This window comes from Suncus etruscus, chromosome 2, assembly GCF_024139225.1.
Source record: "Suncus etruscus isolate mSunEtr1 chromosome 2, mSunEtr1.pri.cur, whole genome shotgun sequence".
NCBI lineage: Eukaryota > Metazoa > Chordata > Mammalia > Eulipotyphla > Soricidae > Suncus > Suncus etruscus.
In genome coordinates, this window is record NC_064849.1 from 69,609,344 (window position 1) to 69,672,598 (window position 63,255).

Sequence of the window (63,255 nt, forward strand, 5' to 3'; positions counted from 1 at the left end):
ATGTGAATGTTTATATGTTTTAGGGGTGCACCAGGCTCATCATTATAAAGTTCTAGCATCTTTCCATTGGGCCCATTCATCCTTTCTTCCCATGGTAATTTTAGTTCTATGGTCAGAGTCTAAGAGTTTATTTTATTTATTATTTATTTATTTATTTATTTATTTATTTATTTATTTATTTATTTATTTATTTATTTATTTATTTATTTGGTTTTTGGGCCACACCCGGTGACGCTCAGGGGTTACTTCCTGGCTATGCCTTCAGAAGTTGCTCCTGGCTTGGGGGACCATATGGGACGCCCAGGGGAGGGGGGGGATCGAACCACGGTCCGTCCAAGACTAGCGCAGGCAAGGCAGGCACCTTAGCTCTAGCGCCACCGCCTGGCCCCCTAAGAGTTTATTTTTTTTTTTTTTTTTTTTTGGTTTTTGGGCCACACCCGGTGACGCTCAGGGGTTACTCCTGGCTATGCGCTCAGAAGTCGCTCCTGGCTTGGGGGACCATATGGGACGCCGGGGGATCGAACCGCGGTCCGTCTCCTAGGCTAGCGCAGGTAAAGCAGGCACCTTACCTCGAGCGCCACCGCCCGGCCCCAAGAGTTTATTTTTATTGCACATTATTTCCTTTTTTATTTGTACACCATATGTCAGTGAGATAGATCATCTGGTATTTGTATTTTTCTTTCAGTTTTATTTTGCATATTATGATCCTTTCTGATTCTACCCATATTGCAACAAAAAGCAATATATTCTGTTGAATATAGAATATATAGAATATATTGAATATTGAATATATAGAATATTCTATTGTATAATATATTTTATATTTTTCTTTTTATTTATTTATTTTTATTTGGGTCACACCTAGCAGTGCTCAGGGGTTACTCCTGGCTCTATGCTCAGAAATTGCTCCTGGCAGGCTCGGGGGACCATATGGGATGCTAGGATTTGAACCACCGTCCTTCTGCCTCTGTGCTATCTCTCTTCGGCCCCCTATATTTTTCTAATAGCTAATTAATATTCCAATTTTTTTTTGTGTGTATGTACACATCACATTTTCTTTTTGTTCTTGTGATGATAGGGGTTGAACTGAGTTCTTCACACATGGGAACCTTAAAATTCTCCTGCCTTTTTTGTTTTTAATGATCATAGAAGTTGAAGGAGGAGCGATTCTTAGTACTGTTTGAACTTGTTATGCTTAGGCAGTTCTAAAAGGTCAACTTGGGATTTAAGACCTGATAGGAGGAACATCTTTGACATTATGAAATTATTATTTATTTGAACATCTGCTCTATGTGTTGTAGAGAGGGAAAAAAAGACCGAAGAGAAGGGTTCATTTCGTAATTCCTTAGTGATTGGTTTTTATTTTTTGTTTTCTTTTGAAATATGTTGTGTGTGTCAGGAGGGTTTGGGCTACACTTAGTGGTGCTCAGAGCTTACTGCTTGCTCTGTGTTTTTGGTTACTGCTGGGGTTGCATGGAGGACCATATGTGGGGGTTGAACAGGTGTCAGCTATGTGTAAGGCAAGCACTTTCACCTCTGTACTATCTCTTGTGATTTCCTGATTCCTGAAATTTTAGGGAGGGTTTAGGATTATCATTGTCTAATTTAGTGGCTTCCAGATGCTACATAATAATATTCTGATTTATCTCTCTATTCTGATTCTGTTCCATTTAGACTTAAATGTAATATTCATAATGTGCCAGAACATTCTCCATGGTATTTTCATTATACATAAGTTGAATATATGTGTGTATATATATATATATATATTGAGTATATATTTGTGTATATATATATATATGTATATATATATATATACACATATGTTGAGAGTTCTTGAGAAGTTGAAGAGCAAGATAATTAAGGGGTTGGAAAGAGATAGTACAGTGAGTAGGGGCACTTGCCATGAACTGACCTGGATTGACTCCCCAGTTTCACATTTAGTCTCCCAAACCCTATCAAAAATGCTCCCTGAGAATAGTCAGGAGTAAGATAAGAATTGTCAAAACAAAACAAAAAAGACTTGGACAAAGATAATAGGGTCTATTGAGAACAAGTGAGCAAGTGTATTTATTTAGCCATTATTTAGTTTCCCTTATTTTTTTCAGTTGCTAAATATTAAGCTCCAGGACCATTGTTTCTTTCCACTTTTCTTTCACTGCCGGAATGGTAAATTGATGTCAACTTTGATCACTTGGTAGTCGTTGTCTGATTTAACTATGTAGTAGAATTTGGAGGCTTGACTTGGTTCTCAGGAGGATACTGTGCTTGAATGAAGTGTTTGCCATGACTTGTGCTAGGTGATGGTATGAACACAGATTCTCCATTGTCTTATTTGTGGATTACCTTTTTTGATGGCATAAACACATAAGGTTTAAGTAGCTGCATCTTATATTCTTAATGGCATATCTCTTCTGGCCCAGGTCTCATTCCCAAGTTTCAGATTCCTATGTCTAGTCAGGATTCTTGTAAGTCAGTTGTTAAAGTTGCTCACTCTGTCCTCTCTCTCTCTTTTTTTTTTTTATAAATTATCTTTATTTAAACACCGTGATTACAAATATAATTGTAATTGTATGATTACAGTCATGTAAAGAACACCCCCTTCACCAGTGCAGGATTCCCACCACCAATTTCCTGGATCTACCTACTCCCCACCCCACCCTGTACTTGAGACAGGCTTTCTTTTTCCCTCATTCATTCACATTGTTATGATAGTTTTCAGTGTAGTTATTTCTCTAACTGCACTTATCACTCTTTGTGGTGAGCTTCATGTCATAGCTGCACCTACATGGGAAGATGGGGGGGTGGAAATGAGGGTTGGGACTGAGGCAATAAAATATTAGAAATGAGATTTGTAGAGCAGTACCAAGGTCACAATAAAAGATGGATGTTATGGATATATATATATATATATATATATATGCATACAATACTATCAATAGGAAAACAAGGAGAAAAAAATTCCAGTGACTGTCCCAACATAAACCAGTGCTAGAACGGCCCGCCCTCCTCCCAAAGCGCATTCCCATTAGTGTAGGGAGAGGTAAGGGGGAAGCCTGGGGACCACTAAGAGTCCACCTGAACCCACTTCTGGCCATCTGAGCTGGCACCCAGGGAAGGCCTGGAGTCAGGGGAAAAAAGACAAGTCTGTCCTCTCTTAGTTGGTTTCTCCTCCCTGAAATTTTTGTCAGATGTGATTATGCAGTGATTTGGTTAAGACTTCAGAGAATTACACAAAAATACAATACAAAAACCCCTTCCTTATACCTATATTCATTGCAGCACTATTTATCATAGCAAGACTCTGGAAACAACCAAGATGCCCTTCAACAGACGAATGGCTAAAGAAACTGTGGTACATATACACAATGGAATATTATGCAGCTGTCAGGAGAGATGAAGTCATGAAATTTCCTATACATGGATGTACACGGAATCTATTATGCTGAGTGAAATAAGTCAGAGAGAGAGAGAAAAACGCAAAATGGTCTCACTCATCTATGGGTTTTAAGAAAAATGAAAGACATTCTTGCAATAATAATTTTCAGACACAAAAGAGAAAAGAGCTGGAAGTTCCAGCTCACCTCAGGAGGCTCACCACAAAGAGTGATGAGTTTAGTTAGAGAAATAACTACATTTTGAACTGTGCTAATAATGAGAATGTATGAGGGAAATGGAGAGCCTGTTTAGAGTACAGGCGGGGGTCGGGTGGGGAGGAGGGAGACTTGGGACATTAGTGATGGGAATGTTGCACTGGTGATGGGTGGTGTTCTTTACATGACTGAAACCCAAACACAATCATGTATGTAATCAAGGTGTTTAAATTAAAAAAAAAAAAAAGACTTCAGAGAATTGTTCTGGATTTCCCCATTCTCCTTCATGGAAACAATGACCAAATTCAATAGATTTGCCTTTTGTTCTATCTTTCAACTGATTTAATTCAGTCCTTTATTACTTCTCTAGGCATGTCTTTAGCTCCTCCATCTCTTTTTTTTTTTTTTGTTTTGTTTTTGGGCCACATCTGGTGACTTCTGGCTATGCGCTCAGAAATCACTCCTGGCTTGGGGGACCATATGGGATGCTGGGGGATCAAACCATGGTTCGTCCTAGTTTAGCACGTGCAAGGCAAACACTCTACCACTTGCGCCACAGCTCAGGCCTTCATGGCCTAAATTTTAGGATTAAGTTTGAACTTCTTAGTTCAGCTTAGTATAGAAAGCCTTTATGATTTGTCGTCTTCTTTCTAGTTTAGTCTGTCATTTTCCCACTTACCTCTTTCCTTATAACTATGAGATTATGTTGAAGGTTTTTTAAATAACTGCTTTTGGGAGGCAGGGTGGGATTGGGAGTATTTGGAACTACATGGGGACCTTGTGGTGCTGGAAATTATACCTGGAGTTTCTGCATGTAAAGTCTGGAATTAGTGCTTTTGTGTAGCTGTTATGATTGGGGTAATCTATTTTGATCATCAATATAGATACTACTATGTCCCCAACATCTTATTGCGAACATTTTGAAACATGCAGCAAAGTTTAACCACTGTTAACCATTAACCCATCAAATATTTTTTATTGCATTTTAAGGCAGATTGTGGAGAGCAACTTATTTTCCTCCGAATACTTCAGTGCTGTTAACTAGAATTTAATATTTCTTTTTCTTTTTTTCTCTTTTTTTGGAGGGGGTGTTTGGGGCTACATCCACTGATTTTCAGGGTTTACTCCTGACTTTCAACTCAGGGGTCACTCCTGGTATTGCATAGGGGACCAGGATTGCCCACATGCAAGGCAAGCATCTTATCCACTGTGCTATCTCTTCAGTCCATGCCTTTTCTTTTTTATTTACGTATACAATGAAATTTGCAAATCTTCATGTATGTTTACTCAGTTTCAACAGCTGCATTACTAGTGTAGCCTTTCACATGACCAACCACCACTCTAGTAGTTATCTTAAGGGATTCTTTATCTCCCACCATTTCTTGCTCTAACCAGGGGTCTTCAAACTATGGCCTGCGGCCCACATATTGTATTTATTCCCATTTTGTTTCTTCACTTCTAAATAAGATATATGCAGTATGCATAGAAATTTCTTCATAATTTTTGTTTTTACTATAATCTGGCCCTCCAACAGTCTGAAGGACAGTGAACTGGCCCCCTGTTTAAAAAGTTTGAGGACACCTGTAACCCTCTACTTCTGACTCAGCACCTAAAGTTTCTTTATTTCCACTGAGGAAATTCTTTGCATATTCTCCTTTATCCCCCTAACTCAATTTAAAACTTAGATAAGATTCAGTTTCTGAGGTTCCTCAAGGAAATATTTAATTTCTAATATTGATTTATATTTTTCTTCTTCAAGACTTTCTCCACATGTATTTTATTAATTCATTGAATTTAGCACAAGAGAAAAATAATTGTAGCACCTAAATACTTGTATTATCACTGTAAATGATGGTTTAACTGTTGGATGCCCATTTAGCTCTAAGTTTAGTCATTAGGTGTCTTTATTCCTAAGTATATTGCTTGATGCAGAAATAGACATTTAGTAAAAATTTGTGAAATTAAATTGATGGTGATGGTTAAATGACAGACTAGAAAATTTCAACTATGACCTTTTGGGATAATAGTGTTGATATGCTTTTCTAGTCTTGGACAAGTGAAAGATTTGTGAATCTTGTGCATGTTGTATGAGCTATTGTATGCTATTTATTTATTTATTTACTTATTTATTTATTTTTTGGTTTTTGGGTCACACTCAGCAGTATTCAGGGGTTACTCCTGGCTCTGTGCTCAGAAATCACTTCAGGCTCAGGGGACCATATGGGATGCTGGGAATCGAACTCAGGTCATTTTTGGGTCAGCTACATGCAAGGCAAATGCCTTACCTCTGAGCTATCTTTCTGGTCCCAATTGTATGTTATTTTTTGTGTCTAAGACAATGTCTCAGCTGTACATAGAGATTGATGTATTACACCTGTCATAAGTTTTCTAAATAAGTAACTGCAAAAGCATTTATTTTGCTATTATTTTTAAAATCACCAATTTTTCTCTTCTCCCTATCATACCTCGTCTTGTAATCCATCTTGACTTGGAAGTACATTTGGCCTGGTAGATTCAGATGGACCTTGTTATGCAGTGATGGTATATAATGTGGTGCAGAGTTGGGGAGTGCTCATTGGGGACTCTGTAGCCATTCCTGAGCCCAGCCTTCGGCTCCACCGTATTCAACACAAGGGAAAGGTAAGAGATGGCTGGTATGCTCTTTCAACTCAGTCTCTGAAAGTAGAACCAAATTTGTCTTCTAAAAAATTAAAGTAATACATATGTGTGTGTTTTTGTTTGTATATGTGTGAGTGCAGCTGTGTGTGTGGTATATTTAAGCTATAGTGAAGCAGGTAGGGCATTTGTCTTGCATGCAGCTGACTCAAATTTGATCCCTGGTATCCCATATTGTCCCCTGAACCTGCCAGGAGTAACCCCTGAGTACTGCTGGATGTGGCCCCAAACAAACAAAACAACACAGCAACAACAACAAAAGTTGTTCATGGTAGTGCTTGTGGGATCATATGCAGTGCCACAGGATCAAATATATATGTCTCTTACGTTCAAAGCTTATTGAGCTGTTTCTCTGATCTTTCCCTTTTTCTTTTTCTTTCTTTTCTCCTATCCTGTCATATCTGGTGATCTTCAGAGAATACTCATAGCACTGTGCTTAAGGATCATTCTTGGTAGTTCCTCGGGCTCATTGGTGGTGCTGGGGATTTTACTGGTATCTATCATATGCAAGCACTTTACCTGCTATACTATTTTTATGATCCCATAATTATAAAACTAGGTACCTGTTTCCAAATTATTTTTTGAAGATTCTATCATTTGGTTATTATTACCAACTAATAAATATTTAGATATGAATACTTGCTTCCCTCTAGCTTTCTTCTCATTTTTGGGTTAAAACACTCAAATTATTATTTTTTGTTATTCATTTAGCTTCTTTTTTAGTGAGGTTGAGCATTTTGGTGTATGTTTATTATTGACAGTATTTCTGTATTTCTTTCATAAATGTTTTTGCCTAATTGCTCACATTTCTGTTTGTATGTATTTTTTAGGGCCTTTTAGGGCTATACCTCCGCAGTCAGGGATCACTGGTAGTACTTAGGGGATCAATAGGGGTGCCAAGAATTGAATCTGTGTTGGTTGCATGCTGCCTTATCTGCTGACCTTTTACTCTGGCCTCATATGTTAGTATGTTTAAAACAACTGTTTTATGGTAAGTATTTTTTTTTTTTGATCACTCATAGAGCTTGGGCTAAGGATTGAATTTAGTCCTCTAGCCCTTTGAGTCATCTCTTTGGTCTCAATTTGTGATAATCTTTTAGATCTTTACTTGGATTTAAGAGTATGCTTCACTTTTCAAGTAGAACAATATTCTTTTTCACCCCATTTCCGCTCCTACCTGGAGCAATATTTTTTTTAATAAAGGTCTGCTATTAATGCTTCATAACAAAATATATTTGAAATGAGGATGAACTGATTGATATCTTTCCTGTTATTAGTAGAAAGTCTAAACTATCCATTTTTTCCTTCCTAGTATAAAATGTAGAATTAAACTTTTATTACTTGACAGAGTAATTTAGGGTATAAACATTTGGACTGAAAATTTCTCAGAATTTCTACTGACTATTATGTGTACTTAGTAAATAAATACTGTGGGATAAACAAATTCTGTGAGAGTTGGTAGAACACCTTTGTTAGTTCCAGGAACTTATCTGTTTGAAGTCTTAGTTCTTTTTCTTTATTTTTGGTTTCTGGGCTACACTGAGTGGTGCTTAGGACTAACTTAGGACTCTGTCTGCACTCAGAAATTACTGGCAGGCTCAGGGGACCATATGGGATGCTGAGGATCAAGCCTGGGTCAGCTGTGTGTAAGGCAAATGGCCTGCCCACTGTGCTATTGCTCTGGCCCTTGGGGGATCTTAATTCTTGTAGTGATTCTGAACCCCTGTCTGCCCTAGATTTTTCTTTTGATGGTTGAATGTTTTGGAAAAATTACACACACTGTCTTTTAACTCAGTTTAAGACTCAAGGGAAAGGTAGATAAGGGTTTTGCATGAGAGCAGCCAGAGGCCTCAGTTGCTGTATTTCCTAATGGTGTTTCTTTCACTGTGGCATTGTGATGACCTGTGTATATTTCTCTGTTCTAGGACTATACCTTCTCCAGTGTTCGTGTGGAGACCCCTCTCCTGTTGGTGGTGAATGGAAAGCCTCAGGGCTCCAACAGCCAGGCTGCTGCCACAGTGGCATCTAGGCCGCAGTGTGAATGACCTTCCCTCACTGGTTGGCCTTAGAGGGATGAGATAGGCAAGGAGCTCTGTCTGAGCTCTGGGCAGCTGGACTGGACTCAATCCAGTGACTCCCCTGGTATAGGAAACATTTTAGATGAAGACTTTCCCTTTCTCTGCTCTGTAAGACATTTTATGTTCCTTCTTTGCTGTTATGTCCCAGCTCTCTCAGGGGCCCTGCACTCCCAGGCATAGCTCTTTTGCTCTTCTATCAGTAAGAAATGTTGGGATTGTACTATGGGACAAAGTCTTTGAGATTCCTGTTGCCTCTTGCCTGAACCTTATGTGTATATATCATTTCAATATTTATTGCTAAAGGAGGGGGCTGACTTTTTTAATGTCTTTTTTTCCATTTTTAAAATTTAGATATTTCCCCTTTTTGGGGGCTAGAAAAAATTAAATTCATTTGAAAAAATATTTTGTGTAGTTTGGTCTGCTTCATTCTCTTTATCATTTTTACACACACACACACATTTTGCTACACCGAGGTATGCTCAGTGATTACTGTAGTGGGGCTCAGGGGCCATCTGGGATTTGGGGATCAAACCCTAATCAGCTGCATACAAGGGTACGTACTCTAAACGAAGTATTACTGTTTTGTCCTTAGTTCATTTTTCTTTAGACTTGACAGTCTTGTTTTAGGACCAGGTTGATCACTAATTCTGTTAGAGTACCCTTCTTTTTGCTTTATATTTATTTAAAATTATTTATTTATTTATTTATTTATTTATTTATTTATTTATTTATTTATATTTTACCAGTTAAAAGAAATGGGTTGGGGAAAATAGTCGGACTAGCAGACCATTTGCCTAGCAAGCTGACAACATTCACTTGTGTCCTTGGCATCTCATGGCAGCCCCTCTCTGGCAGTGCAGAGTGGCTTCTAGGTACCCCTGATTTCTGCTGGCTATGGACTCTGTTTTTTTCTTCTCTTTTCTGTTTTTGGGCCACATACAGAAGTGCTTAGGGACATTCCTGGTTTTGTGCTCAGGAGTGACAATGCTTGTGGGACCATATGCTGTTCTGAGGTCTGGAGTGGGAGCATGTCAAGGCAACAAGGACCTTAACCCCTGTTACTATCTTTCTTGGCACCTGATCACCCCCCACCTTTTATATATATATATTTATTTTTTTTTTTTTAAAGGGCAGGCAAGTGAAGTGTCCTGGTCTTCTGAATCTCATTGTTGAGCTTCCTCTTCAAGGGCAGTGGGGCTGGGGATACGGTCTTCCTGGTATATGACTATTAGCTGCTGGGATCAGCAATAAGAGCCAGGTAGCCTTTCAGAAGTTTGAGCAGGTGGTCCCCCAACCTTGTACAGAGTTGGCCATATGTGATTAGATAGGCCTAAAGATTCATCCTCTTAGTCCCCCCCACCTTTTTTTTTTGTTTTTTGTTTTTTTTTTGGGTCGCACCTGGCAGTGCTCAGGTGTTACTCCTGGCTCTATGCTTAGAAATTGCTCCTGGCAGACTCGGGGGACCATATGGGATGCCGGGATTTGAACCACTATGCATCCTTCTGCATGCAAGGCAAATACCCTACCTCCATACTATCTCTCCAGCCCCCTCTTGGTCCCTTTTTAACTTCCACATCTACAAGTTCTGGACTTCAGGCATTGTGATGGTGATATTGGCTTTATTAGACTCCTATCCCCAATCCAAGGTCCCTGTGTACTCCCTGCAGTGCTTGAACAGCCACATAGCCTGGAGGTCACTGCCCCTGCTGGGAATATGGTTGGCAGGGACCTACAAGCCCCAGGCAACTTCAAGCATAGCTTCTGGCCTTATAGCCCAAAAGAGGACTTCACAAGTTTTAGAAGAAAAGGGAAAAAAGAAAAAGATCCTGGCAGTAGGTGGTCCAGAGATGAATTCCTGCCTTATAGTTACTAAACACCAGCAGTTTTCTAGTTCTTTCCTATCTAATGGTAATCATTATTGTCCAAAATGAGAGTAATCTCATATTCAAATGGGGTTAACTCGGTATATATATCAGGTAGAATATTCAGTTTCTTTAGGCTCTATTGCAATGGTCCTCAACTATGGCCCGTGGGCCACATATTGTATTTGTATCTGTTTTGTTTCTTCATTGCAAAATAAGATATATGCAGTGTGCATAAGAATTCGTTCATAAGTTTTGTTTTTACTATAGTCAGACCCTCCAATGGTCTGAGGGACAGTGAACTGGCCCCCTGTTTAAAAAGTTTGAGGACCCCTCCTCTATTCGTACATTTTGTAACAGTTTTTCCTTTTTAATTATTTTTATTTAGGCTCAGTGAAATTATAGTTATTCATCATTGGGTTTAAAGTATCTCTTCACCCAGTGCCCACTTTCTTCCAGCAATGCCCCCATCACATTTGCTTGCTTCCCAGACACTAGTCTGCTTCTACCAGAAGTACTTTTTTTTTTTTTTTTTTTTTGGTTTTGGAGCTTCACAGGGTATGCCCGGTGATGCAGTTACTCCTGGCTATGTGCTCAGAAATCGCTCTTGGCTTGGGGACCATATGGGACACCAGGGGATCGAACCGTGGTCCGTCCTAGGGTAGCACCAGCAAGGCAGGCGCCTTAGCGCTCTGTGCCTCTGCTCCGGCCCCAGGACTTCTTTAAAAATAACTTTTGCACTGTGGTTTACAGTATGGTTGCTGATAGGGTTTCATACATAACACTTTATCACCTTTCAGTAACACCTTTCAGTAACACCCAATTGAATGAACTCTTCCCTCCACCATAGATATTGCCCCCTCATGTCTAGTCTCCCCATCCTGTAAAGGGGCATGTCTCCTACTGAATACCATTTCCCATATTCATTGTTACCATTGTCTTTTTGCATTTGTTATTCCACCATTATGTATTTTTTTTAATATCCACATATGAGAGAGAAATCATTCCATGTCATTCTTGCCCTTCACTCAGCCTGATACTCTCCCAAGTCCCTCCAGGTAGCAGCAAATTGCATGACCTTATCTTTTTTATGAGTGAGTATTATTCCATTGTATATAAGTACCATAGTTTCTTTATCCAGTTACATATTCTTGGACATGGGTTGTTTCCAGATTCTCGATATTGTGGTTAGTGCTGTAAGGAACATAGGGGTGTAAATATCTTCTCCATTTTGTTTTTGGGCCCTTGTGTACAAACTGTGTAGCAGTTTCTCTTATACTTAATGTGAAAATGACAGGATTAATAACTAAAAGAATGGCTATAACTAGAGTACAAATCAATTTGGAAGACTTCTAGTAATATAACTTAGGACTTCATCCCATCCTATTCAAGTCTTGATCAGTGACTTGAATATCATTGATACTGAACTCTTTATAAATAAAGCGTAGAAGATGCAGTGAATTCTTAGAGATTGGATGATAGAATTAGTATTAGCTGTGTAAAGATGTTGCCTGGGCCAAATTAATGATAAAAGTTTGAAGTTCAGGGCCAAAGAGATGGTACAGATGTTAAGTTGCCTTTCACAGGACTGCAGCCATAAGAGTGGTTCAAATCACTGTAAGTGCATTGTCCCCTGAGTACCACCAGGAGTGAACTCCAATCAATGCTGGATTTGGTCCACCCTAATTTTTTTCAAAGTCCCTTCTTTGGACTTCAAAATTAAAAGGTCAACTTTTTGAAGTATAGTTTCAATATCATGTATGAAATTATCAAGAGTTCTTGTAAATAAGATGAAGTCTCTGTTTAGCCAGTATGATATTGTTGCTCCAAATACTTTTTATATTTTGTACAATTTTCAATACTGTGTCAGATCACATGGAGCCTTATTTTCTAATTGTTCACTTTGAAGCTGACACATCATAGAAGAATGATTAGGAACTCGAGAGTATGTAGAACTATCTTGAGAAATAACTGCAAACAACTGGAAAAGAAAAGTAGTCATACATTAGAGGCAATAAGGAAAAAAACATTTCTGTTTTATTCAAATCAAAATGACAGACATTTTGTGCAGTGCCAGACAATAGAAGAATAATAATAGGATGCAGAGAGAAATAGAACTTAAATATTTTATGATGAAATATATTTGCAAACAAGTATTACATTAATTTAAAAAATAGGGTAACTAAAAATCTCCATGTAATTTAAAAATGAGCTTCATTATTATCTTAGAAGTTCTTTTACATGTTTCTTTGTATCACTTCATTTTTTTTCATGGCTATATTATCATTTATAATTATATAACTGATTTTTTTTCTTGTTTATTTTGCACCACTCCCAGTTGATCTCCCGGCTTACTCCTGGCTTTGAGCTCGGGGATCACTATTGAGGCTTAAAGATCATATGGGTTGCTGGGATTAAACCTAGAGTAAAGCAAGCACTTTACTTTCTGTACTATCTCTTTTGCCCCTCTTATCCTGTGATTTAAAGGATGACTTTTTTTTAAGCTATATTTTTAAAAGATAGTTTAGTATCAATATTCTACTTATGTCCAGTGAGAAAGACTCAAGAGTTTGTGTCAAAGCACTAATTGTCAAAGAATAGTCACCAGCTCAAAAAACTTCAGCATTACTTGAAACTTAGGAATAATTATTCTCAGGCCTTGTTTACTGAATTAGAAACTTCAGAGGGTAAGAATTCAATAATCTGTGTTTAACAATCTGGCCTGAAATACTGAGGTATATTTGTGTGTGTGACTACTGTTTCAGATAACTGACACAGAATGAGATTATTGTGCACATGGGCTCAACTTTTTTTTTTTTTTGGTTTTTAGGCCACAATTGGCAGCACTCAGGAGCTACTCCTGGCTTCACGCTCAGAAGTTGCCCCTGGCAGGCTTGGGGGACCATATGGGATGCCGGGATTCAAACCACTGTCCTACGTGCAAGGCAAATGCCTTACCTCCATAATATCTCTCCGGCCTCTGGGCTCAACTTTTGAAAAATACCAAACATTTCCAAAGTGATTGTTTCAGTTTATACTTTTACAATCTGTGGATTTGCTTCCCAGTACTTCTCATCCTGTGTTTGGAGTTGTATAATTGAATTACATTGTTGTGTCCTCAATTTATATTGATAATTGGCTTGAGCATCTTTTCATATATTTGCAAGTCAGTTGATGATCATTTACCATTTTTCTCATGTAACAAACGTCTTCATGACTTTGCCACTACTGTGTTAAGTTTGAAATTGTTGTATAAGACTCAACTTGTACTACTTTTTTTTGTCATTTTATATACTTTTAACAAACATTTTAACTTATTTTACTGTATTGTATATTGTATTTATTGTCAATTAGATTTATTAATTTACTTATTTTATTAATGTAATTTTTTATCTCATGTATGTGTAGTGGGAGGCTATAGACCATATGGGGTGCTGGATATTGAACTGGCTGAGTACAAGGCTATCATCTTTTTAGCCCCTGTTATATGTTCTTTAGAGAGGACCTTTGCCAACCTGAAGATACAAAGACATTACTCCTCTAATTTTGTTTCGTTTTTATTTTGGGGCCACAACCAGTGACACTCGGGTTTCTTTGACTCTGCTCTTACAAATTATTTCTGGGGGCCAGTGAGGTGGCGCTAGAGGTAAGGTGCCTGCCTTGCAAGCACTAGCGTAGGATAGACCACGGTTCAATCCTTCGGCATCCCATATGGTCCCCCCCAAGCCAGGGGCAATTTCTGAGCACTTAGCCAGGAGTAACCCCTGAGCATCAAATGGGTGTGGCCCAAAAAACCAAAAAAAAAAATTTGTGGCAGGCTTGGGGGACAATATTGGATGCTGGGTATCGAACCCAGGTTGGCTGAATCTAAGGCAAACATCCTACCTACTGTGCTATAGCTCCAGCTCCTCAACTTTATTTTTTAAAAATAGTTTTGATTTCTTGTTCTTTTCTTTTATTATGCCTTTTATTTTCCATTGTTATATATCATAAATGTGTGTGTGTGTGTGTGTGTATGTGTGTGTAGCTGCGTGTGGTGACAGATAATGGAATTTAACCCAGAGACTCACACATACAAGGAAAATCTTATCACTGGCTCATTAGCTTAATTTAATTTTATTTTTTTGGTCTTAATGAGTAATTTGCCTAAAATCTTTTACTGAAGAATCTATTAATTATTGATTTATTTTATAACTCCTCCCTTCCCTTTGTTGTCTGGAGTTGTCTGGAGGCTCCACACTTGGCTGCATTTTTTCTCTGAACTCACACAGTTGATGGTGGTGCACCAGAGATTGTAGACTTTAAAACATTTTTTTAAATTCTATTTATTTAATTTTTTTGGTTTTGGGGCCACACCCGATGGTGCTCAAGGGTTACTCCTGGCTCTGTACTCAGAAATTGCTCCGTGCAGTGCTCAGGGAACCATATGGGATGCTAGGGATCAAGCCAGGGGGGATCAAGCCAGGGTCAGCTGTATGCAAGGCAAATGCCCTACCTGTTGTGCTATGGCTCTAGCCCTGAGATTATAAACTTGTTCGTGTGGTCATGCATACCTGTACACCACTGCTCTGGGCTGGTGCTAGGTATATGTGGAACAGGACTGGGATGGAACTGTGACCTCATGCTTGCAAAGCATACTCTTTGTGTTGTTCTTGGGATCCTTTATATATTTTATTAGGCTTTCTAGCTATTTTATAATTTTGTTTATAGTAAAATACTTATTATAAATACTATAATTAAAAAAAAGGATTTGGAGAGAGCTCAGGATTTGGAGTAAGTGCATGATCTATATACAAGAGGCCTAGGTTTGATCCCTGACACAACTGATCCCTTGAGCACCTGCAAGAACAGCCCCCATGCATTAAACCAGGAATGTCTCTAAATACCACTGAGTATGGCCCCAAACCCCAAAATAAAAAACAAAACAAAATTCTACTGAATACACGAAACTTTTCCATTTTATATCTAAAAAATTAAAACAAGAGCTAATAATTTGTTTCTTTGTGCTAGCTATTCAATTTAGATTCTCCAGGGCCGGAGAGATAGCACGGAGGTAGGGTATTGCCTTACATGCAGAAGGTCGATGGTTCAAATCTCAGCACCCCATATGGTCCCCTGAGCCTGCCAGGGGCGATTTCTGAGCATAGAGCCAGGAGTAATCCCTGAGCGCTGCCGGGTGTGACCCAAAAACCATTTAGGTTTCCTTCATGCTACTCAAGTGCTCTGCCACTGAGCATATCCCAGGCCCTGGTTCTTATATATAGATAATTGCATTATATTTCCCTTTCCAACCATTTGTCCTTTTATTATTTTTTGTATTAGCTAGTATTACATGTATCTATATTTTGGCACTCTAGGTGATGCTCAGGCCATGCACTCAGGAATTACCCCTGCTCAGGGCACCATATGGTTTGTTGTGGATGGAACATGGGTTGGCCAGGTGCAAGGCAAGTTTACTTCCCACTGTACTATCTGTCCTGCTGCAGGACTTACAGTATTCTGAGAAAATGTAATGACCACAAACATCTTTATCTTGTTCTTGTACTTAAAGTAAAATCTTCCCTCCTCCCCCTTTTCTTCCTCCCCCCTTCTCTCTCTCTCCTCCCTCCCTCCCTCCTTCCTCTTCCCTCCTCCCTCCCTCCTTCCCTCCCTCTCCTCCCTCCTCCCTCCCTCCCCTCCCTCCTCCCTCCCTCCTCCCTCCCCCTCCTCCCACCCCCCCCTCCTCCCTCCCCTCCCTCCCCCCCTCCCTCCCTCCCTCCCTCCCTCCTTCCCTCCTCCCCCCTCCCCCTCCTCCCTCCCTCCTCCCCTCCTCCCCCCCCCTCCCTCCCTCCTCCCTCCCTCCTCCTCCCTCCCCCTCCCTCCCTCCTCCCCCCCCCTCCCCTCCCCCTCCTCTCCCCTCCCTCCCTCCCCCTTCTCCCCCTCCCTCCCTCCTCCCCTCCCTCCCTCCCTCCCTCCCCTCCCTCCCTCCCTCCCTCCTCCCTCCCTCCCTCTTCCTTCCTTCCTTCCTTCCTTCCTTCCTTCCTTCCTTCTTCCTTCCTTCCTTCCTTCCTTCCTTCTTCCTTCCCTTTCTTCCCTTTCTTCCCTTCCTTCCCTTCTTAATGGCCACAAGTGGCAATGCTCAGGGGTTACTCCTGGTAGTGTTCAAAGGGCTATGGGTTGCCAGTGGTCCCATATAGAACCTGGACTGGCTTCATGCAAAGTAAGCCTCCCATTTATGTACCATCACTGAATGCTTTTAATTTATTTTTCTATGGTGTTGGGAGCTACTCCTGGCTCTGTTTGGGGCAGTAGTGCTTGGGGACCATGTGTTACTGGGGATTAAACCAAGGTTGGCCATATGCAAAGTAATTGCCTTAACCCCTGTACTATCTCTCTAGCTTGTCTGTTGGTTATTTTTTTGCATATCATTACTTTCTGATAGATTGGCATATAGCAAGAAACTGTGGGAAAGTTTTCATAGAAAATGATCTATGTTAATGGACAGAATGAAAAATATAATGAAGAAGACACAGGAAGAAAAACTGTTATGTCCTCCCTCTCAGCATAGAGGAGAGGCATCTTTGGGAAAGAGTGTTGGAAATTTTTTTTGCTTTCTACTAGTAACTTATTGCCTTAATCAAATGAACCTAGATATATTTATCTATATAACTGTAAAAAATGGAAGGTTTCAAAAAAGGTAGGAGATAAAGCATCATTTCTTACTTCTTATCCTTATTTACTTGCTATTGATGCATTCCATTTTCTTATGTTGTCTTCCAGAGATAATCTATGTATATATAAGCATAGTAGGCTATCCCTTAAGACATGTAATTCAGGGGCCGGGAAGGTGGCGCTAGAGGTAAGGTGTCTGCCTTACAAGCGCTAGCCAAGGAACGGACCGCGGTTCGATTCCCCCGGTGTCCCATATGGTCCCCCCAAGCCAGGGGCGATTTCTGAGCACATAGCCAGGAGTAACCCCTGAGCATCAAACGGGTGTGGCCCCCCCCCAAAAAAAAAGACATGTAATTCATATGGCCTGTGTGTAACTTTAGGCAAAACTTGAACTAAAGGTTCATAGATGTAGCTCAGTGGTATAGTATATGTCTCATGTTTGTGATCATGAGTTCAACTATGGAAGTACCTTAAAATAAGAACTTTGCCATTAACTTCTTTCCATTCTTAGATGAAGATATGGATATGCTCATTTGCTCTGAGCGATTTTTGTTATAGTCTGCAAATATATAAAGATACAACCATTGGAGATATGAATAGATGCCCAAATATTCCCAGGGATTTTGTGACAATTAGTGAACATGAAATCACTGAGCATTTTTACAAGTACTGGATGGAGGGGAAAGTAATGATGGACTTATTTTTGTTCTACATAGAGGACAAAAATGTTATCCAATTTGTCAAAGTTATTCTGAGTTGGTGGCAGGGCTGTTGTGTAGATCTTGCTCAAGTCTATTGGGGTGTTTCTCATATCTCTCTTCTGTCATGTTCTTGGCACTTTATTCATGGCTAATCAAGAACTCCCACTTATGCCCTATTTGTCAATGTGTATTCACTTGAGATAAAAAGTTGAAGCTTGCCAGTGTTGGGATGCCTTTGCCTCTTCTTCCTCCTGTTCAGAGACTTGGTATATGAACTTGGCTGATGCAACAGTTTGAGTAAAGGTCTCTGGATGCTGCAGGAATTACTCACTTTTAATTGGTCACTGATACATTTTCTCTCCCTCATTCTGATTTCCTATTCTAATTGGCTCTCAGGGGCCTCCAACTCCTGCTAATGAACTGAGGTAGAGCTGCTTTGGAGAATCACAAACTGGTGTTTGGGGACCCCAGGTTCTTTGAAATAACTTTGCTTAAGTTTTTTTCTCAATCTGTTAAAACAACTTTGTCTTTGTATTAGCCCAGTGGGAATAGAAATCCTTTGGGTATGGCTTTCACAGAGGTAGTGCTAACCTCTTCTAGACTAGATTCAGCCAATTAGTGTGTTAGGCCTGACTCTTTTTTTTTTGTTCTAGCTGGCAGAGAGGAGGCAATAATCTGGTTGAGGTGCCTGGGATGGACCTGGTGATTAATGAGATAAATAAGTAGTTAATAACAGTACATATATGAAGATTGAATGCTTTAACAATTGGTTCATAGACTGCTTCTAAGCAAAAAGCCTTATGGAAAACCTACTTTGTTTGTCTGTTTCTGTCAATGGTGTGCCAGGATTAAACCCAGGGACTCACACTTGCAAAGCATGACTTCTATCTGATGACTCAAATCCCCAATCCTGTATCTGTATCTGATTGTCACTGCCTAAGTAAAAGAAAACATTGACTTTGGCCACAATCAAAATTAGGTTGTTTAAAAATTCTGTAAGAAATAAACATTTTGGGATCAGTTATTTTTATATCAGTGGTGAATATATTATGGTCAAAGAACTTACAGTGACACTCCATTGAAATCCAAAGTCCATAGTTACCATTAGAATTAGCTTTTGATTAATATTTTGTGGGACTGGACTTTATCTACCATGATATCATTCAGAATAATTTTTCTGCTGTGGAATTCCTACATATCTCACCTTATTGTTTTTTCTTGTTCCGCACCATCGTTGGAGTTCTAAAAAACTTTATTTAAACATCATTTACAAAGCTACTCATCATAAAATTGTTTCAGGTATTTAATGTTCCAACACCAATTCCACTGCCAATGTCTCCTCCATCAATGCCCTCAGTTTCCCTGCCACGCCAAGTCTGCTCTTCTTCATAGACACAAAATAGTTTACTTTATCTTGCTTGTTACAACACACTAAAATAAAATTATTCTTATATTAATAATTCCCTTTGTGATGGGAATGAACAGGGAGGCACATACATGCTGATTCTCTGATACAACTATTTAAACAATAGTTGCTTTAAACAATAATACATTACCCTTATATAAAAGAGATTTTGGATCCAGAGAGATAGCATGGGGGGGGGGGGCAAAATGCTGCTTTTCAAGTAGTTAACATTGATTAAACCCCCAACACTTCATGTTTCCCTGGGGTCACTCTAAGCAGTATCAGAGGTCACTATGAGCACAGAGTTAGAAATAGTTTCCGAGTGCTAATGGATAAGGCTCCCATCAAAACAAAACAAAAGAGAATGGGTACGTATTATAAGGGTAAAAATGGTTCATATTGAGCAACTGGCAGCAACCTGAGTTGAGCTTTGGTTCCTGTTTCTGGGGCGTCTAACTTTAAAGGATTCCTGAGACCACTAGGCCAGAGCTGGATCTCTGAAGCACTGCAGGAAGGGGCCTAATAGGGAACCTCACAGGAAAACAGCTGCAGACAACATAGTTCCAGACGCTGTGAAGACTCTGCCTCCCAGGGCAACCGTGGGGCTTCGAACCCAAATATTGAGTTGATCTTTGACCACGTGGGGGCATTTCGGAAGGGCTACCCCAACTCGCGTCTAGCAACCAGTGACATTATGCAGAGTTCTGATGTCACTGCTGTGTAGAGGCAGAGAGGAGGTCAGAGTGAGTGGTGAGCGTGGGGCAAAAGAGAGTAGAACACTTTTGCAGTTGCATGTAGAGGAACAGGAGGATCAGAACGGACAGGATGCAATGAAGGTGTTTTTCATTGAATAGTTTTGGAACACTTTTTGTTTTTGTTTTTGGGTCACTCCGGATAGCGCTTAGGGGTTACTCCTGGCTCTATGCTCAGAACTCGCTCCTGGCAGGCTCAGGGGACCATATGAAATGCCAGGATTCGAACCACCGTCCTTCAGCATGCAAGGCAAATGCCTTACCTCCATGCTATATCTCCAGCCCCATTTTGGAACACTAAAAAAAATCAATTAAGAAGGAGTAGCCAGATTGCTGCCACCAACGCCATTGCAAGGGGTAGCAGACTGGCTATCGCTGTGGCTTTTGAGACCAACCTCAGCCCAGAAGGCCCTGCTGACTCTGCATGACGGAGCTGAGCTGGGAACGTCCAAGCAGGGTGGAACCAGAGGAGCATGGCCTAGTGCATCTTCTAGCCAATAAACTCCACCATAAAATGTAGAAAAAACCCACACACACAACAAGTGTGACAATGGGGAAAAAACATAAGCCAACATCAGGCATAGAGAATGAAGATGGCAGCTCTGATGACCTGAAAAGTGGTTCCGGGTCTGATATCAAAGTCTTTAATTCATTTGCAATTAACCTTTGTGCATGGTATTAGATGGAGGTCTGGAGATCAATTTCCAGTTTTTTTGAGGAATCCCCATTTGGTTTTCCATAAAGTCTGGATTAGATGGCATTCCCACCAGTGGTGAATGTGAGTTCCTTTCTCCCCACATCCCCCCAGCACTTCTTGTTTTTGTTCTTTGTGATGTGTGCCAGTCTCTGTGGTGTGAGATGGTACCTTATTATTGTTTTTATTTGCATCTCCCTGATGACCAGTGATGGGTGGAGCATTTTTTCATGTGCCTTTTGGCCATTTGTATTTCTTCTTTGAAAAAGTGTCTCTTCATTTCTTCTCCCCATTTTTTGATGGGATTAAATTTTTTTTCTTGTTAAGTTCTGTCAGTACCTTGTGTATTTTAGATATTAGCCCCTTATCTGAGAGTATTGGGTGAATAATTTCTCCCATTTTATGGGTGGTCTTTTGTATCTCATCACTATTTCCTTTGAGGTGCAGAAGCTTCTCAGCTTGATATAGTCTCCTTTTTTTTTTTTTTTGGTTTTTGGGCCACACCCGGTGACGCTCAGGGGTTACTCCTGGCTATGCGATCAGAAGTCGCTCCTGGCTTGGGGGACCATATGGATGGGACGCCGGGGGATCGAACCGCGGTCCGTCCTAGGCTAGCGCAGGCAAGGCAGGCACCTTACCTCTAGCGCCACCGCCCGGCCCCATGATATAGTCTCATCTGTTTATCTCTGCTTACTTGTTTGGAGAGTGCTGCTTCTTCCTTGAAGATGCCTTTAGTTGCAATATCATGGAGTGTTTTGCCTAAATGAATTCTATATACCTTATGGTTCTGGGTCTGATATCAAAGTCTTTAATCCATTTGTAATTGACCTTTGTGCATGGTATTAGATAGAGGTCTGAGTTTGCTGACTCTCATTTTAAAAACTAGTTTAGTCCAACTGTAGTTGATGCACAATTGTTTTTATATATTTTATACCATTTATCTATTTAAATTTTCTTGTTAAGGCACATGCCTTACAAAGTTTTTACACTCAAGTTTCAGCCATACTTGGTCCCTACCATCCTCAGTCTGCCTCTTGGACATACATTTTTAGTTTGCTTGTTGTAGTTTGGATCTCATGTTTTCAGTTTTGTTGCTCTGTTTCAGATACATATATATATATAAACATATATCAATAGATATTAAATAAATAAATTTATTAAATATAAATAAATAAAATACAATATTTATTTTAAAATATTTAAATATTATATATAAACAAAATATTAAAATATTTAAAATATTAAAAAATAAAATAAAATAAAGATATTAAATAAATAAATTTAAAAAATATATATACACTGACCACACCTGTGCACTATCAATGTGTTCAAGGCCACTGATCCCTATCTTATTATCCCCTATCTGCTTTTTCTTATTCCCCCTCCCATATTCTCTCATTCTTGGTCCTTCTCAGTTTTGTAATCTAGGGATCTGGGTGTTCTAGTATCCCTCCTCTGAATCCTTCCATTCCTTTGCTCTGTTATATGTCATAAGTAAGTCAGATAATCTTGTACTTTCTTCTTACTTTACTTAACATGATATCCTTTAGTTTCACCCAAGTTGCAGTGAATTTATGATTTCATCCTTTCTTGAAGCTGCATAGTATTCCATTGTGAATATATACCATGTTTTCATTATCCAGTCATCTGTCACATGTCACATGGCATGATTCCATATCATAGCTATTGTGATAAGTGCTGCAATGAATAGTTGTGTGCATATGTTGTTTAGAATGAAAATTTTTGTAGATTAAAGAGGTCCAAAGAGCATTTCTTTTAAATTTATGGAATTTTTTTTAAGTGGGAAAGTAACTTGAAAATGACTAATCATAGTCAGGACTGGGACTTCTCAATTCTATGTTATAGAAACTCACTTTTATCAAATCACATATGCAGTTAGACTAGGAGAACTAAAATAATCATATTAGCAAGAATGGAAATAATTTCTTTTTTTTAAATAATAATTTATTTAAACACCTTGGTTACAAACATGATTGTGGTTGGGTTTCAGTCATATAAGAGGACACCCCCCATCACCAGTGCAACATTCCCATCACCAGTGTTCCAAATATCCCTCCTCCCCACCCTGCCCCCGTCTCTACTTTAGAGAGGTTTTCTACTTCCCTCATACATACTCATTATTAGGATAGTTCGCAATGTAGTTATTTCTCTAACTAAACTCATCACTCTTTGTGGTGAGGGAAAAAATTTCTTACTGTGGGTAACTGCTAAAGAATCCTTTCCTGTTATTGTAGTTAAATACTAAAACTATAGTCATACTCAGTATTTAAACTTAAACTACATTTATTGGCTAAATACTTCTTTATTGTTTAGGCCATTTGGGGCACATTGTCTTGTTGAAAAGAAGCAGAAGGGCTGGAGAGATAGCACAGAGGTAGGGCATTTGCCTTGCATGCTGCTGACCTGAGACAGACATGGTTTGAGTCGAGCATCCCATATGGTCCCCCAATCCTGCCAGGAGCGATTTCTGAGTGTAGAGCCAGGAGTAACCCTGTGTGCCACCATTCAATCAATCAATCAATCAATCAATCAAGTCTTTTTAAAAAAGAAAAGAGGCTGGAATTAAAACAAATTCTACTTTTCTATACCACTCCTAGGGATATACCCTAGGAACACAAAAATACAATACAAAAATCCCTTCCTTACACCTATATTCATTGCAGCACTGTTTACCATAGAAAGACTCTGGAAACAACCAAGATGCCCTTCAACAGACGAATGGCTAAAGAAACAGTGGTACATATACACAATGGAATATTATGCAGCTGTCAGGAGAGATGAAGTCATGAAATTTTCCTATACATGGATGTACACGGAATCTATTATGCTGAGTGAAATAAGTCAGAGAGAGAGAAAAACGCAGAATGGTCTCACTCATCTATGGGTTTTAAGAAAAATGAAAGACATTCTTGCAATAATAATGTTCAGACACAAAAGAGAAAAGAGCTGGAAGTTCCAGCTCACCTCAGGAAGCTCACCACAAAGAGTGATGAGTTTTGTTAGAGAAATAACTACATTCTGAACTGTCCTAATAATGAGAATGTATGAGAGAAATGGAAAGCCTGTCTAGAGTATAGGCGGGGGTCGGGTAGGGAGGAGGGAGATTTGGGACATTGGTGTTGGGAATGTTGCACTGGTGATGGGTGGTGTTCTTTACATGACTGAAACTCAAACACAATCATGTATGTAATCAAGGTGTTTAAATAAAATATATAAAAAAGAAGTGCATATCAAAATTATAATAAGGATGCAGAGTAATAGTATAGTGGGTAGGCACTTGTCTTAAAAACAGATGACAAATTTTATCCCTGGCAACCCCTATGTCCTCCAAACCCTGCTAGGAGCACAGAAGTAGGTGCAGCAAAAAATAAAATTATAATGAAATACCAGTTGACAGCAGGGAGAACAGACAGCACCCAAATACCCAAAGGCAAGGAATAGTAAAGTGCTGGAGAAGATAGGGAGAGAAGAGAACTCATTGTTGGTAAGAACCTAACTGTTGATGGGAACATAATTATTTTTCACAAGTTTCCCAAAAATTAAAAGTAGAAATTCCAAAATATCCAGACCTTCAGTGTAATTATGCTAACATATCCCAAATATTCAAGAAATAGATGTACTTTCATGTTTGTTGCATTATTTACAAAAGCCAATACTTGGCAATGCCATAAATGTTCAAGGACTGATTGGCAGATAAAGATGTGGTACATCTACCAGAGTTTCCCCCACTTACTTGGCCTATCATCCAATTTTCATTAAAAAATTGGCTTGAGCCACCTCCCTTAAAATGTACCTTCTTTCATGAGCAAAATTAAAATACCCCCTGCAAATTCCATTAGAGAAAACAACAACTCCATTCCATCCCCCCAGAAATTTCCAGTGTCTGAGGGAGTGAGGAGATAGTATGACAAATCTGGGAAAAATAAACTCTTCTACATCATATAATTTTACTCAGTTATAAAGAAAGGCAGAATCCTGCTATAGGCAATAAACTGTTGGAATATTAGACATTAGGTTCAATGAAATAATAAGTTTCATGATTTTATTTATCAAACAGTAAGTTTGATGCTCAGCACCAAAATTATAACTCTGGGTTCAAAACCATCACACAGTGAGTAAGGCAAATGGCTTGAATGCTGACAACCCAGGTCAATCCCAATTTTCCCAAATGGTCACTTTAGCCTGCCAGAAGTAGAGACAGGAGAAAGCTCTGAACACCACCAGGTATGGCCCAAAAAGGAAAAGGCAAAAAGGAAAGCATTTCAACTCTCTGACAGGACAGGGATATTTTGACATGGTCACAGGTCCCTCCCTATGAGAGAAATGAACAGGGAGTTGGGTTTTTTCCTCTGAAATAAAGAACAGAAGTGACAGGGCATTTGCCTTTGAGCACCTTGGGACTGAGATTCCACCCAAAAGCTAATCTCTCGTCTGAACTCTTCAGTGTCTTTCCGGAAATCCACGCTCTCAAAAGTTGTGTGGTAAAACTGGATCACACTGTCTACTCTTAAGTATTCCTGTTAAGAAAACAAAATAGAACACAAAGGTCTTAGCTGGAGTCAGAGGCAAGGGAATTGCAAAAGCTCCACTATTAGTGCCTCCCAAAGAATTCTGGGCTCCATCTAGCCCTGCCTCCTGGGCTATAGGCTTTTCCATTGCTCTGACAATTTAGGATATGACATAATTATCCAGCTCAATAGCACAAGCTTTTTCTCCCAGAGATTTCCTGTATTTAAATTTTCCATTTGTGAAAATATCTCCAGTCAAATAATATTAAATAAATTAGGAAAGTTGGCTTTCAAGTGCTTCTATTTTCAAAAAATAAAGCCCCTGCTTATTAATAATGAAACACATATTTTCTGCTTGAGGTCACAAAAAAAAAAAAAAGCTTGGGATAAGGTGATACTTGCCCAACTTTGTGAAATATAATTAAAGGCATCAAATTATTGTACTTTGTCATGGTTTTAAGTTACTTTTACTTGCAGATATCTTATCATAAATCTTACATGACAAAAACTATTATTTGTACTTTTCACTTAAACTTTTTTTGGCTTGGGGGCCACATCTGGCAGCGTTCAGTGTTGAAGACCAGCCATATCTGCAGGCTCTGGGGAACATGCAAGTTGCTGGGATTGGCTGAATGCAAGGTATGTAATATGCCTTACTCGCTGTATTTGTACATTTTTAATGGGTGATTTCTTGCATATGTTTGTTTCCAATAAATGTTTGTATCCCAATTAAAAAATTAAAAAAATTAAAATATTAGGCATTGTGACTTATAATAATGCATTCTATTCCCTTACTCTTTATTATTGTTTCAGTATCAGCCTCACCCTCCAATCTGTGATAAGATAGATTTTCTACTGAAGACTAGTGCTCAGTTTTTGTTGCCTTTGTGCACTTCTTATTCCCTATAATCTTCCTTTATATACTGCATATGAGCTTATTCTGTGCATGTCTCTCTCATTCTTATTTCACTTAGCATGATTTCATTTTTTATTATAAAGCTGATTAGTATTTCATTGTGTAATATATACTGCATATTCTCTATTCAGTCATCAGAATACAGATCACTATTATTCAAATCACACATAAAAATAGCTACCATATCAACAATCGCTGTGCATTCATCACATTGTATGAAAAATAAATGGATAATTATTTTCTATAATCTAGTTTTTTGATACAGTGAATTATGGAGACATTGAAAAGTGAATAAACTCATTACCATTGATCTTTTAAATTATTTTAGGAAACTTTTTTTTTTTTAGTAAAAATGAAGTGAAAATAGTATTATTGAAAGAAATTTGCTGTAGGAGAAGGAAAGAGAAAATATGCAGGCTTTTTAAGAGTGGAAATGAGCCTGGACTGGCTTTTGAAAGAAGGTTCTATACAATATTTTACAAATTGTCTTGGCCTGTAGTTCTCTGCATACATAAAAGTTAATCTGGGTGTTGTCATAGGGAAAAAAAGTCTTGAAATATGGTCCTATAATATTCTTATCAGGACTTTTATAATTACTGTAGCTTCTTCTTTTCCCTGGGACCATCCTTCTGATGGTGCCTCAGCTTTTGTATCTTTAAAGAACATTATTTTATTTAAATAATAAAGCTATTTCTTTAATAATTTTTTACTAATAACTTAACAAATGACTTAACAATTACTAAACAATTTGCTTTAGCAACTCAAAATGCTTTTTAGAAAGATAATGAAACAATAATTTTCATATAGAATATTAAACATTTGCTTTTTCTCTTTCAGTAAATAGTTATATTTAGAAAGATGTAAGCTGAGTGTGAGAAAGGGAAAGAAGGAACATGCATACACTAAGAAGTACATATTGGAGCTGGAGAGATAGCATGGAGATAAGGCGTTTACCTTTCATGCAGAAGGATGGTGGTTCGAATCCCGGCATCCCATATGGTCCCCTAAGCCTGCCAGGAGCGATTTCTGAGTGTAGAGCCAGGAGGAACCCCTGAGCACTGCTGGGTGTGACCCAAAAACCAAAACCAAACCAAAACAAAACATAAAAGAAGTACATATCACAGATTGTGATATGGGAAGCAGAGAATGCACCCAAAATAAATATTTATTGATTTATTTTTTGTTTGTTTGTGATATGGGAAGCAGACAATGCACCTACAATAAATATTTATTGATTTGTTTTGTTTGGGGACCACACCTGGTGTGCACTCAGGGATCACTCCTCGGGGTCTCAGGGAAACATATGTGGTACTGGGGATTAAACCCAGGTCAACAGTATGCAAAACAAGTGCCCTACCCTCTAGTCCTGGGCCCTGAACCATTTTTTTTAAGTTAAAATATATAACAAAAAAGTTAAATTATATTTCTTTGAACAATATTTTGGTCTCAACTTTTTTGTAAGTAAAAGATATATAAGTTTTGTTAACTATGTTTCATTAGATAACAAGTTATTATCTGCAAATAAACATTAGTTTTCAGATTTTATGCTGAATTTCAACTATATAATTTAAAATATGAGAATTCAGACTTTGAGTAAACTTTTATAAGTCTACTTAGACTTAATTTTTTGGAACCAGTTTTTCTTTTATTCTAACTTTATTGTAGTCAAAGTGAATTACAATTATTTCAGAAATATTTAAGGCACATAGTGATAATGAATGAGGGGCATTCCCACCACTAGTGTTGTCTTCCCTCCATCCCTGGAACCATTTTCATTATTATAATTTGCTAAATTTTTATGAGTCCAATTCAGAAAAAATCTTGAGTAAAATTGATGACAGTATGAACTAGTGAGTCAGAGAGAACAGTGGCTAGGTTCAATCCTGTGGACTCTCAAGCATTGTCGGAGCTGAAGCCAGGAGGTGAAGTGAGTTAAAAAAAGACAAATATCTAGGTGGTGATAGAAATGACTCTTCAATGCTCAGCTTCTGATTCTGCCCTGCCCTGCTTATCCCAATATTACACTTCCTGATGTCTTGTGGAGACAATGATGAAGCAATTTTCAATAAATTCCAAGGCCCAAAGATGAGAAAAACATTTTATAAAAGTATATTTATTTATTTATTTATTTATTTATTTATTTATTTATTTATTTATTTACTTTTGGGGGCCACACCTGGCAGCGCTCCAAGATTATTCCTGGCTTTTCACTCAGAAATCGCTCCTGGCTCTGGAATGCCAGGGATTGAACCTGCGTTTATTCTGGGTTAGCTGTGTGCAAGGCAAACACTCTACTACTGTGCTACCACTTCAGCCCTTAAAAGTCTTTATACAATAGTAAAATACAATTTCCATTCAATTTTTAATTAACTAGAAGATTAAACGAACTATTAGTCTCTTTTTCACAAGATTGGATTTGTCGAAAGATTTCCTATCCTATACTTAAGTGGACCTTAGCAGCAAACTAGTCACCAGAAGGCACCATAAAATAACTGAAAAAGCTAAGACCACACTGCATACAACACAAAAATTGTAGTATTATTCCATGTTGCTTGCACACATCACAAAGAATAAGTACTGGCATGGAGAAAAAGGAACTCTCACTGCTGGTGGGAATGCCATCTAGTCCAGACTTTTTGAAAAACAATATGAATATTCCTTAAAATCAAAACAAAACAAACTGAAAATTGAGCTCCTATATGATCCAGTAATACCACTCTTAGACATATACCTTAGGAACACACACAAAAAATGCTCTGCATTCCTATGTTCAGTGCAGCACTATTTACAATATTTAAAATCTGGAAACAACACAGATGTCCAACAACAGATGAGTGATTAAAGAAACTGTGGTACATCTGCACAATGGAATACTATGCAGCTGTTAGGAAAAATGAAGCCAGGAAATTTGCCTATATATTGGATGGACATGGACACTATTATGCTGAATGAAATGAATTAGAAGGAGGGGGATAGACATAGAATAGTTTTACCCATCAACGAAATATAAGAAAAACAAAAGGCAAATGGTAATAATATTCAAAGACAATAGAGATAAGGGCCAGGAGGACCAGCCTATGCTATGAAGCTTTCCACAAAAGTGTTGAGTGCTGTTGGCACACTAACTGCACTGACAACTACCATGACAATGATAGCAAGAGATAGAGGCAGAATACCTGTCCCAGAGACAGGTAGGGGATGTGGGTGGGGGGAAAATACAGGACATTGATGGTGGAAAAATTGCTCTGGTGAAGGATGCTATACATTCTATGAATGAAACACAACTACGAACATTTCTGTAACTATTGTACTTAAATAAATTATTTAAAAAGACTTCAGAGGATTTTACTCTCCTCTACTGCTGGTCAGAGTGTTACCTGATCCATCCCCTATGAAAAACAGTATGAAGGGTTCTCACTAAACTCAAAATTGAGTTGCCATATGACCCAGCAATCCTTCTTTTGGGTATCTATCTTCAAGACAGAAAAACATTCGTCCAAAAGAATGTATGCATACCTATATTCATTGCAGCACTCCTACAACAGCTAAGACTTGGAATCTATCTAGATGTCCAACAACAGATGAGTAGATTATGAAGATGTGGTACATATACACAATGGAATACTATATAGCAGTAAGAAATGATACAACGATGCAATTTGTAGCAACATGGATGGAACTTGAAATTATTATGTTAGATAAAGTAAGCCAGAAGAAGGATAAATACAGAATTATATCATATATATGTGGTATTTAGAACAGCTGCAAGAAGAAACACAATGGCCTAAATGGTAGTTTTCTCAAATACCGTTGGCCCCAGAGTATAGTGAGAGAAGGGAAGAAACTGAGTGGAAGAGGAGTAACACAAATGTTTATATTCTCTTCTATACTTCAGAGAGAACTGCAACAATGGATACAGCTTAGATTGTTTAGATTGAGCAGGTGTTCAATCAACGCTCTTTATAGATGAATATAATAATGTTCTAATGCTTTTATTCACAGGAACAGGTGCAAGAATGTGCTTGGAATCATGGACTCCCACTACAGTGCTCATAATAAGAATTTTTAGTGTCTTAATTATAATATGTCTATAATAACTCTTTAATCTTCTTGTTTATGATGGTTTTGGAGATATGGGTTGATCAGTCTTCTTCCTCACTACAGTTGTATTATATAAGACTCAAAATACAGTGCTCATTAAGAAGTCTTGACAAATATTCTAATCTATTCACTTTTCATTTGATTATACCTGCTAATATGATATAATGTTTATGCCCATAGATACCACTGAAATAGGCAACTTCATGGCATCAACTCTTGCTACAGTGTTCATTCATTGAGTATGATATTGCAATTTATTTTCAATTCAATCTAGTTGAATTGAAATAGTAAATTGAAATAATAAACCTAGTTTACTATTACATCATAATGCCTATGATTTCACTTTGCTTTCAGGAAAGAAACCTGGATGCTAAAGACCTTTTTGATGATACTTTATGGTGTAGACTCCTTTTACAGTGCTCATTATCATATTCTAAACTTGAGTACCCTCATCAATGCTGATTTGCCTAGGAAATGGAAAACCTTTTCATCTGACTTGCTGTTGTTATATTTTTTAAGTGTTCTGACCTGTTCCACTTGGTTCAGTTTTTCAACTGCAACCTACGCATCGATCTTCATTGTATATCTATGTGTGTGCCCGAGGGTATGTGTTGGCCACGTCTATGTCTGTTTTATATCCGTTTGTATGATACATAATGTCTTTATTGTATATAGTCCTTCCCCCTATTATATATAACCCTCCGTTTTCTCCCTCACCTGCTCATCACTTTACAAATCATTTTCTATCCTTTCTCTCTCTCACCCCTGATCTGTTATTTCTCCCTATTTAACCCTATTTGCTCTCAATTCTTATCTCCTCAGGAACTGGATTACCCCCACTCCAATCAGCTGCCATCCAGCTCCCAAAGTGAAAAGTCAGATTCCAGTCCGCCTTTCCTTGGCCTGGGAAGGAGGTGCCGCTGCCGCTGCTGCTGATTTGTTCTTGGTGGCCTCCTTTCTCCCACCTCCCTTTGTTGTGGACTGTGTTCGTGATCAGATTTGGCTTTTGACAATTCAATTCAATTCAATTCAAGGACATTTCCTGATTTGTGACTGTTGGGAGCCATTTTTTAGAATCTACAAGACCATGTTGCAGGCTAAAGCTGTGCTGCAAATTTTATCCCCCCACCCCCAAGTATTTGAAAAGACTTAAAGGTCACATGTATGTCTCCTTCGATTAGTTCTTTATATGTATTTCCTTAGTAGGTATAATTCTTATTCTTTATATTCTTATGTAGTGGCAATTTTCCCCATCCCTTTTTTGGGAACTATTTAGTAGGAAATTTTAGTAAGTTTCTCTTGGATCCTGAGTTTATGTTAGACCCAGGTTATTGGAATTGTTTAGCTTGTTATTTTTACCTCCCTATGCACCAGTATATCATGTAGCATTGTTCTTTTCTGCATAGGCACATTAAAATGAGGGAAAATCTTATGTATAGAAAAAAGTTCTTATCTAATATGAATAAGAACTCATAAATTTTTTATTGCATGAGGGCCTTTCACTCTGAACATGTGTCATAGTGACTTGACTTAGGCGTCAATCTATCAGACCTAGGCGGTTCACCCTCAAACCTTGGATCCCATCTTTGGAACAAGTTTTCTGCACCAACACGAGGAATTGAACTTCTACTGGGAAAGGCCCTAATGCTGCCTTGGCACTGACTTGCTCCAGAGTGGGTTCATATGACACCTTGAAGCTGGAAACAGGAACAACTTGTTTTTAGGGCAGATTTCCCTGCCTCAGCACTTAACAGTGAGATGAAATCAGATACTTTAATTACAGAAGCCTGACTCTGACAACTGTATTGATAAGGATTTATCTTGGTACCATGAAGAAAGAAAGACTTTGAGGTTAGACAACTTAGTATGCTCAGAGCCTGTAGTTGGTCTTATGGCTGTATGCTTCATGGGTAGGGTCTACCTATTTTTAGGTCAAAGGTTTTTTCTTTCTATTTTCCCCAACTTTTGCTGTGCCTATGCAAAAAACTGCCATCCTCTTTTTTCATATTTTTCTTTATTTTCCTTTTTTATCTTTTAAATATGGGCTCCTGCCTTTTTCATAGAACCTTGGGACATGGATTACTTGTTTTGTCTCATATTTCTGCATTTTTTTCTATAAAATTAAGAAGAAAAGAAAAAGGATGGGGGCAGGGGCCAAGTGATGTTAGGTGCATTGATGGAGAATAAATGGAAAGAACTAAATATCCAAGCCAAAGTCATAGATAGAATAATAATAGATAATAATAGAAAAAATAATAGAATCAAGATACCTAAACTTTAACAACTTAAACTTAAATGGGACAAAAGGGAGCAAAGGATGATGATATAGGATGCACTTTGGAAACATTGGTGGAGGAAGATCGACAACTGGTGGTGGTAATAGCCTTGATTTACTATATATCTGAAATTCAACTATGAAGGACTTTGTAGATCACAATGGTTTCAATAGATTTTGGCTATTGTGAGTAGTGTTGCAATGAACATAGGAGTGCAGAGGTATTTTCTGAATTGTGTTTTTGATCTTCTAGTACCTTAGAAATACCATTCTTAGGAGTGGTATTTCTGGGTTATTAGGATGTTCAATTTCTAGATTTTTGAGGACTATCCATATTGTTATCCACAAAGACTGGACCAGTCAAAATTGAATACTATGCAGCTGTTAGGAAAAAATGAAGTTATGCAATTGGTTTATACATTGATAGATATGGAAAATATGCTGAGAAAAATGAACCAGAAGGAGAAGGATAGACATAGAATGATTGCAATAATTTATGGGATATAAAAATGATAATATGTTAACAGTATCCAGAGACAATAAAGACAATGGCTATGAGGACCAGTCCATGGTAGAAAGCTTGCCACGTATAACGGGAGTGCAGTTAGGGCAGAGAAGGGACCACTATGACAATCATAGTTGGAAATAATCTCTCTGGACAAGAACTGGCTGCTGAAAGAAGATAAAGTGATATGCAGGATACCCCTTAAGTAACAATTTTGCAAACCACAATGTTTAAAAGGAAAAAAAGGGGGAGAGAGAACATGAGAGAAAATAAAATGTCTGCCACATAAGCAAGCAGGGAAGAGGGCAAACTGGGGAGTGAGGGAAGCTTGGAACATTGTAGGGGGGAAGTGTGCAATATTGAAGGGATGGATATTGGCCATTGTATCACTGAAACTCAGCCATGAACAACTTTATAACTGTTTATCTCAGTGATTCAATTAAAAATTTAATTGCTGTGTGAGCATGACTTATCAAGACACAGCAAGACCACTCTAGTCATATATAATATAGACAAAACTAAGGACACTATTACAACCATACACAATAATGACTAAATACCCTCTCTTTAGGTGAATTAAAATGCCATCATCCTCTTTACCAAGTAGAATTTTAGCTCAGCTGGTTTCTTGATACAAATTAAGACCTTTTCAAAGAATTTTTCTCAACTTTCTGACAGCATCCAAAGAAACACCCCACTTCCATAAAATCTTCCCAAAATCTATTAATAATCATGAATCTTTTCTAACATTTTTTGAAGATGCCCAATATACCTTGTTCTCCCACACTGCAAAATGCCTATACACATTGAACTCATATTTGTTCAATGTAGGTGCAAACATACCTCATTTTCCATTACTTCCTCCTCATGAATCCTTAGCTCTGTTCAGATCAATCATAAAAATATTCAGCTCTTGATCTGCACACCATTGTTAACCTGCCCTTTAAACACTAAGAGCAGCAATTTGACCTTTGTTATGCATTTATATAGAGATTCTTATGGTGTTAATTTTGTCTATATTATATATGATGAGAATGGTCTTGCTGTGTCTTGATAAGTCATGCTCACACAGCAATCTTTTTTTTTTTGGTCACACCCGGCAGTGCTCAAGGGTTACTCCTGGCTCTATGGTCAGAAATCACTCCTGGCAGGTTCAGGGGACCATATGGGATGCCAGAATTCGAACTTCTGACCTTCTGCATGCAAGGCAAATACCTTACCTCCACTCTATCTCTCTGCTCCCCTCCCCAGCAGTCTTGTTAAATTTTGGCTTTCTAGAAATGTTGACATTCCACAGGGTCATACTGTGGCTTGACTGGAAGGTGGGTGGCTTCTCCGACACACTAAAATCTCACAAGTGCTAGGCCAATTCCTAACTACCAGAGATCACTTTCTCAAATTCTTCTTCTTCTTCTTCTTCTTCTTCTTCTTCTTCTTCTTCTTCTTCTTCTTCTTCTTCTTCTTCTTCTTCTTCTTCTTCTTCTTCTTCTTCTTCTTCTTCTTCTTCTTCTTCTTCTTCTTCTTCTTCTTCTTCTTCTTCTTCCTTCTTCTTCCTTATTCTTCTTCTTCTTCTTCTTCTTCTTCTTCTTCTTCTTCTCCTCCTCCTCCTCCTCCTCCTCTTCTTCTTCTTCTTCTTCTTCTTCTTCTTCTTCTTCTTCTTCTCCTCCTCCTCCTCCTCTTCTTCTTCTTCTTCTTCTTCTCCTCCTCCTCCTCTTCTTCTTCTTCTTCTTCTTCTCTTCTTCTTTTCTTCTTTTCTTCTTCTTCTTCTTCTTCTTCTTCTTCTTCTTCTTCTTCTTCTTCTTCTTCTTCTTCTTCTTCTTCTTCTTCTTCTTCTTCTTCTTCTTCTTCTTTCCTTATTGTCGTTGTTCTATCATTCTAGTCCTCTTTCCTCCTATTTTCTCCACCTCTTCCTCCTCTTCTTTTTCTCTTCTCTTCTTCTTCCTCTTCTCTTCTCCCTTTTCCCCATCTCATCCTCCTCCTTTTTATTTTCATGGAAGGTGCTTTCACCCTTGTATTATTTCTTTGGTTTCAGTAATGGAAATGATAAAAGAACTTCAACAAATTAATTAGCATGTATCTAAGTTTTATTTAAAACTTTCAAAAAAGAGAACTGTTGAAATAGTTTCTTTTGGTCCAGTAAGTTTTGCCCCTATTTATTTTATTTATTTATTTTTTTTACAAATTAAAAGTATCTTTTTTTTTTTGAAATCACCTAGCAGTGCTTGGGGTTCATGTCTTTGGTGCTTCTGGGACCCTGTGTGACTGACTGAAGGTTGAAACAAGTTCTGCACACAGGCATGCATACCAATGTTGTGAGCTATGTCTCTGTCTCCTCTTCTATCATTTCCATTTTTTTTACATTGTTTGGCAACACTTGGTGATACTCAGGGCTCATTAATGGTTGTGTTTGGGGTATCATACGGGATGCTGGGGATTGAACCCTGGTTGGACGTAAGTAAGGGAAGTACCTTACCCTCTATGTTAGGAATTCTCATTACTAATTATTAAATAGAAAGTATAATTACATAATATTATTAGATTGGGTAAAATAAAGAAATGGATGTATGTTAAAGATTATGCAAATACTCACGGTGAATTGAAAGTCACTGTACCTTTAATTTGCACCAAACATGTGCAGTCTCCATATATATATATATACATATATATATATATATATGTGCAAGACTCTGAGTCCTATCCTGGAAGCACATGCTTTCTCCACAGGCACTGCCAGATTTTTATCTGGTGGCTCTAAGAATAAATATTTAAAAAAATTTTTTAGCATCTATTCAGGTTTTTGTGTGTGTGTGTGTGTGTGTGTGTGTGTGTGTGTGTGTGTGTGTGTGTGTGCAACCTGGGTATGCTCAGGGCTTACTTATGGCTCTGAGCTTAGGAATCACTGCTGGCTGGGCTCAAGGGACTATATGTGGGTTAGGTATTGGACCTATGTTGCCCATGTACAAGTACAAACATTTACTTAAAATATACTTAAAATAACTCTCTGATTCCATTGTTTGTAAGTTTTTTTGGGGGGAGTCACACGTGGTGGGCAGGGGTTACTTTTGGTAATCACTTTTGAAATTACTCCTGCTGATGCTTAGGGGACCATATGGAATGCTGGGGATTGGATCTGGGTTGGTTGCTTGCAAAGAAAAATGACCTACCCACTGAACAATTATTCTGGCCCCATTTATACATTTTTAAAAGAATAAAATTTTTAGTAAAGTCTAAAATAATATCATATAGTAACCCATTTCCAAAGAGGCTTTGTAAAAGATATTTATTTTATGTTGCAGTCCAGTGAATTAAGGTTTTAGAAGTTAGTGCAGGTATATAACATGGTCACAATTTCAGGAAAAGTGATGACCTCACACTACCCTGAGTGAGGTCGAAATACTTGAAAAAAAAAAACCTGTATCTATATCTGTATCTTCATTAGAACCTAGAAAGTATGGCAGGTGTCCATAATGTTCATGAATTTTGACTGATTTTCATTCCAAACAGGACATTCTTCAAGGCAAGTTTCATGTCCTTATTACGAAGACTGTAGATCAGGGGATTAAAGAGAGGAGTCATTACTGAATATATTAGTGTGAGGATCTTCTGCATTAAAATTGGGATGCCATATGTAGGACTCACATACATCACCATTACTGTTCCATAGAATAGTGACACCACAGCTAAATGAGAACCGCAGGTTGAAAAGGCTTTTTTCCTGCCAGCTGATGAAGGGACCTTAAAAACAGCTCTGAGCAACAAGATATAGGATCGAAGAATATACATAACAGTGCAAAAGAGGACAAGTGAGCTCTGAGCATAGAAAATAAATTCAGTAATGGGAGCTGGAGCACAGGACAGAGCCATCAGTGGGTCCATATCACACAGGAAGTGGTCAATGACATTGGGACCACAGAAGGGAAGTTGGGAGATGAAAAAAATGGGGATGGGGTAGCCAAGGAATCCAATAAGCCAGCACAGAGATACCAGTATTCTGCACAGTTTCCCAGTCATGATGGTGGGGTAGTGGAGTGGCTGGCAGATGGCTAGGTACCGATCATAAGCCATTACTGCCAGGAATAGACATTCAGTTGTGCCCAAGGAAAAGAAGAAATAGAACTGGAGGAAACAACCTGAAAATGAAATAGTCTTGGTTTTAGAGAGAATGTTGGATAGCATATTAGGGACAGTGGAAGAAACATACCAGATCTCAAGGAAGGCAAAGTTTCCCAGCAGAAAGTACATGGGGGTATGTAGTCGTGGTTCTCTTCTCACAGCACAGACAATGGCTCCATTCCCAAGCAATGTTAAGACATAAATCACCAAAAGTAATGAGAAGAGGCAGATCTGTATCTCCCAGCAGCCAGGGAATCCCAGAAGCACAAATTCAGTCACAAAATGTGGTGCTGACCTGTTCATGAGTCTTAAATAAAAAAAAAAGACATACCTATAACTCATAAGTGTTTTTGATTTAATATTTCAAGGACTTAATTAGGAAAATAAGTTAGGCTCTGAAACAGGTGAAATAACCCTACACAGAGTGATTTTTTAAAATCTCTATAGTATTTTGCTGGAATCAAATGCAAAAATGTACACCTCATTTATAGAAACACATCTTTTATTTTTCTTTGATCGTTAAAAAGCTCTTTGTTGATTTTCTTTGTTTTCAATTCTAATTATAGTTCTTTATATACAAACTAATTTTTCTATTATTCAGCTTAGATGATGTTTTTGAAGGATAGCTGGTGTGAAATTGTCTTTAATCTTTGAAAATAGAATAGAATTAATTTATTTACAAGTAGAGCTAAAATCCACTACAAAACATTGGACTTAAAATAGTTTAATCTAATAACTTAATTGCCATAGGCAATTACTAATTTCTACATTGCCATAGACAATTAAATCACTACATTTAAGACTCAAGATCACTTTTTTTCCTATTAATTGCTTTATTTAAGCACCATGTTAGAAAACTGTTCATTGCTAGGTTTCAGTTATACAACATATACCATTCTTCACCAGTGCACCCTTCCCACCACCCATGTCTTCCATATTCCTTATACTCTCGCCTATCTCTAGAGCAGGCAATTTGCTTCACTTTCATTCTTCTTTCCTCACCCTCTCTTTCCTTTTAGACACTTGGTTTACATTATTGTTAATGGAGGAGTGCCTTGCATGTCACGTTCTCCCCGATCGAGTTCTTATCCAGAATGATCAGTTCCAACAATCATTCTCCTAGTATACCTTTCTCTATTCTAACAATACTCACCTCTCTTGTTGGTGGGCTTTTTACTGTGGGAAAGACCTCCTGATCTTTATCTCTATTGTCCCTGGATATTGTTACCATACTATTTTTTGTTTTTCTTATATCCCACAAATGAATGAGATTATTCTGTCTATCTCTTTAACTCTGGCTAATTTTACTCAGCATAATAATCTCCATGTCCATCATGTATAGGCAAATTTCATGGCTTTATTTTCTTAACGGTTGCATTGTATTCCATTGTGTAGATTTTCTTTAGCCACTCATCTGTTGTTGGGTACCTGGGTTGTTTCCAGATTCTGGCTATTGTAAATAAGAGTGCAGAGGTCACTGTTGTATTGTTTTTGTGTTCCTAGGGTATATCTGTAAGATCAGTATTGCTGGGTTATATAGAATCAAGCTCACTCTTAAGTGTTCCCTTACAGATTTTATTTCTGTTTTTTTTTTTTTTTTTTTGGGCCATATTCAGTTATACTTGTGGGATACCTTTGGCTTGGAAGTTATTGAAGGTTGGGTTTGTTCCCACTGGTGTTCTGGGGATCATGTGGCTCCAGGAATCAAATCTGAAGATCCTGAATGAAAAAAAAAAACCAGCATATATTCCAATCCTTTAAACTATCTCTATGATCCCAGGGCTTCCTTGTAAATCTACTTGAACAACTTGAGCTAGAGCTAAAAATATACAAAACACAAATGTTTGCAAGGCAAATGCCCTATCCACTGTGCTATTACTTCGACCCCTTACAAATATATATTTTTAAAGAGAACAAGTGAGTTATATTTTTAAGCACTTGTTTATATTTATTTTCATGTTTTAGTCTCTCATTCTATAACTTTCAATATTCGGATCCTATTTGTATAAAATGATACATTACTTTAGAATGTATAAAGTGAATAAAAATAAAAGAATTGAGATCAAATGAAGTTTTGGCTACAATTTTTTTCTGGTTGAATAAATTTTGTTTTCTGAGAGGAATAAAGTGTATTTAAAGATGCTGAACAGGCACTTACTTTGTGGTATTTTAGAATTTATACTTAAGAATTAATATGTACAAATCCTGGGGCTGAAGAGATAGCAGAGAGATAAGGCCTTTGCCTTGCACACAGCCAATCCAGGACGAAACAGGGTTCAATTTCTGGCATCCCATAGAGTCCCCTGAACCTGCCAGGAGCGATTTCTGAGCACAGAGCCAGGAGCAACTCCTGAATAGTGCTGGATGTGGCCCAAAACCAACCAAACAAATGAACAGCAAAAGTTGTACAAATCCTGGACCATAGCCATAGCACTGTACTGAAGGTAGAGCATTTGCATTGCACACGACCTAGATTCAATTCCTGGCATTTCATAGAGTCTCCAAGCCTTCCGGGAGTTATTTCTGAGCACAGAGCCAAGAGTAATCCCTGGGTAACCTCAAAAATCAAAACAACAAACAAAAGTACAAATTCTATACTAAAAAACCAGAGTAACTTTATTATTAAATAGAATTTAAAATCACTGAGTAAGTCTTAAAATAAAATGGTAGTTTCGAAGTGACTTTTTAAAACTTTATAACGTTGTTAGGAATGGAAAAGAAAGAAATATGAAAGGCAATGAACAAAGAATTAAAAAGAATCATTTGTGATTCCATGGAGACTAGGGTATGTTTGGGCTTTGATATCAATAGTACCTTGCTGGGTGATTCCTTTGATTTGTTTTTGTGCTATTACTGGTGGTACTCAGAAGCTATTTTGATCTTTGCTCAGGAGTGACCTCTGGCAGTGCTTTGAAGGTCATATGTAGTACTGGGGATTGCATCTGGAATGACTGCAAGCAGGGCAAAGGATCTTTCCTTTTGTTTTCTTTCCCTAGCTTCTGTTGTGTAATTTTCAAGGAAGCATAAAGAGAGGTCTGAACAGTTGTTTAGTTTTTCAATAACGCTGAATTTAGTAGATTCTATTCCAGATTACTATTTATAAAGCATAAATAAGTTACTTTTTCTGATATAGTTCAGGAACTAAATCTAGGCTCACAGATTTAAGTCATGAATTAGAATCATAATGAGACCTATGCTTCCTATCTTTCTCTCTGAAAAATGTACCTTGTCTACTTAATATGAATGATAGTTTAGGACAATCTACTTACATAGTATTACATATTGTTTCCATTTTTCTACCAACACACCCTGTGAGATTAGCTAGCAGCAGCAATAGTCTCAGCCTATTGTTAAAGTGTAGACAGGTAAAGGATGGTAATTTTAGGATTGGGAAGGATATAATATAAAAACTAAAGTAATAAATTTTCATTTTAACCCTTGATATGATAATTGAGTTTATAAGTTCTGTATGTTATACTCCAAAACCTATAAAATTACTTGGTGGGAATAATCACATAATAGAATGAAATATACATAATTTAATGCCATATAATTATACTGTCCCATGCTTTTTTTTTGTTTTGTTTTTGTTTTTGGGTCACACCCGGCAGCTCTTGGGGGTTACTCCTGGCTCTACACTTAGAAATCGCTCTTGGCAGGCTCAGGGGACCATATGGGATGCCGGGATTCAAACCACCATCCTTCTGCATGCAAGGCAAACACCTTACTGCTGTGTTAGCTCTCCTGCCCTTGTCCCATGCTTTTGAAATTAATAAATAACCATAAACCACAGTTCTAGGTAATAAGCTATTTCATATTTCTTTTTGATCAGGAAACCAACCAACCAAAATAACAACAACCAACCAGTCCACTCACCTTAAAAATTGTAGTTTGGATGTATAGATTCTTTCCAAAGCTCCCTCACTTGGAACTTTATTCTTAGTTTAAACGAAGAATATATCACCTAATTACTCCTAAAAAATAAAATTTTTCTCAGAAAGATGATGATAATCGACATAGTATTGAAGAAAATGGTGAAGATACTGTTTATTTTATAGATAAATCTTAGAAAATTTGTATTAACTTTAATCCAGTGACTGCAAGTGCCCTGCATTCACATGTGCTATATTTACCTTATTATCTATGACATATTACAGAGGAATAATGACTAATTAGGTACATTCTAATTCTAAGTACATAGTATATCACAACAGAGACATTTTTTTTCTCACATTCAATGATGGATTTTCTGATTTAGCTTGGAGAACAGAAAAGATTGATATAGTGGAGTTGAACATCACTGCAGCATCAGGCACCTCCTCTTCATTAATTTTGATGAGGGAATCTCCAGACGAGAGCATTATGTGGTTAATTGGATGCTTCATTTCTGGAGGCTCTAGAGGCTTGTTTGCTAAGACTTTGTTGAAATATTTAACATGTGAAACAGAATTAACTCTTAGGAGTTACGCTATAACTGTGTCTCTCCCCAAACAGTCTCTGACTTCGTTATGTTTCTCCTTGCATATACCCCTCTTTTTCATTTTTGAGAATCATGCCAGTTGTAATTTGACCCCATTTGAGGTTTTTTTTTTTTGATAATGTTAAGGAAATAGAGAACCAAGGGGGAGGGGAACTGAGTAAATTCTAGAAGGCTTTATATGGCAGCAACTGCTTTCCAATAAGGAATCACTTTCTGTGGCAATCAGTCCAATGAATAGATGTTTTGCTCAGGGCTCTCATTCTGGAACAGAGACATATTTATGATAAATATTCCTCTTTAGGTTAAATGGCGTGCTTAAAACCAGAAACAGAAGATTGTATTCTGTTGGTCATTAAAAAATTAAATTTATAAATTTCTTTTGGAGTTTTTCACTGTGATAACCAATAGGGTTATTACTATAATGTAACTGCCATAGGTGGCCTAACCATGAAGTGTAGTGATCTTGAGGCAGAGGAAAATCAAGGATGGCAGAAATTACTTGACAAACTCATCTAGTTGAATTGTCAATTTTCACTGTGATTTCACTCTAACAATAATGGTGAAGACACAGCTTCGGTTTTTAAGGAAGTTACTTAACCCTTTAAAAATATAAAATTGGGGTTTCTGTTTATAGGTCTGATAAGCCACTTCTTGAAAATATGACTCCCAGGAAAAAAAGGACAGTGATATAAATAAAAAATTGTCAGTAATAGTTACTGCAGCACTTTATATATTGAGTTTATTTATTTACTATTAATTTTAGTCATATAATGCACAATAACCCTCACCGGTGTGAACCCCATACCACCATGCCAACAGCCTCCCCCACCTTTCCTAATGCTCACCTCCTCTCCACCAATCCTCCTCCACCTGCCCCTGGGGCAGGCATTTCAACGCTCCCTCCCTTCATTTCTTCCTCCCTTTCTTTCTCTCTTCTTTTTTGACACTGTGATTTTCACTACTGTTAATGAAGGGGTGTCATGCACATCACTTTATCCTCTTTCAGCACCCAGTTCTTGTCCAGAATGATCAGTTCCAAGTGAGTTTATTATTATCAGACACCCATTGAGTCTTCATAGCTGCCATATCAAATATTATTACCTTACCTGTGAATATTTATAACTGGATACCATATTCTATTGAATTAATCAATCTGTCCATTTCCCAATTAATATCTTACTCTTTTGATCACTACAGCTTTGTAATAGTTTGAAATAAAAATGTTTGATGTTAGTGTTTGTTATTTCTCAGAGATGTTTAGGTTATTTGAGGTCTTTTCTAATATATAAATTACTTTATTTAAAGACAAATAATAATAATAATAATGTATGAAATAATGATAGAGAAGAAATGGAAATTAAAAACACATCCTGTTCACATTAGTGCCACACATACTCAGATATCTTGGAGTCAACTTAACTACAGACTTGAAGGACCTATACAAAGAAAACTACAAAACCCTGCTTCAAGAAATAAGAGAGGACATGTGGAAATGGAAACACATACCCTGTTCATGAATTGGCAGAATTAACATAATTAAAATGGCAACACTCCCCAAAGTTTTGTACAAATTTAATGCAATTTTTCTCAGGATATCCATGACATTCTTCAAAGAAGTGAATGAAACACTCATAAAATTCATTTGGAACAATAAACATTCAAAAATAGCTAAAGCAACCCTTAGGAAAAAGAGGATGGGAGGCATCACTTTCTTCAACTTTAAATTGTACTACAAAGCAATAGTCATTAAAACAGCATGGTTTTGGAATAAAGACAGATCCTAAGATAAATGAAATAGAGCTTACTATACAGAGAATGTTCCCCAGACATACAATCAATTAATCTTTTTTATTAATATCTTTATTTAAACACCTGATTACAAACATGATTGTAGTTGGGTTTCAGTCATGTAAAGAATATCCCCTTCATAGTGCAACATTCCCATCACCAATGTCCCAAATCTCCCTCCTCCCCACTCCATGCCTGCCTGTATTCTAGACAGGCTTTCTATTTCCATCATTCATTCACATTGTTATGAGAGTTCTCAATGTAGCTCTACTCCAGCTGCGCTCATCACTCTTTTTTTTTTTTTTTTTTGGTTTTTGGGCCACACCCTGTGACGCTCAGGGGTTACTCCTGGCTATGCGCTCAGAAGTTGCTCCTGGCTTCTTGGGGGACCATATGGGACGCCGGGGGATCGAACCTCGGTCTGTCCTAGGCTAGCGCAGGCAAGGCAGGCACCTTACCTCCAGCGCCACCGCCCGGCCCCCCTCATCACTCTTTGTGGTGAGCTTCATGTAGTGATCTGGAACTTCCAGCCCTCCTCTCTTTTGTCTCTGAAAATTATTGTAAGAATGTCTTTCATTCTCTCTGACTTATTTCACTCAGCATAATAGATTTCATGTACATCCATGTATAGGAAAATTTCATGACTTCATCTCTTCTGATGGCTGCATAATATTCTATTGTGTATATGTACCACAGTTTCTTTAGCCATTCATCTGTTGAAGGGTATCTTGGTTGTTTCCAGAGTCTTGCTATGGTAATAGTGTTGAAATGAATATAGGTGTGAGGGAGGGATTTTTGTATTGTATTTTTGTGTTCCTAGGGTATATCCCTAGGAGTGGTATAGCTGGATCATATGGGAGCTCAATTTCACTACAAGTGTGACAAGGGGGGAAACCTCGCAGGCAAACACCATGCACAGAGAATGAAGATAATAGCTCTGATGACCCAAAAATTACCAACCATTTGATTAACCTCTCAGGTAAGGAGTTTAGAATAGTAATATGGAAGATCCTCATGGAAATCAAAGAAAACATAGTTCTAGCTGAACAGAACACAAAGACAAATCAGAAAACTCCAAACTGAAATAACAGATCTGAACAACACGGTAGCTAAACTAAAAAACTCAATGGAAAGACTCTTCAACAGGGCAAAAGCAGTGGAGGACAGACACAGTGAACTGGAAGATGAAATGCAGAACAACTCCATACAATCAATTAATCTTTGATAAAGGGGCAAGAAATGCAAAATGGAGCAAGGAAAGTCTCTTCAAGTGGCATTAGGAAAAAAAGTGGTCAGCCACTTGTGAAAAAGTGAACTCAGACCTCCATCTAACACCATGCACAAAGGTCAAATCCAAATAAATTAAAAACCTGGATATCAGACCTGGACCTATAAAGTATACAGAAGAACATGTACATAAAACAATACATTGAGACTAAAGGCATCTTCAAGGAGGAAACATCACTCTCCAAACAAGTTGAAATGGAGATAAACAGATGGGAATATATTAAGCTGAAAAGCTTGTGTACCTCAAAAGAGACAGTACCTAGGATACAAAAACCACCCACAGAATGGGAGAAACTATTCACCTAACACCCATCAAATAAGGGGCTAATATCTAAGATATACAAGGTACTGAAAGAACTTAACAAGAAAAAAAACTAACCCCATGAATAAGTGGGGAGAAGAAATGAGCAGCTAATTCCTCAAAGAAGAAATACAAATGGCCAAAAGGCACATGAAAAATGAAGCATTTTTGATTTGCAAATCAAAACAACAATGAGGTACAATCTCATGCCACAGAGACTGGCACACATCACAAAGAATAAGAACAAGTAGTGCTGGTGGGGATGTGGGGAGAAAGGAACTCTCATTCACTGCTGGTGGGAATGTAGTCTAGTCCAGCCCTTATGGAAAACAATATGGAGATTGCTCAAAAAACTGGAAATTGAGCTTCTCTATGATCCAGCTATACCACTAGGAACACAAAAACTCAATACAAAAATGCCTTCCTCTGACCTATATTCATTGCAGAGCTATTTACAATAGTCAGAATCTGGAAACAACCAAGATGCCCTTCAACAGATGAATGGCTAAAGAAACTGTGGTACATATACACAATGGAATATTATATAGCCGTCAGGAGAGATGAAGTCATGACATTTTCCTATACATGGATGGACATGGAAACTATTATGCTGAGTGAAATAAGTTAGAGGGAGAGAGATAGACACAGAATAGTCTCATTCATGTGTGGATTTTAAGAAAAAGAAGAGGTATTACTGTAATAATGCCCAGAGACAATAGAGATGAGGGCTGGAAGAACCCTGGCTCATGACATGAAATATGAAATAACTACATTGACAACTATCATGTCAGTGAGAGAAGTAGACTGCCTCTCTTAAATACATGTAGGATTTGAGAGAGGAGGGAGAGGGGGAGCACTGGTGGTGGGAATGTTTGCACTGGTGAATGGGGGTGTTCATTTTATGACTGAAGCCCAACTACAAACATCTTTGTAATCATAGTGCTTGAATAAAGATATTATTTACACAAAAAGATGATGTGTCACATAATTGATCATAATACATTTGTTTCCAGGTAAGTGGGAGTGAAATTATTAAACAAGAAATAAAAATATGATAAAGAAGAAAGTACAAAAGGAGTATAGCAAAAAATTGTGAAAATTATTTTAAGTTGCAATGAAGTAATTAAGTTATTGTCGGAAACTTTAGTAAGTTCTTGTTGCAAGTTGATCATCAGTTACTTCTTTTATTTATGAACATTACGTGGCTTCAGATGCACACTAGCTTCTAAACTGGTTTGTTTCTATGGGGATGATAGTGTTTAAAAAACTGTAGTTGTCATTCAGTTACATCTTATATTTATGAACATTATGTGGCTTCAGATGCACACTAGCTTCTAAACTGTCTTGTTCCTCTGGGGATGATAGTGTTTAAAAAACTGTAGTTGTGGGCCCGGAGTGGTGGCGCTAGTGGTAAGGCGGCTGCCTTGTAAGCATTAACCTAGGACGCACTGTGATTAGATCCCCCAGCGTACCATATGGTCTCCCAAGCCAGAAGCGATTTCTGAGCGCATTGCCAGGAGTAACCCCTGAGTGTCACCAAGTGTGGCCCATAATACCACAAACAAACAACCCCCCCCAAACTGTAGTTGTTCCATGGAGGCAAATATGTCCATGTGGTTCTGGATTTCCAAACACTATTGCTGGTACAGTGGCTTTTATGGGGTGGTTTCAACTGCCAGGCCTTATGGAAGTACAAGAAGGTTGAGGAGAGTGCCCACAGTCACTCCGACCAAGACCTGGTGATCGCAGTCTAAATACGCCAAGTTTGGAGTCAGTTTGATGTCTCTGCAGAAGCCATGATGAGTGGTGAAGCTGAGCTATTGGTGAGGGAGTGATGAGTGCAGCAGGCATGACTTGGGCAGAGCAGGCACTGAGCCCTCTCTTCCTGAGATTTCCAGCCTTCAGCTGCGTGGCCAGTGTACCCATAATTTTTCACAGCTTGCTTCATATCTCTTTCAAGAACAGAATGAGTCTATGGAACTGTGCGAATGCAGACTTGGCGATGCATATGTCTATTTGAGGTCTTTTATGGCTCCACATAACACTTAGAGCTGTTTTTATACTTTGATAAAAATGTCATTAAAATTTTGTTAAAAATATCATTAAGTCTATTTCTGATTTCAGATGGTTTATGCTATTAGACAGTTTATGCCTTTATAGTATTATTTAGACAGTTTGTACTATTCTTTCAATCCACAAATATGGCATATATTTACTTATTTTATCTTATTTAATTTGTCTCTCCACAGTCAAAAGTTTTCACTGTACAGGTTTTACAGTAACTTAGTTAACATTCTTTTTTTGTTGTTAATTTTTAGGTCACACCCAGTGGTTTTCAGGGGTTACTCATCGCTCTACACTCAGGAATTACTTCTGGTGTGGTTGGGGACCATATGGGATTAAACCTGGGTTCATCATGTTCAAGGAAAGTGCCCTGGGCCCCGAGAGATAGCACAGCAGTGTTTGCCTTGCAAGCAGCCATCCAGGACCAAAAGGTGGTTGGTTCGAATCCTGGTGTCCCATATGGTCCCCCGTGCCTGCCAGGAGTTATTTCTGAGCAGACAGCCAGGAGTAACCCCTGAGCAACGCCGGGTGTGGCCCAAAAACAAACAAACAAACAAAAAAACAACAAAAAAACAAGGAAAGTGCCCCAACTTAGTTAAAATTATTCATTTTTGATGATTTTGTGCTAATTAACTTGACTAGTAATTGTTTTACAATATATAATATGTAAAATCCTCATTCTACATTTAAAACTCTGCTTCACAGCTTAAATATGTCTAAATTATTTTTGGAGAGCACTTCTACCTGTGTTTGAGGACCCAGGGTCACTTCTGATATTGTTTGGATTCAGTGGTGCTCAGCTAGCAACAGAGTTACACCTAGCAATGCTTCAGGGGCCATTGTGCCATGGATAGAATCCGCCACCTCACAGTTGCTCAGCTGCCCGAGTCACATCATTATTCCAATATATACAATGATTGCTTGTCAATAAAACCTCAATAAGTTGGGAAACATAAATTAAAATATTTTTATACATATAAAATAGTACTCACTGTCAGTAGATCTGCATATAAAATTATTATTTTAGGAAGAAGGAATATGATAATAGATACATAAATCCATCAAAGTATAGTAGTATTAGAAATGGAATTAATAAAATTTACACATAATATTCTGTACGTTATAGTACACATAAAAGTAAAATTAAGGCTAGAACGATTGCACAGTGGGTAGGGCATTTGTCTTGCACACAACTGACCCAGGTTTGATCCCCAGCATCACATATGAACCACATGTGGTCCACATTTTGGACCACACACAGCTTGCTAAGTCCCCAAAGCCTTCAAGGAATAATTTCTGAGTACAGAACCAGGAGTAACTTCTGAGCACTGCCACAGGTGGCCTCTCCTCCTCAAAAGTAAAATCTATGACAGAAAATTGCCCAAAGGATGAGTGAGGGATTAGAAACATATTGGTATACTGGGGCTGGAATGATAGTACAGTGTGAAGGGCATTTGCCTTGCAAGAAGTCAAGCTAGTTCAATCCGAAGCATACCATATGGTGTACCCTGAGCACTGTTAGGAGTAATTCCTGAGTACAGAGCCAGAAATTATTCTTGAGCATTGCCTGTTGTGACCTATAATGACCCTAAACACTGTATTACCACCCAGGGAAAGTGGGTCCAGAGCAAGAGTTGCCGCAGGAAATAACCCAAATAAAGCTGGGTGAAATATGTGTGGTTAGAGTAGCAATTTGTTTAGTGAAGTTGAGAGAGAGAAAGAGTGAAAGAGAAAGTGATGATCTATATAGAAAGTAATATATATGTACATATATATACATATATAAAGAGAGATAGAAGGAGAGGGAGGAGGGGAGAGCAGGGGAAGGGAGGGTGTTGGGTGCAAAAAAAAAAGGAGAGGAAGATAGGGAGGGAGAGAGAGAAGGAGAGTGCAAAAGAAAGGAAGAGAGAGGGAGAGAGGGAAAGAGTGATGCCTGCCAGCCTGCAGTTTTTATTGAGTACAAAAACCTCCCCCAGGCAGAGGAGTAAGGACAGAAGGCCTATTCAAGATTTGCTGGTTACATGCTAAATCAGGAAGATTTCTTTTTGGGTAAAATCAACTTCTAAACAAACAGATACAATGAAACCAGGGATGAAATTTGTTTTGGGTGGAACCAAGTTGTAAGTTGTAAACCAACAGTGACTAAAAAAAAAAAAAAGGAAATATATTGGTAAAAATCTCATATATAGTTTATAAAATAGGATGATGTTAGGTAAAATTAGACTGATTAAATAAAGATGTATATGGTAAACCCTAAGTAGGATTGAAAAATTACTTTGAAGAGAATTTAGTGTTTCTCTTTTATTGTTTGTTTTGGGCCAAATCTGGCAGTTTTCAGGGTTAATGCCTGGCTCTGCTCTTAGGGATGAAACTCAAGTTAATTACATGCAAAGCAAATGAAGTGCTCTACCCACTGTACTATCTCTCCTGCCCCAAATTCAAATTATATTAGTTATTCTTTTAATAAACTCATAATTTTCCATATGAAGATTGCATATTAATTCTGCACAGAGATATTCGTATTAGTATATTCAAGTAAGCTTCTAGTCTTCCCTTGTATATTATTGGTGAAGATGATAAGTTGTTAGAATATAGAATCTACTTTACAATCTCTTACCGTAGTCAACATTGATATATGGGGTGACTATAAAATTCAGGACAATAGACTTCTATGTACTGTGCCTTTTTTTTTTTTTTTTTGTGTGGTTTTTGGGTCACACCCGGCAGTGCTCAGGGGTTATTCCTGGCTCCAGGCTCAGAAATCGCTCCTGGCAGGCACAGGGGACCATATGGGACGCCGGGATTCGAACTGATGACCTCCTGCATGAAAGGCAAACATCTCACCTCCATGCTATCTCTCCGGCCCGTACTGTGCCTTTTAAATAAGGCACATTAGATATGAATAAAAATAGCCAATGTAGTTTCTATATCATGACAAAGTTTTATGACCTGGGCCAAGATAAGTGGCTCAGTGATAGAGCATGAGTATATAAGAACATCCTTTTAATTCCTGTAATTGTCCCATGTGGCAGAGTACAACTTCTGGTGTGATTTTTGGCACCTCAACAAAGTAAGTGACCTCTGATACTACATTAAATACAAAATCTGACCTCTAACACCCAATAAAAATAGCAGCAGCAGCAACAATGTTGTGGAGAGAAATTGCAAAGTATCAAAACTCTTCAGAATTCAAAATCTTACTGGAACTAGATGTTAAGATTTTTTTTTGTATTTTGTTTTGGATCACACACAATAATGCTTAGTGTGTGCTCTTATCTATGTTCTGTGTTGAATATCAGCACCAGGTTGTCTGAGTGTTAGGCCATTGTTTTTATTATGTCATCTCACCAGCCTGTAATGGCTAATATTTCAATGTTATTTTTACTATGTGTAAAATAATCTCTTCCTTTTTAGAAATAAATATATGAAAATTTTATTTTAATTAAATGCTTAATTCCAATAATGTCAAAATATTACCAAATCCATGATACAATTTGATTTGTACAGAAGGATCACAATTGTATGAATAAGCCTAATTTGGAAGGGTTATTTTTCTACATTCAGAGAGTCATTATTTTACAAAACCTACTTATGAAGTTTGGTGAATTACCATTCCACAAAAGACTTTATGGAGGGCCAATTTCATATCTTTGTTGCGTATGCTGTAGATGAAGGGGTTTAAAGCTGGTGTCACAACAGAGTATATCAGTGTGATGATCTTATGCATAGCAACTGAATTATCAGATTTGGGACTTACATACATTACCATTATGGTTCCGTAGAACAGAGCCACCACAACTAAGTGTGATCCACAGGTAGAGAATGCCTTTTGCCTTCCGGTTGAAGAAGGAACTTGAAGCACAGCTCGAAGCACTAAGATATAGGACCCAAGGATGTACAAGCAGGTGAAAATGATGAAAAGAGAGCTCACAGAATGGAATACATCCTCTATGATTGGTTTGGAGGCACAGGACAATGCCATCAGTGGTTCCACATCACATAAAAAGTGATCAATGATGTTGGGACCACAAAAAGGTAGTTGAGAAATGAAGGAAATAGGAATTAAATGTCCAAGGAATCCAGTGAACCAACAAAAAGTCACCAGGATAATACAGAGCTGCCCTGTCATGATGGATGTATAGTGCAGTGGATGACAGATGGCTAGATAGCGATCATAAGCCATAACACAGAGAAATAAACATTCAGTTGTACCCAGGGAAAAGAAGAAATAGAACTGAGTGAAGCAACCAGAGAAAGAGATGGTTTTGGTTTCTGAAAGAAAATTGAACAGCATGTTAGGAACTGTGCAGGTCACATACCAGATTTCTAGGAAAGAAAAGTTGGCTAGAAGCATGTACATAGGGGTATGGAGTCGATGGTCACACCTCACTGCAGAAATGATGGCTATGTTACCAGTCAGAGTCAATATGTAGACAGAAAAAATAATTGAAAAGAGTGTGATTTGCATTTTCCACGTACCAGGAAAGCCCAATAAGATAAATTGTGTCACAGTAGATTCCCCTGACTTATTCATGGTCTCAAACTGTGAAAAGAAGACAGGGAATTACAAGTCACTTTGTTGCTGAGGACTTGGGAAGATTTTCTTAGAAAAGGGATTTCGATTTATAGGCAGTACTAGATAATCTAAAATAAGACTTGAATGCTCTATTCTGAGCATGCCTTTTCACTATGATTATTTTAAATGCAAAATTCCAGGCTGCTTAAACTTTTGGAAATAGTTAAATTTCACCTTCTTTTGATATCAAGAAATCTTAAATGAGAGACAAATTGTCTTATACCTAATTTTTTCAGTGGTAGTTATTTATATTTATATATATCAATTAAGTTTATTCATTTAAAATGTAAGAACATGTATGACATAAAAATAATCTGAATCTGACTTCACAGATTTAAGTTTTGTCATTATTTCAGATAATCTCTCCTTTCTGCTCTTCTTTTTTCCACCAATCTCAAGCTTTCTTTTAAGAAAAATTAATTTATTATACATATGTGCATATATTTTAGTTTTGAATCATACCTGGCTATGCTCAGGGTTTACTCCTGGTTCTGTTCTCAGGATCATTCCTGGTAGTGCTTAGGGTACCATATGCAATGCAGGGATTAAACAAGGGTCTGCTACATATAAGGCAATTGACTTACCTTTTAATTATCTTTTCTTGTTCTATATTTGTTATTTAACTCATTTTCATGATATTATAAAAAGTCAACAAAATATTCAGATATAATAAAATCTTAATATATCTTTATACTTCCTATTTTAAGATATACATTACCATGACCCAGTACAGTTTACAATTTTATTTTATTCTTTAATTTTAAGCAATGAAAAGTCACTATTATTTATTCAATGATAATTTACACAATTTATTATTTATATATTTAAATACATGCCATTAAAATAAATATAACATGAGGCTTATTAAAGAAGAATATTAAAATCAAGACAAGTTTCTCTTAAAGCCCTTACTGTCAGATGAGTTCACTTTGACCATTAAAAATAGTCTTCAAATTTTAAAATAACAATTTAAGAGAGTGGATGACATTGACACTAATTAGTTCACTTATTTTGTGGAGCTCAAGTTTTTCTTAAAAAAAAAAACAGCACTCAAGATCTGGTTTATTCTTGAGCCTCCTATTCTTTAATACTACTTGATCTCTTGTACATGTTGAATGAGCCTGCGCGGGTGAAGACACACCTGTGGTATATACAGTAGCAGCTATACTTATCTGAGAAGATGCCTTCTATATACTATACAAAGTTTTCCTAGGTCATCTGGAGTCCACAGGTAGGGCACAGAGAGAGTCTTCTTCATGACTTTATCGTAGAAGAGCTCCTTTTGTGACTTATTTACTTGCTGCTCAGTGTCAGGATGCAGTAGCATATTTTCTACAAAGTTCTAATTTATGCCTCATTTTTTAACCACTATTGAGAATTCTCAGGCATCTCTTTATGCAATCTTATAACTTTTCAAACTTTCTCTAGGGAACTTCTCACTTCTTGCTGGGGTTTATTAAAGTTTAAAAAAATTGGCCCACAGGGATTGTTAAAAATAATGTGCTACATTGACTCTGGAGGTCTCCTTATGTTAGTGCTTTTCTTTTTTTTTTTTTTTTTTTTTTTTTTTGTTTTTGGGCCACACCCGGTGACGCTCAGGGGTTACTCCTGGCTATGCGCTCAGAAGTCGCTCCTGGCTTGGGGGACCATATGGGACGCCGGGGGATCGAACCGCGGTCCGTCTCCTAGGCTAGCGCAGGTAAGGCAGGCACCTTACCTCGAGCGCCACCGCCCGGCCCCATGTTAGTGCTTTTCAAATGGTATACAATTTTGTGCCATGATTTAAAAATTTGTTTAATTAAATGCTTTACTGAGGATTAAGGAGATAGTTTTATATTACTACATATGTGGTTTAGAAAGCATCACTTTTTATGACTTTTAAGATAAAACTTTGAATTTTAAAGAAATGTACAAAATACCCTATGTTATCTGACTCCTGTTACCAAATAAGCTTTGGTAGTGGAAAGATCTCAGCAACATTCTATTACCCAATGCTAGGAGGCTAGCTTTTAGTGCATCTACTTTCTAGCACATTTACTTAGTATGTCCACAACTTAAAGGGAGTACTCTTATTTTCAGTAGGTTGGTCTTTGATCTGATAAATTTCTTTTTAAGTCTAGGATTTGGGCATGAAAATGGGATAAGAAAAACTTATTCTTAGGATGGGTATTTCTAAATACATTTTTGGACTGAGATAGTGCCCTGTAACTTTGTAAGAAACATATATATATATATATATATACACATATATATATGTAAGAGACACATATAAATATATACATATTTAGGACTTTGCTATTTATTTTTTGGGATTGGGGTTCCTGAGGGTCTGGGGGTGGTCACTACCAGCAATACTCTTACTGGACCAAAGGGTTCAGTGATTGGCCCAAGTATGTGGCGCTTCTCAATCCTGTGGTGGGGGCAGCCATATAGTGTCAGGGATTAAACTGGGTCCAAATATGCAAGGCATATGCCTCTGCCACCTGTATGATCTCTTATATTCAGTTCTTATTGAAAGTGGTACAAGGTGGTCAAAGTAGATTTGGGAGTAGAATAAAGATGTTCAATTAGGATTAAATGTATCTGGGGCCTGAGTGGTAGCACAGCGATAGGGCATTTGCCTTGCATGAGGCTGAGCCAGGAAGGATCTGAGTTTTATCCCCTGCATCTCATATGGTCCCCTGAGCCAGGAGCAATTTCTGAGCACAGATCCAGGAGTAACCTCTGAGAGCAGCTGGGTGTGGTCCCAAAAGAAAACAAAAACAAAGAAAAATGATTAAATGTATCTTAGATAAATGTATCTTAGGTAAAATAAAATTTATCATAATAAAATGCAGGATTTAGAAATGGATCACTAAGAGTAATAACTGAATGGCACAGTTCAGTGACAGAAGTCTAGATATCAAGGGAAGTTTATACTTTATCTTTTAGCAATAGTGGTATTAAACACTTTCAATTTTTGATATTAAAGATAGTCATAAACAATGGTAAAATACATTGCCAAGGTTTTCTGTTTGGCAGCTTCTTTTCTTCTCTCTTCTTTTTTTGGGGGTTGGGGGACACAAAAAGAGTTGCTCAGATTACTCCTGGCTCTGGAATTACTCCTATGGAGGATGGAGGACCATATGGGATGCTTGAAATTGAACATGAGCCAGCTGTATGCAAAGCATGTGCTTTAGAAATTATACTACTACTACTACTACTACTACTACTACTACTACTACTACTACTACTACTACTAGCACCACCACCACCACCACCACCACAACCCCCACCCCCACCCCCACCACTCTTTGGTAGTTTCTTAACCTATTAGCCTTGAGTTACATTAACTTTATAAACTTAGACTATACCTCCCTTAAAAGACTTTCAGGTACACCTGAAGTTGTTTATTTCTGCCAGCTAACATTAAAACCAGAAAAATATATTATAGAAAAAGAACATCTATAAACATCACCATATACTCAGGAGTCATACAGCTATAAAATGCTTTATTGAGCATTTATCATCAGTGAATTCAACTAGAATTACAAGATCTCTGGAGATAAAGTAGCTCCCTTTACAAAATGTGAGTCAGAAGCAATTTATCAAAGTAGTCTTCTATTTTTATAATAACTAAGATATGAAGTTACAAATCCTCCTTTCCTTTCATAGCTGTCTCTCAGCTTTGGTTGACTTTTAATCCCAGAACTTTCTTTAGAGCATCTTTCATATCTTTGTTTCGAAGACTATAGATAAGGGGATTTAACAGTGGAGTGACTGCTGAGTATATCAAAGTGACGATCTTCTGCATTCCTGCTGGGTTCCCTGATGATGGGCTCACATACATCACCATAAGCGTTCCATAGAATAGAGACACCACTGTTAGGTGGGACCCACAGGTAGAGAACGCTTTAGTTCGACCAACACCAGAGGGAACACGAAACACAGCTCTTAGTACCAGAGTGTAAGATCCTAAGATGGAGAGAAATGGTCCAAAGATAATCATTGAGTTGAAGGTGTAACAGATGAGCTCAGTGGAAGGAGCCTTGATGCAGGCCAGAGCAAACAATGGGCCTGGGTCGCACACAATGTGGTCTATGATGTTGGGTCCACAAAAGGGAAGTTGAGCGATAAGGGCAATGGGTATTGGATAGCAGAGAAATCCACTAACCCAGCAGATACAAACTAGGATTACACAGAACTTTCCAGTCATGATGGATGGGTAATGTAGTGGGCGACAGATGGCCAGGTACCGATCATAAGCCATAACGGATAAGAAGAAACACTCTGTTGTACCCAATGAAAAAAAGAAATAGAATTGGAGGAAGCAGCCAGTAAAAGAGATGGTCTTGGTTTCAGAGAGGATGTTGACCAACATATTAGGGACAGTCGAGGAAACATACCAGATTTCTAGGAAGGCAAAATTTCCCAAGAGGATGTACATGGGCGAGTGAAGCTTCTTGTCCCATTTTACCGCACAGACAATAGCCCCATTCCCCAAAAGGGTCAAGAGATAGATGACCAGGATTAAAGAGAAGAAGAAATTCTTTTTTCTATTAGGAAAACCCAGGAGAACAAACTCAGTCACAAAATGCATTGTTAAATTCTGGGATCCGAAAGCTGTTAAAGAAAACAAGCTAGTGAACATTTTTTTTGGTTGTTTTCTAACACATTGTTAAAAATTATAGTGGACTTTTTAAAAAAGTACATTGCCTCATTGAATGTTCTAGTGACTCTGGCTATAAGGAGGTGGTTTGCCTTTTTTTTTTTTTTAATCCTCTCTTTAATAGTAAAGCAAATTGAAGTTCAGAGAGACTTAAAAATTTTATTTAAGTGTGCAACACCAGTAATTTCAAGATACAAAGTCTTATCTGGAGGTTGGTTTACAATAAACCTAATTTATTTTAAATATCATATAACCTTTAGTCTAAAATATCCAATTTTTTTAAACTCCTAGATCCTTGGATATCATAATTCAAATATAAACTGGTTACATCCTTTTATTTTAGAAAAAAAAGAATAAATTTGAAGTAAAATTAAATCAGTTTCATATGTACAAGTACAAGCCATGAGAGTTTTTAGTTTGTTTGTTTATTTATTTATTTATTTATTTGCCACACCTGGTGGTTTTCAGGGCTTACTCCAAGCTTTGTTCTCAGGAATCACTTCTGACAGGTTCAGATACCATATAGGCCAAGTTGGTCTTGTGCAAGGCAAACATTTTACTATTGTGCTGTCTCTTTGGCTTTGGTGTTCTTGTTTTTACTACTTTTCTAGAGGCTCTAAGTTCAGTCCATTTCCTCATTATTTCTACACATTGGTCTTGGAACTCCCCTTTGTTGAAACTACATTAAAAAAATCTAATTTCTTTTTTTATTATGGTGACCATGGAGTGGACTTAAATAATTGAAACCAGCTTTCATTGTCCCTCCAGTAAATCTGACTTATTTTTTTGTCTTCCTGGTTTCTGTTTATTTTTAATATCTTTATTTATTTTTTAAATAAATATATTTTATTTAGGCACCATTATTACAAACATTTTTGTAGTTGGTTTTAGTTATAAAAAAGAACACCAACCTCCACACCAGTGCAACATTCCCACCACTGGTGCCCTCCATCTCCCTCCCCCCCCACCCCTTGCCTGTATTCAAGACAGGCATTTTATTTCTCTCACTCACTACCATTGTATGACTTATTTTCAAAAAGACATTTCCTTCTGGCTTCTCTCCCTTAAAACTGCAGCATTCTACATGATGACTGGGCTGTTGAGGTAACTTGCCATTGGTATGTCATTCTTTCTAGTACTTAAAAATATTTGACTTTGACTTTTTTTCACTACAAATTAAGTTAACACCATAGTTGTCCATCTACCAACTTGCTTTCATCTTAATTAAATAATTAATGAGATATTCTAAAGGAAAATATAAACTAGATTCAGCCTTTTATTTTGAAACACAAATGAGTATATATTTGTACAAATTTAAAAAAATGGGCTGAGACCAGAAAGATCTTTTTTCAAGTTAGCTGAATAAAGACTTAAGAACTTGGACATTTTGCTAAGAACCTTCCTAGGTTTATATCTATGTCTTAAATGTCCTGGTTAAAGTTCAAAGTTTTTGGAGTAAGCCTCATCAATATTTACAATTTAGCAATATATTGATCACAAAAGTAGGATAATTGACCATAATATTTGCTAATGTAATGATGCAAATACTCACAAAATTCCATCCTTATGTCTTATATAGTCTGCAAGAGGCCTGCTTCTCAGATTAAGGCTTGATTAAGCCTGCAGTAAAACCTAAAGAACAGATGTTTTATTGTCAAGAAAAATGTGAATATTTGTATTAATGATAGTTTTAGAATAATTGAAGACTATTAAATTTGAATTTTATAAAAATTTAAGTTTTGTACAGGTTATGTAGTTAAATGGGCTATCATTATGATTATACTGATCATTTTACCATGATATAAATGTCTAAAAGCTGTGATTTCTAGTGCAATTACCATATTTATACTTATTTTTTTCTGACCACATTCTGTAATTTTTTGACTGGAAAATATGGTTTTCTAAGCTCTTAAAAAGTGTTAAATAATAAATTGAATTGTAGCATTAGAGTTATTTATTTACATGTTAAAATGCCTATTAACCTTTGTTATAGTCATTGCAGTGTTTTAAGCTCTAATACATTATGAATGGAAAAAATAAAATGTTGTCCCTTTTGGTATTATGGTTTGTAAGAGTAATCAAGAGGCCACCTAAATTTTTTCACTCATGACTCAATGAGACCGGGGCTTTCTTGCATTCTGTTTTAGATCATACCCGTAGATACTTGGATCTGAAAAAAACTTAGGAATAACTAAGATAATTTCTGTAGTGAAGAAAGCAGCATGATGACAAATTTGGCTTGGCACCAATTAAATATTTTTCAACTCTTAAGACTGTTGGCAGAGACATAAAACATGAATCGACTTACACAAATAGGAAGTTGTTGAAATCAAAGGTTACTCCTGGCTCAGTGCTCAGAAATCGATCCTGGCAGGTTCGGGGGACCATATGGGATGCCGGAAATTGAATCATGGTTCATTTGGGGTCAGCTGGGTGCAAGGCAAATGCTCTACTGAGCTGTGCTATCGCTCTAGCCCAATTTATGATTCTTGATTTGAAATGAGACATCATACATCTTGACTCCTACTTGGCAATTGGTTCTGATAATGTTTGACACCTTTTGACATTTGTGCTAAAATTTTAAATATCTGTGGAAGAGTCAGAAAAAATAGATAAGTGAAAATATTGATAACCTAAAATTCCTTTATGTCCATTTCTATTGCCTCTTCCTCAAAAGTATATCTTTGGAGGAAGTTCAACTGGTAAACTTAAAGCCACCTTTCACCTTTCTATCAGCCTCAAATGATAGAACAAAGGCCCAGTTAGAAAAAAGAGAAGAATCACAAAGACTGGGCAATCCCTCCTGTAGATACTAAGGAAACCAGATACTTCCCCATAACCATGACCACTTGTTTTGAATTTAAGTTACTAGGTCAGATAAAACATTTTTAAAATTACAAAAGCAAAGATTTTGTCTGTAATTATATATGCTTTTGAGATTAATCTGGAGATAAATGAAAAAGATATAATGCTGATCCACTTGATTTCTATGTCACTTCTCATTTTCAACAATTCTGAAAAAAGAGCAACCTATTTAAATAATTGCTCTTTTTGAAGGATACCTGTCTTTCAAAACATCACTGATCAAAAATAGAAACAAATTATGCAAGACTGAGGCTACAGTCTTGCTAAGGAATTCTTAGGGTGTACATTAAAGTCCACCCACCCACAACCTCCAAGACATTTTAGCACCATTTTCAAAAGTGAATGGTCTAGTTGGAACTCTGTGATAGCAGAGCTAACTCTTAATATGTCTTATGTCACCATAAGTATGCCTCAGGAATATTTTGGGAGAAGAGAACAGAAAGGTGTAAAACATTGTTCTTACAAAAGAATAAATCATTAACAATTTACAGAAGAACTAATGTGTTCTTAGTTTTGAGAGCTTTGGGTGTACAGGAACAGTGCTGGCTTGATACAGGCACAGTGTTCTACATACCTGGCTTGATTTCTGGCTTCAAGAGGAAGATGTGCCAGAAACTCTGGCCTCAAGATGATTTTCATTACACAGTATCCTCATTTATGAATGGAGAATAGTATCTCTGGATTCAGAGAATACTTTCCTTTAGTAGCCTAAATTCAACAAAATGTTTTTCTCATGGCAGTGATTACTAAGAGTTTGCAAGTCTCTCCTGAATAATAATCATAGTTCCCCAGTGTGCTCATTGAGAGGCAGGTAGTTCTTCAGGATTTCATGTCTGTGCATGCATCTATTGTCACCAATATTTGTTTATAATTTCCCCAGTGGTTTGACTAGTGAGAAAAGTCTGGGTATTTTGGGCCATACCTATCTGTGCTTAAGTCTTACTCCTGGTTCCGTGCTCAGAGATCCTTCTTGGTGGAACTTGAGTTGTCATGTAGAGTGCCAGATATCAAACCCAGGTTGACTATGTGCAAAGCAAGTGCTCAACCCACTGTTCTATCACTCTGTTCTTTTTTTAATCTATAACTATTTGTCATTCATTTTGAACTTAATTTTGTTCATAATATAATAAAGAATATGCATTCTTTAGATTAGAGATTGCTCAAAGGGCTAGTGTACATTTTTCATGTCAGATGCCTGAGTTTATTTCTGCTGTCACATGGTGATCTGAACATCTAAAAAACAGAAGCAATAGAAAATATGTTTTGTTTATAATGTAGCCCTAGTGCCTAGAACACAGTAAAGCTCAATACATCTTTATAGCATGAAATAATTACTTCTATTTTATCTGATATTAAACACATATCATTTATAGTATCCTCCCACCAGATATAGCCCCAAAAGCCAAAAAAGAGAAAAATATCCAAACTACATCACATTTTAGTTTATTAGTGCTACAAAATTTTCCTGCTTCTTTATTTATTAATTTATTTAACCACTTGGTTACAAAATTGTAGATAATTGAGTTTAAGTCAATTTATGTATCCTTCCCTTCAATCATACACATTTCCCACCACCAATGTCCCCAATTTCTCTCTGACCCTCCCTCCTGATTGATTCCGGAGCACAAATTTTTTTTTTACTTCTCTCTTCTTTTTCCCTTTTATGACAGGTCCAGTGTAAATCTTAAGGATGCTCCTTTGAATGTAATTTCCCTTTCTGATCTCACTAATTTTCAGTATTCTATCCCTATCTATTGTATTCATAATTGTGTGACTAGGATATGTGTTGGGGTGGTTTTCTTTGGGTCTCTTCTAGCTGGGTCTCTTTGGCATGCAGAATTTGGTTGCATGCAGTATTTAGCTCTTGGAATTTCTCTGCAATGATGTCCTTGACTATTGATGATCTTCTTCTTCTTCTTCTTGTTCTTCTTCTTCTTCTTCTTGTTCTTCTTCTTCTTGTTCTTCTTCTTCTTCTTCTTCTTCTTCTTCTTCTTCTTCTTCTTCTTCTTCTTCTTCTTCTTCTTCTTGTTCTTCTTGTTCTTCTTGTTCTTCTTGTTCTTCTTCTTCTTCTTCTTCTTCTTCTTCTTCTTCTTCTTCTTCTTGTTCTTCTTCTTGTTCTTCTTGTTCTTGTTCTTGTTCTTGTTCTTGTTCTTCTTCTTCTTCTTCTTCTTCTTCTTTTTCTTCTTGCTCTTGTTCTTCTTGTTCTTCTTTTTCTTCTTCTTCTTCTTCTTCTTCTTCTTCTTCTTCTTCTTCTTCTTCTTCTTCTTCTTCTTCTTCTTCTTCTTCTTCTTCTTCTCCTTCTCCTTCTCCTTCTCCTTCTCCTTCTCCTCCTTCTCCTTCTCCTTCTCCTTCTTCTCCTTCTCCTTCTCCTCCTCCTCCTCCTCCTCCTTCTCCTTTCTCCTCCTCCTCCCCCTCCTCCTCCTCCTCCTCCTTCTTGTTTGTTTTTTTAGGTCACACATGGCAGCGCTCAGGGATTACCCTGGCTTTACGCTCAGAAATCGCTTCTGGCAGGCTTGGGGAACCATATGGGATGCCGGGATTTGAACCACCATCCTTCTGCACAAAGGCAAACGCCCTACCTCCATGCTATCTCTCCGGCCCGGACTATTGATTCTTCCTGGGGATATTTTTTTCTGTGTTTCTGGGACTACAGTGATTCTTAATTTTGTTTCTGTTGAGTTTATTGAAGACTTCCATTTTCATGTGTTCGCATCCTTTGAGTATTTTTTCCATTGTATGATCATTTGCTTTAAGGTTCTTTTCCAATTTCTTCTTTCCTTCTTTCTTCTTTCAAATCACGATCTGTCCTAGGCTAGCGTGTGCAAGGCAGATGCCTTAACACAAGTGCCACCACTCAGGCCCAGTAGTGTTTTTTTTCTATGTGTAACGGTGGAGTTCATTAGCTAGAAGATGAGCGTGGCTACAAAGCGAAGCAGAGAGGCTGTGCTCCTCTGGCACCACCCTTTATGGGCGGGTATAGCCTCCAAATTTTTTGGCCATACCCGGCAGCACTCAGGGGTTACTTCTGGCTCTGTGCTCAGAAATCGCTCCTGGCAGGCTCGAGGGACCATATGGGATGCCGGGATTTGAACCACCATTCTTCTGCATGCAAGTCAAACGCCCTAACTTCATGCTATCTCTCTGGCCCACAAATCAGTATTTTAAAGGAAAATAGGAAGGGGGTGGTGAGGGGAAGAGAGGCAGAGGAGAGACAATTAATACTAGACAGAAACAAAGACAGAGATACAGAGAGAGACATTAAGAGAGATAGAGAGGGAGACATGGAGAGATAGTGTTGGCAGGAAATATGCACTGGTAAAGAATGGTTGTATAACCATATTGTATAACCTGAAATTCAATCATGAACTTGTAATTATCTCATAGTGATTCAAAATACATTAAAATATTTTTTATTGGGCCGGAGAGATAGCATGGAGGTAAGGCATCTGCCTTGCATGCAGAAGGACAGTGGTTTGAATCCCGGCATCCCATATGGTCCCCCAAGCCTGCCAGGAGCGATTTCTGAGCAAAGAGCCAGGAGTAACCCCTGAGCACTGCTGGGTATAACCCAAAACCAAAAAAAATTTTTTTATTGTGGTAAAAGAACAGTATAAAAACAAACATTTTAATCATTTAAAAGTGTAGTTCTGTGGCATTCAATTATTAATGACTAAGTTTTGTAAGGATGAAAGTCATCCAATTCTAAAACTTTTTCAGTATTTCAAGTTTATTTCTATGCCTCTAAACAGTGATTCCTCATTCCACCCTCCTTCAGAACTTGGTAATCATCATTTACTTTTTTGTCTTTATGAATTATATTACTCTTTTTACCTCATCTAAATGGGATTATAAGAATTATTTCTCTGTTTGTGGCTAACTTCACATAGTATAACAATGTCAGGGTTCAAGTCTGGTGACAAATGCCAGAATTCATTTTTGTTTTTTAAGGTAGAATAATGTTCTATTTACTCTATATAACATTTGATTATTCCCCATTCAACACTTGAGTTGTTTTCTTTTTTGGTCATTACAAATAAAACTACTATGAACAGGGGTTTTCAAATATATGTTCAAGTCCCTGAATTTAGTTTTTTTGGGTTAAATGTTGAGGAGTGAAAGTGCTAGATCACATGGCAATTTAATGTTTAATCTTTCAGGAACTTCCATACTGTTTTCCACAACAGTATATTTAACAATTTCACTATAGGGAGTAAGTGCTTTAATTTCTTCACCTCCTCACCAACACTTTTATTTTATTGTTTTTCTTATTAAAAAGAAAAAGCCATCCTGGGGCTGGAGTAATAGCGCAGCTGTAGGGTGTTTGCCTGGCATGCGGTTGACCCAGGAAGGACTCAGATTCAATTCTCAGCATCTCATATGGTCCCCTGAGCCTGC

At 37.6% G+C, this 63,255-nt stretch overlaps 4 protein-coding genes across 4 annotated transcripts in view; 1 reads left to right on the top strand and 3 right to left on the bottom strand.

Annotated features, from left to right (window-relative positions):
- The window catches only part of TTC5 (tetratricopeptide repeat domain 5), a 21,823-nt gene extending 13,076 nt beyond the window's left edge, over nucleotides 1-8,747 (top strand). Inside the window, exons 9-10 of the mRNA XM_049768625.1 lie at nucleotides 6,089-6,233; nucleotides 8,195-8,747. Coding sequence (XP_049624582.1) covers nucleotides 6,089-6,233; nucleotides 8,195-8,314 — 265 coding nt within the window. The 3' untranslated portion in view covers nucleotides 8,315-8,747. The remainder of the gene's footprint in view (nucleotides 1-6,088; nucleotides 6,234-8,194) is intronic.
- A 27,462-nt stretch (nucleotides 8,748-36,209) lies between these two features.
- LOC126001379 (olfactory receptor 11H4-like) lies at nucleotides 36,210-37,193 on the bottom strand. The gene has a single exon (XM_049768639.1). It carries the CDS (start codon nucleotides 37,191-37,193, stop codon nucleotides 36,210-36,212), a length of 984 nt encoding a protein of 327 aa, XP_049624596.1.
- Nucleotides 37,194-50,360: 13,167 nt separating this feature from the next.
- Nucleotides 50,361-51,305, bottom strand: LOC126001387 (olfactory receptor 11H7-like). The gene has a single exon (XM_049768647.1). The coding sequence runs from the start codon at nucleotides 51,303-51,305 to the stop codon at nucleotides 50,361-50,363; it is 945 nt and encodes a 314-aa protein (XP_049624604.1).
- Nucleotides 51,306-55,008: 3,703 nt separating this feature from the next.
- Nucleotides 55,009-55,977, bottom strand: LOC126001759 (olfactory receptor 11H6). The gene has a single exon (XM_049768996.1). It carries the CDS (start codon nucleotides 55,975-55,977, stop codon nucleotides 55,009-55,011), a length of 969 nt encoding a protein of 322 aa, XP_049624953.1.
- Between the last annotated feature and the right edge of the window lie 7,278 nt (nucleotides 55,978-63,255).

Coding starts and splice junctions, on each gene's coding strand:
- LOC126001379 (XM_049768639.1), bottom strand. CDS start 37,193: ATGAGTTATAGGTATGTCTTTTTTTTTTATTTAAGACTCATGAACAGG.
- LOC126001387 (XM_049768647.1), bottom strand. CDS start 51,305: ATGAATAAGTCAGGGGAATCTACTGTGACACAATTTATCTTATTGGGC.
- LOC126001759 (XM_049768996.1), bottom strand. CDS start 55,977: ATGTTCACTAGCTTGTTTTCTTTAACAGCTTTCGGATCCCAGAATTTA.